The sequence below is a fragment of the Syzygium oleosum genome, unplaced genomic scaffold, assembly GCF_021117445.2.
Source record: "Syzygium oleosum isolate NSW1041296 unplaced genomic scaffold, Sole_v2.1 Sole_v2.02, whole genome shotgun sequence".
Lineage (NCBI taxonomy): Eukaryota > Viridiplantae > Streptophyta > Magnoliopsida > Myrtales > Myrtaceae > Syzygium > Syzygium oleosum.
This window is the reverse complement of record NW_026607486.1, coordinates 21,221,135-21,277,615: the sequence shown is the minus strand read 5'-3', so window position 1 is coordinate 21,277,615 and position 56,481 is coordinate 21,221,135. Positions and strand designations below refer to the sequence as shown.

The 56,481-nt window shown below is 42.2% G+C and overlaps 9 protein-coding genes across 15 annotated transcripts in view; 8 read left to right on the top strand and 1 right to left on the bottom strand.

Moving 5' to 3' along the window:
• The first annotated feature begins 352 nt into the window (after positions 1-352).
• Positions 353-2,707, top strand: LOC115673066 (60S acidic ribosomal protein P0). The gene is made up of 5 exons (XM_030595108.2): positions 353-826; positions 1,001-1,069; positions 1,669-1,767; positions 1,853-2,245; positions 2,358-2,707. Exons 1-5 carry the CDS (start codon positions 572-574, stop codon positions 2,502-2,504), a joined length of 963 nt encoding a protein of 320 aa, XP_030450968.1. The 5' UTR covers positions 353-571; the 3' UTR covers positions 2,505-2,707.
• Positions 2,708-9,022: 6,315 nt separating this feature from the next.
• Positions 9,023-10,719, top strand: LOC115672966 (nematode resistance protein-like HSPRO2). The gene has a single exon (XM_056308258.1). It carries the CDS (start codon positions 9,051-9,053, stop codon positions 10,593-10,595), a length of 1,545 nt encoding a protein of 514 aa, XP_056164233.1. The 5' UTR covers positions 9,023-9,050; the 3' UTR covers positions 10,596-10,719.
• Positions 10,720-12,947: 2,228 nt separating this feature from the next.
• On the top strand, positions 12,948-16,239 carry LOC115673348 (uncharacterized). 3 transcript variants are annotated; one of them, XM_056308257.1, is made up of 4 exons: positions 12,953-13,299; positions 13,567-13,784; positions 13,913-15,156; positions 15,743-16,239. In XM_056308257.1, the coding sequence occupies exons 3-4, from the start codon at positions 14,060-14,062 to the stop codon at positions 16,014-16,016; spliced, it is 1,371 nt and encodes a 456-aa protein (XP_056164232.1). In that variant the 5' UTR covers positions 12,953-13,299; positions 13,567-13,784; positions 13,913-14,059; the 3' UTR covers positions 16,017-16,239. The 3 variants fall into 3 exon arrangements, with proteins under 3 accessions (XP_030451349.1, XP_056164231.1, XP_056164232.1); XM_030595489.2 differs by having other exon boundaries at positions 12,948-13,299; positions 13,567-15,156; XM_056308256.1 differs by having other exon boundaries at positions 12,948-13,380; positions 13,567-15,156.
• A 2,582-nt stretch (positions 16,240-18,821) lies between these two features.
• On the bottom strand, positions 18,822-23,113 carry LOC115673078 (glycosylinositol phosphorylceramide mannosyl transferase 1). Of its 3 annotated transcripts, none has more exons than XM_056308262.1 (6): positions 22,725-23,113; positions 22,289-22,505; positions 20,839-21,232; positions 20,213-20,376; positions 20,042-20,112; positions 18,822-19,331 (listed from the first exon to the last, which is right to left on the bottom strand). In XM_056308262.1, the coding sequence occupies exons 2-6, from the start codon at positions 22,489-22,491 to the stop codon at positions 19,171-19,173; spliced, it is 993 nt and encodes a 330-aa protein (XP_056164237.1). In that variant the 5' UTR covers positions 22,492-22,505; positions 22,725-23,113; the 3' UTR covers positions 18,822-19,170. The 3 variants fall into 3 exon arrangements, with proteins under 3 accessions (XP_056164237.1, XP_030450991.1, XP_056164238.1); XM_030595131.2 differs by having other exon boundaries at positions 22,611-23,111; XM_056308263.1 differs by having other exon boundaries at positions 22,298-22,505; positions 22,611-23,107.
• A 5,695-nt stretch (positions 23,114-28,808) lies between these two features.
• Positions 28,809-30,781, top strand: LOC115673077 (aquaporin PIP1-2). Its single transcript, XM_030595130.2, has 4 exons — positions 28,809-29,258; positions 29,456-29,751; positions 30,138-30,278; positions 30,371-30,781. Exons 1-4 carry the CDS (start codon positions 28,925-28,927, stop codon positions 30,461-30,463), a joined length of 864 nt encoding a protein of 287 aa, XP_030450990.1. The 5' UTR covers positions 28,809-28,924; the 3' UTR covers positions 30,464-30,781.
• A 6,751-nt stretch (positions 30,782-37,532) lies between these two features.
• On the top strand, positions 37,533-38,918 carry LOC115673079 (WUSCHEL-related homeobox 5-like). The gene is made up of 2 exons (XM_030595133.2): positions 37,533-38,174; positions 38,535-38,918. Exons 1-2 carry the CDS (start codon positions 37,826-37,828, stop codon positions 38,726-38,728), a joined length of 543 nt encoding a protein of 180 aa, XP_030450993.1. The 5' UTR covers positions 37,533-37,825; the 3' UTR covers positions 38,729-38,918.
• Positions 38,919-41,690: 2,772 nt separating this feature from the next.
• On the top strand, positions 41,691-46,072 carry LOC115673333 (26S proteasome non-ATPase regulatory subunit 7 homolog A). 2 transcript variants are annotated; one of them, XR_008815810.1, is made up of 11 exons: positions 41,691-42,011; positions 42,793-42,885; positions 42,974-43,055; positions 43,541-43,637; positions 43,789-43,864; positions 43,989-44,047; positions 44,215-44,337; positions 44,956-45,013; positions 45,103-45,188; positions 45,300-45,433; positions 45,640-46,072. XR_008815810.1 is itself a non-coding variant. In XM_030595475.2 (10 exons), exons 1-10 carry the CDS (start codon positions 41,825-41,827, stop codon positions 45,709-45,711), a joined length of 933 nt encoding a protein of 310 aa, XP_030451335.1. In that variant the 5' UTR covers positions 41,691-41,824; the 3' UTR covers positions 45,712-46,072. The 2 variants fall into 2 exon arrangements, 1 of the variants encoding a protein (XP_030451335.1); XM_030595475.2 differs by lacking the exon at positions 45,300-45,433.
• Positions 46,073-48,024: 1,952 nt separating this feature from the next.
• LOC115673324 (peroxisomal nicotinamide adenine dinucleotide carrier) lies at positions 48,025-53,567 on the top strand. Of its 2 annotated transcripts, XM_056308259.1 has the most exons (11): positions 48,025-48,212; positions 48,332-48,409; positions 48,653-48,727; positions 50,083-50,213; positions 50,418-50,472; positions 50,977-51,078; positions 51,876-51,944; positions 52,013-52,114; positions 52,236-52,304; positions 52,859-52,913; positions 53,131-53,567. In XM_056308259.1, the coding sequence occupies exons 1-11, from the start codon at positions 48,132-48,134 to the stop codon at positions 53,322-53,324; spliced, it is 1,011 nt and encodes a 336-aa protein (XP_056164234.1). In that variant the 5' UTR covers positions 48,025-48,131; the 3' UTR covers positions 53,325-53,567. The 2 variants fall into 2 exon arrangements, with proteins under 2 accessions (XP_056164234.1, XP_056164236.1); XM_056308261.1 differs by lacking the exons at positions 48,025-48,212; positions 48,332-48,409; positions 48,653-48,727 and adding an exon at positions 49,100-49,197 and having other exon boundaries at positions 50,115-50,213.
• A 2,080-nt stretch (positions 53,568-55,647) lies between these two features.
• Positions 55,648-56,481, top strand: part of LOC115673284 (signal peptidase complex subunit 2) — a 3,759-nt gene continuing 2,925 nt past the window's right edge. The window contains exons 1-2 of the mRNA XM_030595401.2: positions 55,648-55,866; positions 56,012-56,163. Coding sequence (XP_030451261.1) covers positions 55,765-55,866; positions 56,012-56,163 — 254 coding nt within the window. The 5' untranslated portion in view covers positions 55,648-55,764. The remainder of the gene's footprint in view (positions 55,867-56,011; positions 56,164-56,481) is intronic.

Sequence of the window (56,481 nt, the reverse complement as noted above, 5' to 3'; positions counted from 1 at the left end):
TATATGAAAATGTTCAATGTTGTACTAGTTCATGGACTAAATTGTACATATACCAAAAGTATAAGGACCATATTGAACAAATTAAAAGTTCAGGGATCACATTGCACTTTGTGCTAAAGTTCAGAGATCACGTTACACATTGGATCACAGTTCGGGACCATTACGTCATTTTCTCTTTTTGGATCGGGTTTGGAGTCCTATTAAAGCCCAAATCAGGACCGGCCCAAACAACGTATCACTTTAGAGCCGTCAGATGCAAAACAGCGGGAGAACATGAACCGTCCGATCTAGGTCAAGAATCAGCAACCCCTTCTTCTTCCTTCGTCTCCCCGTATATAAACCCTCGCAAACGCTGTGAGCGGCAGAGCGCTAGGGTTTACTTTCGAGCTCCACCGAAAACCACCGCTCATTCTCCATAGCCACCGAGGTTAAAGTGACGGCAGATCGTCGCTGTCCGCCTTGACAGAGCCCTCCCGCTTCGTCTTGGCCCTCAGTTTTGTCTCGCATTTCCTTTTCCCTCTGTTCCTTTTCGGCTTGTATCAACGTTAGGAAGGAAGCTCCATAAGAAGTGATGGGGAAACTATCGAAGGCGGACAAGAAGATCGCGTACGACTCGAAGCTGTGCAACCTCCTGGACGAGTACAGCCAGATCCTGATCGTGGCCGCGGACAACGTCGGCTCGAACCAGCTCCAGAACATCAGGAGGGGTCTGAGGGGCGACTCGATCGTGCTCATGGGGAAGAACACGATGATGAAGAGGTCCATCAGGATCCATGCCGAGAACACCGGCAACAATGCCTTCCTGAACCTCATCCCGCTTCTCCAGGTACATGTTGCTTCTCGTTTGAAATGGTCTCTTCTGATTCATGCGGCATGGTTCTGAAGGGTAGTAAGAGGGAGGTTCTATGAGGAAGAGAGATGAGAGTGAAGAAGTTGAGGAACATGGGTTTTGTGTTAGACTGTGCAAAGGATTGATTTTTTTATGGTTCGTTGTGATTAGGGAAATGTGGGCTTGATTTTCACCAAGGGTGACTTGAAGGAAGTCAGCGAAGAGGTTGCCAAGTACAAGGTGCGGCTCTCTGATGCTCTTGATCTCGTTAAATTTACTTCAATTAGTGTGTTACTTCATGGTTATGTGCCATAATTTGGGAACTGGATAATCTATCGAAAGAGTACGTACTTTCCTGCTGTGTTAGTTTCTATGTCGCAGCTATTTCATGGTGATGGAGTGTTTCTATTGGAATCACTGGATTGAATAAGATTTGCCGTAGCAAGTGTAATTGCAAAATGTTCCACTTTGTCTGTCTGGCGGCTGCCCATATTGTTTAATAGAAGCCAAATTGATCAAACCTCAATTGCATTGCGGGTTCAGTAGACTTGCAGTGGTGTGTGACTGGGAATGACTATAATTGAGGGTTTCTCTTTCCTGTCTAGCAATAGACTTGAGCTGATGGCTCGAAAACAAAATGACAATAGAGACTTGATCTCAACATTTTGGATAGTTAGGGTGACATCTGACTGGGAGGGAATGGATAAATTCAAGTTTTCCTATTAACTGTCTAACAATCTGTTCGAGTTTACCATTTTTCATATACTGGGTTCATGTCAATTTGTGGGCTAATCTCGAATTTTCTCTTTAATGTCTTGCAATCAACTCTGCTTTGACAGGTTGGAGCTCCTGCTCGTGTGGGTTTGGTTGCTCCAATTGATGTCATTGTCCCGCCTGGCAACACTGGGCTCGACCCTTCTCAGACTTCTTTCTTCCAGGTAATATGAGCCTTTCTTTCACGGCAATGACATTTTTTTTCATCTTCTGGCAGCAGCAGCTTATTTGTCCTTATCGTAAATTCAGGTGCTCAACATTCCGACCAAGATTAACAAGGGTACTGTGGAAATTATCACCCCTGTTGAGCTTATCAAGAAGGGTGACAAGGTCGGCTCTTCTGAGGCCGCCCTTCTTGCTAAGCTCGGGATAAGGCCCTTCTCGTACGGTCTCATTGTGCAAAGTGTTTACGACAGTGGGTCCGTCTTCAGCCCTGAGGTGCTCGACCTTACCGAGGATGACCTCATGGAGAAGTTCGCCCTTGGTGTCTCTATGGTCACATCTCTCGCGCTTGCCATCTCATACCCAACCCTTGCTGCTGCACCTCACATGTTCATCAATGCCTACAAGAATGTTTTGGCTGTTGCTGTTGAGACCGAGTATTCGTACCCACATGCTGACGAAGTGAAGGAGTTCCTCAAGGTTTGTGATACTACTTCTTTTAGTGTAGAGTTTTTGGTCCTAAATGTTCCCTAGTGTTTTGTAGTTTTTTTAATGAACTTATTTAACTAAAGAATTTGTTTTTTGATTTCAGGATCCTAGCAAGTTTGCTGTCGCTGCGGCTCCAGTTGCTGCTGCTGCCTCTGGTGCTGCTCCAGCTGCTGCCGCCAAGGAGGAAGAGAAGAAGGAAGAACCCGCAGAAGAGTCCGATGATGACATGGGTTTCGGCTTGTTCGATTAGTTTGTTTCCTCAGTATGATACACCTTTAGCTACATGTTAGGTGTCACAACATTTTGATTATGTCTTTGTCACCAGGATTGCTCTGCCTTTAGTTGATTTTCCTGTTTGAATACTTAGCATTTTATTGCCTTGAAATTGTGTTTTAGGGTTCAAACGTCAATGTCATTTATCTCGATTGCTGAAATTCCTCTTTCTAGATCAAATATATTTCCTGACACAACATATAACTATAGCAATTTTGGGGCATGGATGATAAAATCAATGGATTGAATCCTTTGTCGAAACTTCTGTGCGAGGTTGAGTGTCTTCGGATGAGCAGACGGTTGCCTGTTTTGCCGATGATATGGGCTAGGAAGTTGGTAGTGGACACATTCCACAGATAATCATGGATTCATTGAGGCCCAACTGTAGAGCTGACTCCCATGTCTCCGTCTAGTCGTCCACGGGCATCGCTATCCACATCACGGAAGAAAGTGGCAAGGTCGAAGAATCGATGCATGAAAATGCATCATATCATTACTTCTATATCGATCGGTCTATGATCCCTAGAGTTGAATGGAGATTTTTCCCATTTAGATGTGTTTAGTTTAGAAAGAGCAAACACTCTTAAAGACTATATCCTTCAGCAATACTAATTGGCAGTAGATGTTTGTCCATTAGGAATACCTGTTGACACAAGTCGCATGGTATTCATTTAAGTGAAATAGTTTCGCAGGAAACGGAGATGTAGTGCCTCGTATGAGCAAGTCTTTTCGATGTTGTGCTTTGTGTGTGTATCTTCTAGCGCCGGTTACGGCTTTGCATGGCATCGAGAGGCTCTTAGGCGCATGCACTCGGCCCTTGAATTTGATGGGCACAAGTTGGAGCCCGTATATATTTATCAAGCCGAAGCCGAAAGTGAAGTTTGTCTCGCCTTAACTTTACATGATGGATTTTTGGAAACAAACTTCCCCGAGAACGATTGTTTAACATTCAAATAAAGAAACTTTATTACTTCCAAAATACCGTGCATCTCGTATTATGTACAATCAATGTGTTGAACATGCAAATATCCATTTCCTATGTATGGTAAAATAGCGTTCGACGCACTCATCGGCTAGGCCTTTTAAAATGGCCATCATGTTAAATTATGAAATGACAAAGAACGAGATGATTAACATAACTTCAGTTAATATAGTTAATATAGTTCGATGCATTGAATCCATATTAAGGTCTTACAATGGAGATGAGCCTTACAACACTTCATCTATTGAAGGGCACCTTGAGAATGTAATTCGAGATTGCTAAATATATATTCCATCGAATGCCCGCGTGCTATTCGATAAATGGTAAACGTGGTAGAAAGAGAGGGAGGAACCTTATAAAGATACTGTGGGGCTAAACAGGATGGACGTGAGAAGGTCGATCTAACTAGTTTTTAACAAAACCTTATTCAAATTCTTCTGTGCCCAAATGTGCCTGCATTTCAAGAGGAAACCGGTAGCAACGTAATGCGAGCGAGCAAACTGACTTCTTAAGCGTGACGTGCTTGTTTAAACAAACGGGCAATATTGAAATACTAACAAAAGTCGGTCGCATGCTTTTTATTTTAGCGATTGGTAAGTCAATTTAGATAATCCCTGCGTCCTTCTAATCACGAATGAACCCAATCGCAATATCCCACGAGGGCAAGTAACACGAGTCGACATGGAGTTTTCATTTTAGATATTCGTATCCAATCCATGCTTCGTTCCGGTCTCGGGTCCTCGTCTCTGACCCTATCTTTCGCTTCCGGCTTGAATTAGGGGAGCAAATCGGTAACATTCGTGTCATCCCGCACGCCTTCTACTCTTCAGACAATAGTATCATATTACAGTGTGCTTATTAAGATAATCTAATCTCGCTGACATCAGTTCTCGGGTCGGCTCTAAGACCTCGACGAAGGATTAAACGTGTATACACATGCATCATTCTTAAAAAAAAAAAGAGAAAAAAAACAAGAGACTCCTGTTAGGTTTCTTGAAAAGACATTCTCTTTTTCTAGTAATGTGTATTTCTTAAATAAACCTACTTCTTCCTTATCCATTGCACATGCCCCTCGTATATAAATTATGTTATGCCCTCAAAACATGCTTCCTCCCTAGCCCACACAACAGCTCTCCCTTCAAAGTCAACTAAAACACTACCAACGAAAGCACCCCCGCCACCACCCCCCCCCCCCCCCCCCCCTTATGGATAGGCATGGGAAAATCGAAGCGTATCCGGCGACCCACGACGCGCGAGGAGTCGACCGTCCGTTTTCCGCCGTTGGATCGACCGATTCGTGGTCGCGTCGTACCTTAACGTGGGGCTCCCAAAAAAAACTAAAGAAAGACCGGTTGCGATCCAACCGTTTCGCCACGCGGCTGATCCTCATGAATACGACGGGAGGGGAGGGTACGTGGTTAGCTGGAGCAAGTGGTTGGGCACGACGTGTGTCGGGATCGGGCGGCGCGTCACGTGGGGAGGGGGAGGGACGTGTGATTGGGGCTGGCTTGGCTGGCGAGCCAAAAGCTGCTGCCGAGTGCCGACCTGGAATTTCCTCTTCGCGTTTCCACGCTACGCGATGTACCGCGAACCGGACGCGTCGAGCATTTGGCGAGGAGAACGCGAGGATGGGAGCTTTTCTTGGTGCAAATACCGCGAGGAGAAGATAAGAACCGGGCGTGTGAAAGGGACAAAAGATGGAGCTTTTATCCAAAACGCATTGTTGCGGTCCGTTGGGATTCTCTTTGGATTCTTGCAAGAATTTGAAGAGAGGATGAGAAATATAGGGTTGCTAGCTCAGTGGGTCATTTGGGTCATATTACCAATCTACGCCAATTCAGTTTTGAACATTTTAATCGTTGTCAATTGAGTACTAAAACTTTTCACGTTTTGCCAATTGAGTTCACCCGTCTAATTTTGGTTGAAAATCGCTAACGTATACCATGACCGTCCTACATGACACAGACGGTACGGTGGCCGGCGATAACGTGACATGGCACGTCAGCAATTTCCGGCCACAACTAGGGACCGGTCCGGTTCCCGTTTCCAACTTAGAAGAACCGGTGAGTACTAGTCCAGTTCCTGATTCTAGGCGTGGAACCGCCCACTTGCCCACCCGGACTGGATCGGTTGCATTGGTGAATAGATGTTTTAAGTAATAGAACATAATGGAGAATGTGCAGTGAGAGCAATTCTTTCCTTCGATTTTTCTATGTGAAGCGACGAGAGGAAGTAGAATCGCCAAACTGAAACAAGAAAAGACAAGGAACGACGGGAGTTGAAGAACCAACAATGTCTGCTTCCATAGTGATGGTGAAGACACTGATTTTTGGATTGATCGCGATCTTTGCGTCTGTATTCTTTTCATGCGACATTGATTCAGGGCTTGCTCAGGCTCGTCCTGATACATACGTATGGAGTTTTCGTATGGGGACCTAGGGGGCTCAAATCAAAGCTTCATAGGCAAGTAATAGAGGGACCTCCTCCTTCTCGGCTTCTTCTCAAAAACATTCTAGACATCAAGAAGATATTAATTGATGAATGCAATTTTGTAGAAATTAAGAACCGATTCCATAGATCCATTCAGGAACTAACGAGCGGTTCCCGATTTCAATTTTTCGGAACCAATCTTTAGTAGGCAGTTTCCAGTTTCAAGGTGTGAACTGCCCACTCGGGCCATGCTCACCCCTACTCAATTGACAAAACGCGAAAATGTTTAAGATTCAATTGACACAATTAAAAGGTTTGTGACTAAATTGATAAAAATGCAATAAATTAAAGATTTTTTGGATAATTTTCTCATGTACACTGCGAATCGCTTCGGCATATCCCTCGGACCTCACCATTCACAAAATACCCAATAGCCGCTGTGGAGATAAATACAAAGTCGGGACTCCTCTCGTCGGATTAGACGATCCGCTTCGTAGACGTTGGAGCTTAGGCAAAGCATATACGTACACAAACGCAACCCGAATCGGATAAGAGCAATCCGTACATTGGAGGCACAGAGAATCAAACAATAAAGAAAGTAGAAGAAAAAACAAGGAGGAGGACCTTCGTTGGATGCCAAACGCAACCGAAAAGGGGTCTGAGAAACCTAGACCAAGACCAATCTCCGCCGCGATTGGTGGCGGCGGTGGATAAGTTGCCATCTCCCATCTCCGATAAAGCAAGTCCAGGTCATCGAACCTGCCACTGTTCCAGGTCATTCCCGCAACCACATCATCCATCCATCAGCCTCCGCCTGCAAAACCTTTCTATTATGCTTCCAAATGAATAGGGCAAAAACGTTACGCTACAGTCCATTAGCGTCTCTCTAAATCCGTCCTATAGAAATTTAGGATTTTCCCCTTGTTAAGGAAGAGAAAAAGAAATTGATCGTCCATATCCCTGACGACTTTCGAGTTTGGATACTACAATGCCATGGGGCTTTGATGAGACGAGATTTATCCAAAGGCTAAAAAGAGAAGTTCTTTGCTTCTTCTTTTTTTTTTTTTTCCGTAGACTAAAACGCTGGGCAAATTATGAGATCTTTCCGAACGGGTCAACCTAGAACCGTGAATCAATTCCGTGACCCCCAGTTTTTGGAACATGGAATCAAACCGGAAAAGGTGCCAAAAAAGTCCTAAACCTTTTGCATTAGTGCCGATTTAGTCCTAAACCTTTTTTTGGTGTCAATTCAGTCTTAAACCTTTTGCATTTGTGCCAATTTAGTCCTAAACCTTTTTTTGGTGCCAATTAAGTCCTAAACCTTTTAAATTGGTGCCAATTCAGTCCTAAACCGTTTGTTTTTGTGCCAATTTAGTCTTTCCGGTCAATTTTGACCGGAATTTGCCGACGTGAATTTTCCGGTCAATTCATTAGTGAATTTTCCGTTGGAGGCCGTGGCCTCCGGCGAGGGCTCGAGCCTCGCCATGGTCGGGCGAGGCCCGACCTCGCCGGATCTGGCGAGGTCGCTGGGCGAGGCTCGACCTCGCCAGATCCGGCAACATCGGGCCTCGCCCGACCATGGCGAGGCTCGCCCTCGCCGCGGCCTCCGGCGAGGGCTCGAGCCTCGCCCGACCAAGACGAGGCTAGCCCTCGCCAGGTGAGGCCGCCGCCCTCGCCAGTGGCCGGCGAGGTCGAGCTCGCCGGCCTCTGGCCGGTCGCCGGAGGGGGGACAAAAAAAAACAGTGAAAAAAAAAGAAAAAAAATAAAAATTCAAAAAAATATTATTAAAGTTGTCCACGTCGGCGCCGGTGACCGGCCGCCGGCCGGCGGCGTCCACGTCGGCAAATTCCTGTCAAAATTGACCGGAAGGACTAAATTGGCACAAAAATAAAAGGTTTAGGACTGAATTTGCACTAATTTAAAAGGTTTAGGACTTAATTGGCACAAAAAAAGGTTTAGGACTAAATTGGCACCAATGCAAAAGGTTTAAGACTAAATTGGCACTAATGAAAAGGTTTAGGACTTTTTTGACACTTTTCCCGAATCAAACCTATCCATATTGAACATTGGGTCGACTTAGAACCAAGAACCAGCAATTGTCCATCAATTTTTTATTTTTTTTTTAGAGAAATCAAATTTGTGTAATAAAAAATAAAGCATGCAATATATGTATGTGTCAAGTGGTTATATTGTTTGTTCATATTATAGACCAATTTTTTTTATAAAAAAAAAAGGCTTAAAAACCGGTTCAACCTGAGAACCGAACCGGTTGACCCGATTTAGATCGGTTCCCGGGCAGAGTAGACTTTTGCAGCCTTGGAACCTGCTCATAGGCAGGTTTTAGGTTCAGGAAACCGGGAACCGAATCGGCTTACTCAAGACGGTCTTAAATCGATCTGTCCAAACTGGTTCGATTCCGGTTCCCAAACGGAATCGTATCCGATGTTCACCCCCTGGAAGCGTAAATTATGACCGCAGAGACCATACGGAAGGACCCGGGAAAAGGTCCATCTCCAATAGATTCCAAAATCCACACCCAAAAAAAACTAAAATTCCAAGGGAAAGGCGGGGCGTTCAGGGCACCTTCCTCCCCCCCCAACAATGTACACCACGTTAGGTGGAGATTCGGATAAGCTTCATGCGCCTCATCCGCCAGCACGACTCCATTCAATATTCTACTCCTCCCCTCCCCTCCACCCCAAAAAAACAAACAACAGCTCAATTCAATTCAAATTCCAAACCCCCCACCCCACCCGCATTCCAAATCCCCCTCGTTTCATCACCATTATTATCATCATTGTTCAAATCGCGACGCGACTTTGCGAAATTCCACCCGCCACCCCCCTCGTTTCTCATGCCCGCCACCCCCCGCCCACCCACCGTTAGTCAATCTCCGTCTCCATTTCACACGCATTTCCTTCTCCCCATCTCCTTCTTCCCTTCCTTATATACCACGGCTCCTATCCCCCGACACCTTCGAACCATAATAGTTCGAGTCCAACCCAAAACATACAAGAACTTGAGCCGTTCCTCGATCCTTTCGCTTCGTTTCTCTCCCCGCCGCCCATTGACGAGTTCCCTTGTTCGATTCATTGGGCAAAAGCGCAGAAAATGGTGGATTTCGACTGCGAGACCAAGGCGGTCTCCCCACCCGACGCGTCCCTCAACTCGCCCACCAAGATGAACGGCAACAGCAGCAACAGCAACGGCAACGGCAACGGCAACGGCAACAAGCAGCAGCAGCAGCTCCCGCTCTTGCTCCCGGCCACGCCGCCCTTCCGCTGCCCCGCGGGCTTGGCGGCCGCCTCCGCTCACGCCGTCGCCGCCTACGAGCAGTACCTGCGGCTGCCGGAGCTGAGGCGGCTCTGGGGCGCCCGGGAATTCCCCGGGTGGAAGGCCGAGCCCCTGCTCAGGCCCGCCCTGCAGGCCCTCGAGATCACCTTCCGGTTCGTCTCCACGGCGCTCTCCGACCCGAGGCCGTACGCCAACCGCCGCGAGTGGAGGCGGCGGCTCGAGTCCCTCGCCGCCGGCCAGGTCCAGCTCGTCGCCGCCATCGTGGAGGACGAGGAGGGGGAGGAGGAGGGGGGCCGCGCCGGCGCCGGCGCGGCTCCCCTCGTCGAGTTGAGCTCGGCCGGCGGCGCGCTGGCGCGGGGCGGCAGCTCGGCCGAGGTGTGGAGGATCCCGGGGGGGGACGCGGCGGCGGCGGTGAGCCGGGCGAGCGAGGGGAGCCTCCTGCCCCGGCTCGCCACGTGGCACACCTCGGAGGACGTGGCGCAGAGGATCCTGTACACCATCGAGTGCGAGATGAGGCGGTGCCCGTACACTCTGGGGCTCGGCGAGCCGAACCTGACGGCGAAGCCGGCCTTGCGGTACGACGACGTCTGCAAGCCGAGCGAGCTGCATTCCCTGAAGCGCAACGCTTCCGGCGATCATCAGGTCGAGAGCAACCACGAGAACCAGTCGCTCCACGCGACGCACCAGATCCTCGAATCGTGGATCCGCGCTTCGAGCGAGCTCCTGAAACGGATCTCGGAGAGGATCGAGGCGAACCGATTCGAGAAAGCCGCGAGCGATTGCTACTTGCTGGAGAGGTTCTGGAAGCTTCTGGCGGAGATCGAGGACCTCCACCTCCTGATGGACCCGGAGGACTTCCTGAGGTTGAAGAAGGACCTCGCCATCAGGGCCGAGGCGGCCTCCTTCTGCTTCCGGTCGAAGGGCCTCGTCGAGATCACCGGCAAGTGCAAGGACCTGAAGCACACCGTGCCCCGCGTCCTCGGCGTGGAGGCGGACCCCAACGGCGGCCCGCGGCTGCAGGAGGCGGCCATGAGGCTGTACCGGGAGAAGCGGGAGGCGGAGCGGATCCACCTGCTGCAGGCGCTGCAGGCGGTGGAGGCGGCGGCGAAGCGGTTCTTCTTCGCGTACAAGCAGGTGGTGGCGGCGGTGATGGGGAGCTTGGAGGCAAGGGGGGACAGGGTGGCGGGGGCGGCGGCGGCGAGCTCGGACTCGCTGAGCCGGGTGTTCCTGGAGAACACCTACTTCCCGAGCTTGGACGCCGCGAAGACGTTTCTGGGGCGGATGCTGAGCGGCGGCGGCGGCGACGACGGCAAAGGCGGTCGGAGTTCGGACCGGCACGGCTCGGGGACGACACGTAGTTAAGGAACATAAGGGAGCATTAACAAACAATTTGGAACGTGACATTTATTCTTCGGACTTAATTTTGGGGGATTAATCTTTGTAAATTTTCACGACACGATTCGTACAGAAAAAATTGAATGTTCAATTCTCGTTTGTCACTAGCTAAATCAAGTGAACAAACCTTTAGAACGTATAACACAAATTCGTGAGTGTGAAGACAAAATTAGTAATCACCTAGCCGATAACGAGGGAAAGAGACACCAAGGAACCTCGACGAAGCTAATGCTCGTAAAAGTTGACGAAAAATTTTGAATAAAAATCTAAAGTTAGAGCTTCTTTGGCAGAAAAATATCGGGAATGGATCTTATTTCATATAAGGTCTTAGAATGATTAACTTATGGATCTTATATCGTATAAATGTTTGAAATAATTTAGCATAATTTTTAATAAAGGCCCAAACTAGTCGGCTGGTTTGTTCCGGTAGCTAGAACACGGATAATTCTGTCCAAAGCTTTTTGATTTTACCTCAATTGATGTGAGGGTTTGTGCTAGCACCAATTGAAAAATGCCCAAAATCTTTCAAATAAAAAAACCCCGAATTATTCGCTAATTTATGTTTTTTCGCCTCTTTAGCAATCTCAATTCACAAATCCGGTACACCCATCAAGTCGTGAAAATTGAAGCGAACATTATGGTAAGCGACGAAGATGAACATGAAAGGGGTGAGGAGCAATGTACTATTTGGCGACGGATTTTTGGGTAAACTCTTCAGATGGAATCAACGCTCCTAACTTGCTATGTTTACTACAAACAAGACTTGATGAGTGTACTGGACGATATCACTGTGTATTGAGATTGCTGGAAAGGGAGAAAACATGAATCGGTGAATTTAATTTAGGGCTTTTTTATTTTTAGGGTTTAGGCGGCCATTTTTCAATTGGTCAGCATGAACCCTAGCTTCGATTTGGATAAAATTATAAATTTCTTTAAGAGAATTGCCCTTGCTCTAGCTATCGGCAAAGATTTGGCCCGCCAGCGAAATCCGTCCCTATATCAGACTAAGTTTGGCCATTTTCAATCCCTCATTTGATATAAGGTTCATTTTAAGCCCTCTTTGGAAAAACGACACCACTTCAAACTCTTGATTGAAATTTTCCCTTAAGTTGACGGGCATGCGGAAAAAATAGAAAGAAAACCCAATTTGATCGCCGATTCAATAGTATTATCTAGATTGAAAGATTAATAAGATTCATATTTGTAGGGATATAATAGAATGCAAGTGACTATTTAAGCAAATTGGCCATATTCATTATTTTGCTTTCGGTAAATAGCCACAGATCGGAAGGTTGCTCCACAGAAAAAAGAACAAATGTAATAAAATAGAATTGGCATTCCGGAACTGGAGAAATTTCATTTACTGGTGTTTCGGAGCTCTTCAAGCGGCAACAGTGACGTTTTGTGCAACTGAAAGAAAGAAATCCGGCCCACTTAATGAGCACTCGACACAACATGGGCTGAAATGGGCGAGTGCAATCGGACGAATCGGACGAGTCGAGCTTGAGCTTCGAGGACAATCATTGCTCGGAGACGTAGCGGCCAATGCCGTGAGCGAGATCAGGCACCAGTGTAGAGGTGGGATGAAGAAGAAGATGAAGGTTGAAGAGAAGAAAGAATAAAAAAACAGAGAAATGCCCCTAGACAAAAAATGCCACCAGGATAAACGATGTGCTCACCGGCCGACAAGTGAGTTAAGCTTTTATTTGAAACGAAATAGCCATTTCGGACACTTGTTTGGACATCTTTTTTTTCGGAAAAACGATTTCATTTCAGGCTGTTACTTAAAATTTTCCTTCATTGAATTCCATGTAAGGACCATGAGATCGAGAAGCCGCTCAGCAATTAACACTGTTAGTCTGGAAATAGGACGTTCGTGGTTCTTGTTTTCAGGTTGGGGGCTACCGATTGATTCCATTCCGACGACTGGAAAGAGCAAAGGATCACGGGGAAATGAGTCGGATATGCTCAGAGATGGGAAAGGTTGGTGATCAATCAAAAACATAAACAGTGACCCAAAAAACTGGACTTTTCGCATAGTTTTATTGCCGAAACAACACGCACTTTCATGAGCGCTCGGGGCCACGTGATTACCGCCCCCCTAGAGGCTAAAAAGCCCTGCTGAATCGTGGCCAGTTCGTGCGACAAGTGTTGGGGTGCGTGGCAGAGCAGCGATGGGTTTGGCTCATTGCACTGTGGGACTCCCCCTCCCCCCCGCCCTGCAGACTCGCCACGCGTCGCAGCAGTCGCTGTCCGACATACCCTCTTCCGCCCATGCATTGCGCGGTCGGTAACAAGATATTTTCCGACGAATTTTAAAGCCAAAGGCTTTTCGATTTTTCGTGCGTTTTGATATTACGGCAATGATTTGAGGTCGAGTCGCCGGGCTCTGTCGGGGGTGGCAAGTGCTGCGATTTTCTCCCGCGATGTATCGAAACAAACCCATTGTCCCTGTAGATTTACGTGGAGCAAAAGCAGAAGAAGAAGCGATATTCTTGCTTGAACATGGAGGGGGAGCGGTTTTTGACCTTTTCTACAGGGAGAACAAATATATGGGAAAGGCCACTTTTGCCGGGTTAACGGAAGGAGAAAAAGAAGGGTCTAGTCACGGCAAAACGGGTTCTTGTCCTCTTCAAGATCACATTATCCACTTCGACTGAACCGACTTTTGGTGAGTGTTCTTCGTTCATATCTCCGTGTTTCCCTTTCTTTTTTTATGGATCATCATCGAGATCCATTTCCAAGAAACTTGGTAAGGCTTTGAATTTTGCTCTTCATTTTCTGAATCCTGGACAAAAGCCTCGAGATTTCCTGTTCTTTGATCTTTTCTTCTTCCCTTTCAAATGTCGGATAGGATAGGAATAAGAAATTTGTAAAGGTGGTGGTGACTTTTGACTCGATTAATGAGGGCTGTTTCTCTCTGCCTTATCTATTCCAGGTTGGTTACAGTTGAAAGCAAAGGCAACTTCTAGACCCTCTCTTTCTTTGCTTGATATCGTGCGGATTATGCAAAAAAGGCAAGCTTCATTTCTAAAAAGGAAATTGCCGAGTCAGACTATCCCACTCACCAGTATACACGGGATTCCTGGGACATTGACCATTAGTTCTTGGTTTGGTCTGTCATCCATCCTCTCTGCAGTTGATCATCCTTGAAAGGTTTCTCTCATCTCCATAACTTGAAAACTTCTTTTTGGCAATTTGGGGGCTTCATGGGGTTGAAGGTGGCTCCAAATGGCTTGAACTCATCACACCCTGTAACCCCCTGCTCATTATTTCATTCACAGAAAAGGGTCCCAGTTTCTTCCTTGTTAGGGCTCAACAGTGGAAGAAATCCTAATGCGCCCTTTAGATTAGTGCACGGAACAGCTCCTTCTGGCTTCCATAAATCAAGACATGGCTGGCTCAGACGGGTTTGCTGCGGAAGTTCCGAGATGTTTTCGGGCAGAGAAGTGTCTAATCAGACTTCGGAATTAGCCGTGGGAACCAATGTGTCCATGTGGGGAGATGGGGATTGCACTGATACAATGGACATTGCTTGTGCAGTGCCAGATGTTTCTGGGCATTTTCCGAACAAGGAGGCGGAAGGTAGTGGAAATAGGGGTTTTTCAATGCGATCGTCGTGCTTGAAGATGGATTTCCTGGAGCCGTTGCTGCTCGGTATCTGGCCAAAGCCGCCGGAGTGGCCTGAGAGGAACAAAATCAGTAGAATTGGCATCGAAATGAGAGCGAAAAGCATCGAAATTCCCCTGTCTCTTAGGATGATAAAGAGAAAGAAGCAACAGGATATGAGGGCCATCGAAGCAAGGGAATATGAATGCTCTTCAGTCGAGAAGGCCTTCGCTTCAATGGTGCTTATTATTACAGAGATTCAGAGCTATGCCATGCACATGAGGGAGAGTCTCTACAGAGAAGACTTGGGGGAGATAGTTAATAAGGTGCACAGAGAGATAAATTCATCTTTTGTGTGGATTTTCCAACAGGTGTTTTCGCAAGCCCCGAATCTTATGGTGTACGTGATGATACTCTCCGCTGAGTTCAGCGCTTATTCTGTGGTTCACAACATGTCGAATATGTCCTCTGGAGTATGTCCGGAGACTTTGCTGCTGATGGAGGATAAAGGTCAAGGAAACTCGGACTTTAGTTCGACAAATGGGACTATTCGAGGAAATGGTCATCTGGATAAATCCTCTGCTGCAGAAGAAAAGCCTGGCATTGTTCCTGGCGAGAAATTGCGAGTTTCTCCATCAGGGAACGAAACTTTGAACGTCGAGGAGGTGAATCTGTGGAGCTCTATAGTGGATGAAGCAGCAAAGATGGAGGCATTATTAAGGGGCGGCGAAATTCTTGATCTTGGAGGGATGGGGAAGTTCCTTTCGCCAGTGTATGTGGAAATTGAAACCGATACATACGACGAATATTGGAGAACAGATCTTCTGTACCAACTTTACTTGTCTCAGGATCCTTACAATCCCCTGCTGCTCTCTAATTATGCGCATTTTCTCTGCCTCGTATTCCAGGACTACCGCAGGTGAGCTTTATATGCAATTGGGTTGGACCTGTTAATTGGTACAAAATGCGTTCGATGCTTGCTGGACTACCTTTTTGTTATCGATCAAGAATCTGCCTGAATTCATTGTATAAAATTTGTGTTTTGTTGTCTGAATAGCATTACTTGGCCATCTTGATAATCAAATGGTTTTCCCGTGTCCTCAATAATTGATAGTGCATGGTTTTGTCTTTTCCTCGATAACCAGGAAAAACTTGTTGGATGACTTCTGAATTTTTATCTCTTTATTGGATATAGGAATAAGATAATATAGCGAACATACGAACTATGTGTACATCCGAGCTTTTGTTGAGCATGTTCACGTTTGCATTTCAAAATGCTTAAGGTTAAGATGACTTTCCAAGTAGGGCAGCGTACTTCAGTTCTCTAAACATTAGTGCAGTCTTCCTCTTTGAATCATTATCCTGGGTAGGGAAATTTTATAGTTGGTGATCGAAGAGTTGGACTTTCATGTCCCAGTGACTTGTGATTTATGATTGTGTCACATTGGCGCATTGAGGATTGCATCACTTAGATTCTTTGTGGGGGTTTCCGATGGGTTTTGCAGGGCGGAGGAGTGCTTTAAGCGCGCTGTGCAGGTTGAGCCCCCAGATGCTGAATTGTTGAGTCGGTACGCGGATTTCTTGTGGACGGTGAAGAAAGACGCGTGGGAAGCAGAGGAGAGATACCAGCAAGCAATCGCGGCCGAACCGGAGAATCCTTATCATGCATCCAAGTACGCGAGCTTTCTCTGGAGTTCCGGAGGCGATGAGACGTGTTACCCTCTTAACTACTCCTCGGGCGACAAGACTAGATTATCGGAAGCAGATGATGCATTATAAGGTAATCAATCTCCGATTTCGGTTGCGAAAATGTAGGCCTTGGCTCACGTTTCTTTTCGATGGGTTATTTTGGCTTCAAGAATTTGAACAGGATGGATAAACCGTTCAGTCTATGGTTAGGATGTACAAATTAAGTGAAGAGAGTGGAAATGGCCGTCTTAAGAAATCAACAGGCCATTTCATCTTCATGTAATCTTAAGTTAATAATGAAGGATCTTTTGCATGCTTGGGTTCTTTCCTGTGGTTATCCTCTGGTTATATTCTGCTTCCTACTCATGCTTCTGCCTTCTACTAATATCCACTCCAATCAAGGGCTGCTCATGCTCACATAAAGAAATTTTCAGTCTTAACGTATTTTATTCGATATGTAGTTAAAAAAAAAACAAAACTTCATAGATTATTGAACAATATTTGGACAAATCATAATAATGTAACTTCTCCTCTATAACATTGGTATGCGATTAAGCTCGACTATTTCTTATGGATGCATACAAATCTGCCCGTTCATGCGCAATATGATTCATTCTGAGTGGCACAAATTCTTTTATTGATCCAACGCATCTGAGGAAGATTTCTTAACTAAAAACCTTCCGAACAAACAAAGCGAAATTCTCATTAGAGGAACCAGCTCGAATTACAGCAAGATTATTATCAGGCAAGCTTGCGAGCCACACCTTGTGTATGCAGTCGAAATCACTGCAAGAAAAATTAGATTTGAAGAACCGAATAACCACCTTTTTCTAACATACGGTGCAATCTCTTTCTAAGACCTTTTGGCAGTTCCGGCTTGTGATCGTAGCGATCCGTCATCTCCCTTATTTCCAAAATCAGAAACACATGATGTACGATGGTTAATGCACTTGAGAAGTAGCAAGTATCTAGACACAGATTAACAAAATTGTCATGTTGAGCTACATGGCAAATTTCGATAAGCATTTAAACCGTCAGAGTGCTCTGCAAACCGATTCTATGATAACTAGCATTATTCTATTTATAGCGTCTGAAAGAGAGACTCCAATGCTTGCAAGTTGCCATATAGCATGCAAGACACCCCAAAAATTCTTGGCTAGAATTTCCCAAGATGGCTCTTTCACTTTCTTCCTCTGGCAATCAAATGCTGGGACATCTTTCTAGGAATTTTAGTCCATACCTATCCAAGATGCATCCGAGATGGCTCTGTTCCTTGAAAGATCAATCATTGTGCCAATCCATGGAGCTCAGGAGGATTCCAGTTTATGATTGTTTTGACCAAAGTAACTAGTCATAATTAGCAGATAACAGAAGCTTGTAGGCAAGTGGTAGACTAACATTAGACCTTTCAAAATGGATCGTAAACTCATTCATCAACCCATATTGATGGGTAAGTCATAGTTATATTCAATAAATGGATTATAAATGAGTTTAAAACGGCAAAATCAAAAAAAAAAAAAGGTGTTAAATGGGTTCGCAGCTCACCCAGACTGAACCTATTTTTGTGACTTTTTTCTTACCCCCTATGAAAAAATAATGGACTCCTTGAACTGTTCCAAGTTCAAAGAAGTCTTGGTGAGACTGACTTCACCCTTATTAAAAATATCAAGACGGCTTCTTTTTTTCCCCATTATTTTTTTTATTTTTATTAATCTTGTAAGTTTCATATGTTAACTAATGGAGTATATCTTTCGTTGGTTGCATTTAGCATTGTTATTTTTATGCAATATTATATTCTTAATTCTTGTCATTGCAATCCATGGTTGGCATAAATCATCTTCTTCAATATCTTACATTTCATTTAACCAAAATTTCAATTCCTCCACGTTATTTGTTGTTGTAATTTTATAAATTCACTAACAAGTATTAACTTTCTTTTATTTTTCATTGTGAATCAATACAAAAATTGAAAATTATGCAATGTCGAAAGTCAATTCTTTAGCATCTTATTATTGAAATATTGATTTTATCTAAATAACATATATACACGAAGAGCTTAAAGTGAATTAATTATATGGATACTAATTTTCATAGATCGGATTTAAATATGAAAGTATATTAGTAAATGTATCGGGTCGGGTCGGGTCGAGTATGAGTCGGATATGGATGATTAAATTTGTATTGCGTATAAATGGATCAAAATAAGTTAAATGAGACAATTTGAGTTAGACCATTTTCGATCAAACCCAAACCCGACTCTACCCACCCATTTGACGGCCATAGTTGGGTCATATATGGGTCAGCTAAATTTTGCGAAATGAGTTGATACGAGTTTGAGTAATAAAGTCTAATAAAATGTGGGTTTTTAATCTTTTACCCACCTACAGTACATTTTCACTTGTCTTCAGGTTCAGGTCGGGAGTTTTCGAATGGGGCAACTTATTTTCTAGTTTAATCTTTTACTTATGATCTTCTATTTTTCAAAATTAAAAGCTTTAGAAAATCGTGAAAAATAATATATGATTTTATGTGTCGATATTTTAATGACTAATTGATTTTAAGAAATGTTGGATACTTCATCGTGATATTTGAAAAATTCACCAAGAACAAAATTAGTCGCGTACATGTCAAAAATCTTATTTAGAACCTTATAAAACTACTAAAAACTTTATTCTTTACACAATACACGGGTAGCATAAACGTTTTTTTAAATATCTATGTATTTTGGTAATGTGAGTTGTGTACAGACTGGGTATGGGCCATTGAATTTGTATTGCATATAAATGGATCAAAATGAGTTAAATGGAACAATTTGGGTTAGATCCATAACTAATATATACACGGGTTTGGTGCAGGAAGCTGTGCACATAAAGACAGACCCTTCTTCACAAAAAATTCTTCAAATAATGGACGACAGACCAATTTTCTCTTGAGCCAAAAAGTGCACACATCGATAAATAACCGGTCTGAGAGACGGAATGAAACAGCAATTCCACTACTAATCATGGAGTGTCCTTACATATATGAAAAGCCATCTCAGGCTTCATCCTTTCCTAACGTGATCCCATACACCAACCCATATCTGAAGAGCGTGATAGCTTCTATGACAAAAAAATATCTAGGCAAGTTATGTCGAATTTCATATATTATACACCTAGTGAACAAATGGTTGAATCAGAACAACGTCACTAAATCAGCAAAAAACGTGGAAATACCGATCAGTGGCGTATGAGAAAATATAGCCTCACCAGAACCAGATATTCCTGCTGTCAACAGCCTTCACAGTAGTCGATACTAAGGCCATCCGCCTGAATTCTGCCACAAACCTGTTGACACACTGAGTTCTCTTCTCGCTGTGACCTCCCAAACTACTAATTCCTGTGGAACCAATCTCAAATATCTTTCCTGCAGGAAGCAATGGCAAAACAAGCAAAGGAAATCTTAGCAGAAGGACGGGACATGTGGCACACCGGCTATGTTATGTCTTGAAAGAACTGCTGAAGAGAATTCTAACATAACGATACTGAAACTTCCCATCAGAACATACTGACACTAAATACCAGTAAATTCCAAAGTTTCAAAACAAATTATACAAATGGCATAAAAGAAAACACCATGTATTGGATCCAGCTTATTTTCCCAGAATGCTTTTGCACACTACCGCAGAGTTGGATTTATTGAGCGAAGTTTGGTCAATAGTAAGACGAGTAACCCTTCTCCCACCAAGTAGGTAGGTTACAAGGATCTCTTCAAGCCAATTAAATAAAAAAAATATCATCTGTGTCATCCATAATTCCCAAATTCACCTTTGCCTCATTTAAGCTTTCCCCAACTTCCCTTCTTTGAAAAAAAAAAAGAGCCATAAGCATTTCCTCACCTATTTTCCATCCTTAAACCTCAGTGTTTTTATTGAAAAAGCCCCGAGTAAATTAAGATATAGGGGCGACAATTTAGGCAAAAAATCATCAGTTCCTTATTTGATGCATCCCACAGTCGCAACAATTCACAAAGCATTAAAACTATTCAGTATGCCATCTATGTCCATGTCATGCGCAACAATCTGATAATGCGTAAGAATGGATATTGCATAAAGATGCCATATGTAACCTAATTACCTTTAACCCATATAGGAGGAGCACCGGTAACATTTGCTACGAGGAATGACATTGCAATGTCTTCACAGTTCCTGGAGCCCATTCACAGATAGAGTCAGAAAGAAGGAACTAGAAGAGAACAGAATGCCTACCAAATCAGATAAGAGCTACATACTCGGGATGCATAATTACCTGTTTCTCGAAACATATTCTCTGATTGATGCTGGCATCTGGTTTGTATATATATCCAGATACTTCTTGTGAAAAAATGCCGCCTTTGAGAGCACCATACTGTATGTACCCGTCCACCATACGGACCACCATCCACCATAGACATAGCGATCGGCACTACCTTTCTGCAAGAACATTTATAACAGAGAAAACGTGTAACTGGTGTAAATAATCTCCATGTGAGTCGATCCTGACTCAAAAAAGCAAGCTCATAGCAACCAGCGATTGTAGATGGAAAACACGAATCCAAAACCACACTCCATTAGACAAGTTACTCCTAATTAAGATCCCCAAGCTCTAGGTAGCAGAGAACAGAAAAAGGAAGTATCCACAGTGATTTCATCTTCATAGCTAAAGAAAGGAAATTCCTTGCAGCCTTAAGCACCACGGTACCTATTTCACATATGAAATATTCTTCAACAACCAGGAAGCTTTGAAAACTCCACTAACAAATGAAATAGTTTTCAAGTTCCCAATGTACTGAAAAAATATTAGTGTAACACCATAGTCCTGGACCCAGCAGAATAGGTACGTTCCAATAATAAATTAGTCCATTTGCATGAAAGCTACAGGGAAAATGCTATTACCTGATCAATCCAATGAATTCGAGGCACAAATCCAACCATTGTATCCGGTGCACTTCTCCAAACATCAAAAGCAAACTCTACTGATGAACAAGGAAATATAACGTCGTCGTCGATTGAGAAAACGGCATCTGTTTTCAGATCGGTAATGGGCTTAAATCTGTTGTTCAAACTATCTTCCTTATTGATATCGAACTTTAGTTCGACTCTCCGATCACTTTTAGAGTTCAACTGGATGACATGATTCAAAAATTTCTTAAGAGACTCTGATGGAGGATCTGGCTCACTCCAGACAATATGAATAGAATCCAGCGATGAACATCTGGCATAGTGGGCAATGGACTGTTTCAAAAGATCGTTTCTCTTCCACGTGTTAATCAGGAGGGCAAATCCTTTCCTGTAAAAGTAGAGAACACAGTAAGATAAATGTTCTCCTTGACAAGAAATTACTAGAAACTTGGCAGAATTAAAAGATATGTACTGTTGATCCAATTGAACAACCACGACAGCACACCCTCAAATTATGATAGCCGGAGCACAGGTGATCTCACTTCCATTCTTTTTCGTGCAGAATGGAAAAGAAAGAGTTAACACAAGAGAGTCGTCATAGTGATGATTTTATCTAATATATTTTCCGACTACACATACTATGTTTGCCGATAATTTTTAAATCCACGGCATAAATAACCAGATCGGTCTGTTAGTTCTCGCATAAATAAACATACACCTTCGCTGACAATCCAATCATTGAGATACTTTCAGAATTTCCATTTTCTTCAAATGGATAAGACATGACGTTTCGACTGCAAGGAACGCCAGCCGACCATTCATTGCCCCATATGTTTAACTTCCTCCCTAAAAGAGGTAATATGAGAGCTTCAACGCTAATTCAGGTAAAACTGCTTCCACAGCCAGTAAAAGGCATTTTTGGGACATTGATGTCATTCATTATCACTCACTCACACTACAAAATCTAAGTCCAGATCACATAGTTAATTCTACATATGCGAGAATCCACAGTTGCAAGCATTTCAAATTCATTCAAATAAAAGCCAGCAGGAGGAACAATACTCTCGAGTCAATTACAAGCACAAGCGCAAATCATTACACGGCTTTCGTGAGAAAAATGGCAGAGCAAGAGACACACGTTCTTTTGCAAAGAGAACGAGAATATGGATCCTCGGGTGTCCTAAGCACCAAAACAAGGAAATCAGCAGATAATCCAATATTCACGCGAAAAGTGACGAGCAAGGGACACAATCGTAACGTAAAGAGAACCAGAAATCAGGGAATATGCCCAATAAGCAGGTTTTCACAAACTCCCCGGCGAAAAAATTTCTTGGATAAACGATAATTGGACTGTCCAGGCGAACAATCAACTGAAATTAATGATCTGGAGCGATCGAAGTAGTCACATAATTCGGAAACTTAGAAACAGGGAACTGAACAGTACTGTACGGACCGAGAATCGGAGAACTGATTGGAGGAAACACCGATGGCGTCCTCCCCTTGGAAAACCGAGGCGCAGCCGGCGAGCAGGACCAGAACGAAAGCGATGCAGCACAGGAGGAGCAGCTTGATCTTCACGGACGCGATCGCGAGCTGCTTGAATCTCTGCGCCGTCCTCCGGTTCAGGTTGAACAAGCTCCCTCTCATCGCAACCCGACGACCTCAGGGAAGCAAAGAAACGAGCTCAGCGGCACGCATCAAAAGAAAGGAAGGAAAAAAAAAGAACCGGCAGACGCGATCCGCCACGGAGAGCCGAATCAGCCTACCAAAATCATCGGTCTGCCGGAGCCAATCCCGACGGCCGAACTCGCTCGCTCTCGCGGCTGTTGCCCTCGCCCGCGGACGCTCCTCTAGAGGCAGCGGGGAGAGGATCGAACTACCTTCGCAGTTCGCGGCGAGCCGGCCGGGGCCAACGCTCGAATCGGAGACCGGAAGAGGGCCGCCGGACGACGGCGGAGGGTTCGAAGGCACCGGCGGTGACGATCAAGCCGCGAACATCATCATCACCATCGCCGCCACCACCACCGTCGGAATGATCGAGAATCGTTTCGTTCTCGCGTTCACCGAAGCAACAATGTCAGAAGGCGCATCTCCAACAGTAACACCAACAGGATGGGGAAGAGAGAGAGAGAGAGAGGAAGAGGGAAGGAATTCGTGTTGATTGATTTATAGAGGAGGATCTCTCGGGTGTATGTCGCTCGCACCAGCGCACGGGCCGGTTTTGGTCATTTCCAACCGTCTGATCAGTTTTGAAAAACCGGTCAAAGATGGGGAACGGGTACGCAGTGGCCGTCCTTTGTTGTATCTCCTGTTCAATCATGAGGGCGACCGGCGTACTTACTCTCCTCTCGTTTTTTTTTTTAATAATTATTCTCATATGACATATAATAATAATAATAATAATAATAGAAGGCTTATATACACATGAATCTGAAATCCACAGTAGAAAATTAATTAAAGAAAAGTAATTCGTTTTTTTGGGAATGCTCGGTCGGAAGGGACGTCTTTTTCGGTAGGGTTTTAAGAAAAGGAAAAATCTTATCTACCTGATCATTGTACATTCCAATTGGAATTACGAATATTGATGCACACGTCTTAGTTCTTTTATTCACAATCGAGTGATCTAAATATTCACGAATCATCGGTACCTCAAAATACAGGAAGTAGCACATATAGTCTACAATCACCCCGGCACACGACGAATGGGCTCGGCGGTGGGCAACACCGGCAAGGGCCGGCCGCTCGCCCTCACGCGGTGCGGGCGGGGTGACGACGCTGCCGCCACCCCCGACTCTCTTTCTCCCCTCTCTTTGTTGCCAATGCTCTCTTCTTCCTAAAATTTTGATCGATCTAGTGAAGTTGCTATGCGCGTAAATGTGAATCCCACGGCAGAATTGGATAGCCCCACCATAAAAAAAAAATGACCTACTAATACTAAATCAAGGAGCACGAAGACTAAGGGCGCCATTATTTCGCGAAAAAAAGAATGATTTGAGAAATATTTCCCTGAAAACGGTCGCCCGTATCGCTTGCAAAAAAATGAACGAACAAATAATATTTTCATCGTCCACCAAAATGTTCCCGACAATGAAAACATTTTTCCATCGATTAATTATTTCAATCGATATATCAAATTATTTTTTTGAAAAATATTTTTCGAATTATTTATTCTCCCGTAAGGAGCAAAGGAGGAGGTGTTATTTTTTTTTTTCCAATCACGAGGGACCACCAAAATGGACATATTTCTCTTCTGCATATAGTTTTCGGACGCGATGATTTCGTTATTCCCGAGTTTTGTGAAGCAGAGGATCCTAAATAATTGTTTAGTCCCCCCCGCATGGGATTCTTAAATTACCAGACAAACAGGGCTGTCTATTCACTGTCCAGAGCGATGGATTTTTCTTCTTCGGTGTTTTTTTTTTCGCCCCCCCCCCGAGTTAAACAATTAATGGAAAGAGAACATTTATATTAGAAAAACTGCGTAAGCGCCGACGTAATACTTTCCCGTTATGGAACCCCATTTTGCCGGATGGCGGCATTCGCGGGGGTAAAAGGGCAGTGTTTTATTCGCAAAAAAAAACAGAACCGAGATGATGATTACGTGACGGGGGGAATGTTAGCTTCAATTCTTTATATGGTCCACCATGCTTCGGCATGTGGGAGAGTATAGACGCACCCAGTTAGAGAGGAGAGATGATGGTTTTGAATTCGGGATGAGCGCACCGGGAGCTATAAAATTCCTGTCGCGAAAGTACAGTCGAGTCCTGAAACTTATCATGAAAGTGCAGTCGGATTCTAAAACTTCTAGGAAGTGTAATCGATGGAAGGATTTGATTGGACCGGTTTGACGAATTTCTGAGGACTTGATTGCACTTTTTGAAAAATTTTGGAATTCAATTGCACTTTCTTGACAAGTTTTAGGACTTCTGATGTACTCATCTTTTAAAAGATTTTATGCTTTTTCGCCGATGGATCTTCAAGCTCTTTTCTAACCATGACCACACAATTTTTCTTATCAAGTATCTCGTGCACGAAATTTAGCCGGATCTAGCTGACAAGGCCCTCGGTGTCGAAGCTTTGGCGATGTAGACATAACACGTGGGCATTTCACATTGGAAGACTCTCTTATACATGAAATTCAGCCAGATTCGGCCGACATGGCCCTTGGTCAATATTGTTGTGCTACGTTAACGAAGCTTTGGCAATGTAGATGTAACATGCAGGCATTTCGCATTGGTTATATTTCATTCCGACGGAGTCTGCATCGGTTTACTTTTCCCACACACGTCCCCGAGGGCATTCGCATGTCTTATCCACGCTGTGTTTTGGCCTCATTCAACAGTCGTGTCAGTTGAATTTGGCCCGATTTGGTGCCGAAGGAAATTGATTAGAATATATGTGAAAGTCAAATAAATCGATTAGATAAATTAAAAAATAGAGGGACTCGATTAAAATAAAGCCCGAAAGTATAAGGACTAAAAATTAAAACTTTTTTTTTGTTTTTAACTAGGCAAATCACCTTGACAACCGTTTCCGTGTCGAATGGAGAAAAGAAGTCTTCGTTGCAGGTATGAAAAGCAAGATCCACATTTCCGCGCAAGCATGGCTTCTTGGATTTTGTAGAGTCCATTTCCAATGGGCTTGGACTAACGATAGAAAGGGTTTTGCTTTGGGCCATCGCATTAATGGTCAAATATTTTGGGGAAAACCGTAAAAAAAACCTTAAATTTATTGCGTTTTTATCAATTCAGTGATAAATTTTTTAATTTTATCAATTAATCCTAAATCTTTTCACGTTTTATCAATTAAATCCATCCGGCCAATTTTAATCGGAAACGTGAAAGCGCCACTTAGGAAGATCAACGTTGATGTGGGTAATTTTTTTATAATTTTTTAGAAAAAATTGATTTGTTTATACTATTTCTTCTTCTTCTTTCTTTTATCAAGTTCGGTGAGGTAGGGGATGGGCATGCATCGGCCGTCTTTGTTTTCCCCATTCTGGGTTGATCATGAAGGCGACCGACCAGCACGTACAATTCATACCCACCTCAGCAAACGACAAACATGCTCGGCGGTGGGGCCGGCGCCGCCGCCCCCAACTCTTTCCCTCACCTCGCGATGCCGCCGATGTTCTCTTTCTCTCTAGAATCTCGCCGATCCGCTAAAAGCTCCACGGTCAAGCTAGAGTGCCCGACCAACCAAGAGGACCCCCCAGCAGTTCAAATCCAAAGAGCATGAAAACCAATCCGATCGAAACCAAAATTTCAAAGATCAATTCGAGCATTGACTAAGAAGAGATCGAAGAACCAGTTTGCTGTGGAGAATAGTCATATATGTCATTCTCCAAATCATGGCCGACCACGACTACCAAAATGGACATATTTCTATTCTGCATAGTTTTCGGGTGCGATGATTTCATTGTTCCGGAGTTTGTGAAGCATAGAATTCTACATATGTTTGTTTAGTCCCCGCATGTGATATTTTCGATTACCAGACAAAGACGGGCTGTCGAATCAGAGCAATAGATTTTTTCTTCTTCTCTTCTTATTTGCCCCGAGCAAAACAATTAATAAGACTTAAGACAATTTATTATTAGGAAAACTACGTGAGCGCCGACGTAATCCTTTCCCATTATAAAACCCATCTCGCGAGCTCGCGGGTGTAGAAGGGCCAAAACTTATTCATCAACAAAGAGTGAACTGTGTTTCTCGAGATGATTAGGCGATGAGGAATGTTAGCTTCAATTCTCTTTGTGTGGTCCACTTTGCTTCGGTACTTGACACGAGACAGATGACGATGGCTTCTATACTTTCAATGCCCAATGTTCCCCACCCCGAAATAGCGGGATGGTTCGACTTAACGGAAAAATTATGCTCTTTCGCCGATGGATCTTCAAGGTGTTTTCTAACCAGGCGTGACCAGATTTTCTAATCAAGCCTCTCTCGTGCATGAAACTCGGTCAGACATGACTGATGCGGCCGAGTTAAATTTTCCCACGCGCATCCCTGTGGGCATTCGCATGTCCGATCCACTCTTTGGCCTCATTCAACTGTCGCGTCGGCTGAATTTGGTCGGATTTGGTGCCGGAGGAAATTTGATTAGAATATATGTGAGAGTAAAATAACTTGATTAGATAAATTAAAAAGTAGAGGGACTCGATTGAAATAGCGCGTGAAAGTATGAGGACTAAAAATTGAAATTTTTCCTTTTTTTAACTGAGGAAATCACCTTAACAACCGTATCAAATGAAAAAAAAGAAGAAGGAGAAGTCTTCACTGCTGGCACGAAAGCAAGATCCACATTTCCGCGCAAGTGTGGCTTCTTGGGTTTTGTAGAGTCCATTTCCAATGGGCTTGGACTGGGCCATGATAGAAGAGGTTTTGCTTTTAGGCCATCGCATTAATGGTCTAATCGTTTGCCAAGACATAGATAAGCTGACGTGAATGGTGCGTTTGTTTTACGAAAAACTTAAAATTTAGAAAATATATTTTAAAGAATAATTTGTTATATTTCTTAGAAAAATTAGTTAACTGAAAAATATTTTCATTATCGATTACAATTTATGATTGACTATTTTCACAGCCGATGAAAGTATTTTTCATCCATTTATTTTTGTAAACGATAAAACCGATCATTTTTCGAAAAATGGCTTACAAATCTCGAGTTTTTTTTTATGAAACAAACGCACTTGAAGGGTGAAAAATTCTCTGTATATATAAATATATAAAAATATTTTTTTTTTTGGTGAATACTCGCCATGAGTCAAGCTATAATCATGTCGAGTGATAAAAACGAGGAGCCCCACATGAACCACATATCATTTAATGTTGGCATATTATTCCGTCCAAAAGTCCGGGGTATCGTTCCAAGTTGTATCATATTAACAATATTCAACCACGTCAATCAATCATACTAAACGCTGGATCGAATCTCTGACATGCACAGACTCTTTACGCTTAATCTCTCGTATAACCCGACAACAAGCTCCCATGTAATCATTGGATCAATAACCCCTTTGCAATCTCGAGAAACAAACACTTGAATTTGAAGTCTTGATTATTCCCTCCTGCCACATCAATTCACCCGGGCGCTAGCAAACCTCACAAACTTCCCCAAGAAGACACTTTGATCATATTCACATAGTTTTCTCAAATCAAACTGGGATAAAATGATACAAATAGTTTATGAACTTTTGAACTAATGTGCAATTTGGTCCATGAACTTTTAATTTGTTCAATGTAGTCCCTGAACTTTAAACCAATGTGTAATGTAGTCCCTGAACTTTTAATTTATTCATCATCATCCCTAAACTTTTGAATTAATGGAAGGACTACATTGAACATTTTTATATAGTTTAGGGACTGAATTAAACATGTACCAAAAGTTTATGGACCAAATTGAACAAATTAAAAGTTCAGAGACCATATTAAATATTGGATTAAAGTTCAGGGATTATATTAAACAAATTAAAAGTTCATAAATCAAATTGCACATTAATTCAAAAATTCATGAACTATTTATATCATTTTCCCAATCCAACTAACACCATTCAGTACGTTCGGAGAGACGAACCATGCTTGAAAAAAAAATCATTACATTTGGGAAGGGTGACCGCACCAGTCCAAAGTGGAAGCCGCTCACATCCACTACACAGACCACAAAATCTCGTGATGATCACGGTCCGCACTGTTAATGCAACTGGGCGGTGGTCTTCGACGCAGACAGATCTCGCAGCACGAGCCACGTGTGTGGCCACAGTTCCGCCACCCAAGACCCGTCCAAACGTCGGCCAATGAAAAACGTGTTTGTTTGGCCTCAGTCGTCGAAGTAGAAGAACGAATGAAATTCCAAGAAAATGATTGGTCGGTTGCAATTATACGACATAATTGCATCTCGACGCCAATTCTCTGTCCCAGCTAGTCGGTCTCGCTTGTTCGTTCGCTCTATAAAATCCAAGGCAAAGAACCGTGCAATTTCATCAACCATACTCGCTGTAAGCACTTGGGTCTGTGCAAAGAAGTAGTGAGTTTCAGCTTGTGTTTTGGGGAGAGAGAGAGGGAAGGAGAAGGAGAAGGAGAAGATGGAGGGAAGAGAAGAGGATGTGAGGGTGGGTGCCAACAAGTTCGCGGAGAGGCAGCCGATCGGGACGGCCGCGCAGACCCAGGACGGGAAGGACTACCGGGAGCCGCCGCCCGCGCCGCTGTTCGAGCCGAGCGAGCTCAGTTCCTGGTCGTTCTACAGGGCCGGGATCGCCGAGTTCGTGGCCACATTCCTGTTTCTGTACATCACGGTGTTGACGGTGATGGGGGTGGTCAGGTCGCCGACCAAGTGCGCGTCGGTCGGGATTCAAGGGATTGCGTGGGCGTTCGGCGGCATGATCTTCGCCCTCGTCTACTGCACCGCCGGCATTTCGGGTAACCGGGCTAGGATCCTAACTTTATGTGCTTCGTTTATTCACTCGACACTTCAGAATGGAGTTTTGGATCTAGTTTTTAGTCGCAGTTGGCAATTTCCTTTCATAAGCCAAGTTGAATTCGCTCCTACTTTCACGCATTCCATTCAATAAACCAATCATGTAACGGAGGTGATTTTGTTTATGGGATCGGTGCAGGAGGCCACATAAACCCGGCCGTGACCTTCGGGCTGTTCCTGGCGAGGAAGCTATCGTTGACGAGGGCCGTCTTCTACATGGCGATGCAATGTCTCGGAGCTATTTGTGGTGCCGCTGTGGTCAAAGCGTTCGGAAAGAGCCAGTACGAGATGCATGGCGGCGGTGCTAATATGGTCAGTGCCGGCTACTCCAAGGGCGACGGCCTCGGTGCCGAGATCGTCGGTACCTTCGTCCTCGTCTACACCGTCTTCTCCGCTACCGACGCTAAACGAAGTGCCCGAGACTCCCACGTTCCTGTAAGTTTTACACACACACACACACTCTCATCCTTGTTCATCATGATTGATGTCTATTTGCGCCTGCTCAGTAGTAGGAGTGCCTACTGTTTGAAACCGCCGGTAATCGATCGAGCAATTGGTTTACGTACATATATCAGCAATCAGCTCCACACCTGTGATGTCATACCAGAATGAACAAATGATCTAGTTCTCTTTCTATGCGTATAAGTATTGTCATTAAAATAAATGAACTTACTGCCGTTGAAGTTACTGTGATGAAACTACAGTAAGGGAGATCGACCTTGGGTTAACTGCTGTATTGTAATGATTCTAGTCTACTTACACCGACTCGAGTGAGCTCGATTACACCTTGGTTGGATCTAACGTTGATCCGTGTCGTCCAGATTTTGGCACCCCTGCCTATCGGGTTCGCGGTGTTCTTGGTGCACTTGGCCACCATCCCCATAACAGGAACTGGCATCAACCCTGCTCGGAGCCTCGGTGCCGCGATCATCTACAACAAAGACCTTGCCTGGGATGACCAGGTAAATGCGCCTATCTAGTTATGCAGATCTACATGTGACCAAGCGGATTCAATTCTCATTAACCACCTACTTTTTGCTTGGGGTGGATGCAGTGGATCTTCTGGGTCGGACCATTCATCGGGGCGGCGCTCGCGGCTCTGTATCACCAGGTGGTGATAAGGGCCATCCCCTTCAAATCCAGCTGAACAAAAGAGAAACAAGACATGATTCCTAACCGTGAAAGCAAAGAACATCATGGGAAAAAGTTCGATGGTCCCGGGTCCTGGGAGATGATTAAAGATTATGGTCCAAGTTTCTATGTTTACGCTTCAATGTTTTTTAGCCCTAAAGTTCGAATCTCTTTCTCTCTCTGGTTTTTAGTCCGAGAGAATATGGTGTGGTGCGGAGGGCCCATGAATATGAACATGATGGGCTTTTTCGTACGTGTGGTTTTGTAGCGCTTGTCTATGCAAAAGTAGGAAAATGACGCTTCGATATGATGATGCAATCTTTGCTTTTTTTCACGCATGCTTGTTCTCAATTATTAGATCCCCCCAACCTCCCAAGCAATGTTTGATTTGTTAAAATGAAGGAAAAGTTATGACCTTTTGGGTGTGCCCATGATTCCACACGCATGCACCGAATTGAATGATGAGAGAAGGAAGAATCAGAGTTAACTGAGATGAAATTGTCCGGTTCAATCCTGTCAAGATGCACGCATGGATTGCATTACAAACGACCTGTACCGGAGAATCGGTGAGATGTTGAGCAATCAACGTATCAAACTTTCACTCAAAAACCTACGTCTCAATATGCCCTTCATAAGGAATTCTAGTCCAACTAGAATTCTTTGTATCTCTTTCCTTACCGATTTGGTTTAACAAACCGACTGACATCTTCTAACTTGATCTGGTTTCGTGCATGAACTCGAACTCAAGATATAATTTGACAAATCCAAATAAGGGCAAGTTTCGATTTGCTGTCTTGCTTGCCATTCTCAACTGTTGTCTATAGCACTTGTATTTCATGGGGAGCAGCCCATGAAACTGAGTTTGAATGCTCTTTCTCTAAAGAAGGCCTAGGAGAGTCTGAGTTTAGCTGGAGCTCAAAGATCAGGTGGAGACTGGAACTCAGAGTTTGCTTGGATTATCCAAAGTTGTCAATGGCGAGTGCTGGGGGAAGACTTTTCTTAACCTTTGCTCGAGTACTCTGCTATATTTTTAACGACTCTTTTCGCTTGCATTACCAAATACTCTTGTGCCACAAACTCTCTCGTCCGAGTTATTAGAAACTTAAGTTATTAGGTGCAAGGAAATCACGTGAATATAAAGAGCATTTACGATCCGTTATCAAACGACATGGGGCAATATTTCAACACGAGTTACTTACAAGTATTTTTGGCATTTGCGTCTCGGGGTAATCCAGTTGATTGATATCGGAACACTATAAGGTGCTGTTGTTTTGAACTCAGTTTGAGCTGGAGATGTTTGATAGAAAGAACTGGTTGTGCGAGGAGATGTTTTCCTGGGATATCTTGGGATTTGTTCTGGGGATGTTATTTGAGCTTGTTCATCATAACTTTTTTTCAAGAAAAAACAAGGATATACATCAAATTGCGCATGGTCTTTCTTTCATGGTTTCACGGGTGCAAAAGCAAAACGACGAGTCGCTTTCCTATAGCCGCAACACCAATCCTATGGCTTTGCTTATTGAGCTACAGGATCAGCTCGATCATGACAACGTACGATTCATTGTTTGCCCTAAATAAAGGAGACACGCATTGAGAAAAAAGTGAGCTTTAAATGGAAAGCAGATCCTAAATTTAAAGATTCAGATAATTTTGAGGTTACGGTAACGATCTGGCGTGCACTCCTCCAAATTGATGGAAATTACTTGACACTCCCCGTAATATCAAAAATTACTCCGACACCCCTCAATTGTGTAAAAAGTATGGTCAGTTTCTATAACTGGCGTTGGGACGATGTCACAACGTTATTCAATAATTGTTAGTGGGGAAAAATATCAAAAAAGTCATAAATCTATTGTATTAACGTAAATTTAATCATAAACTTTTAAATTGAACCAATTTAGTCTCAAATCTTTTCACATTTGTACCAATTGAGTTCATATGACTAATTTAGGCCAGAATTTGATGACATAGATGTCGATCGTACTATGTGGATAAAAGTTATGATTTGTTAATATTTTTTTGAATTTTATTATTATATTTTTCTTTCTTTTTTTCATTGATGCCGGCGATCACCGGCCACTGGGCGAGAGCGAGGGCCATTTGGACGAGATGAGAAGCTAGGGCCGCCAAGCCCTCACTAGATCCAATGAGGGCGGCCCTCTCCCGACAGCTAGGAGTGAGCGCTCGCTAGAAGTCGAGAGGTATTCCCGTCTCCTAACACGGTTCCTTGACTCATCGAATCCACACCATTCCTTGCTGACTAGCTCCTCCTCTCGATCCCTGCAAACCCTAGCTTACAAAGAGGGGTATGGCCTCCTTCCTTTGACAACAATCTTGTCCCCCTAAGGGTTTTCATGCTCCATGGCCTCCGTCCTCAGTTCGACCTCGCGGCCTCTAGAAGAAAAGGAAAGAAAAAAAGAAAAAAAATATCCGCATTAGTGTCAGCTGTATCACGTAGGATAGCCGGTGTCCACATCAGTAATTTTCTGCCTAAATTGTCTTGATGAACTTAATTGGTACCAATGTAAAAATGTTTAGAACTAAATTGGTTCAACTGAAATGATTATAATTGAATTAGTACCAATACAATGGGTTTAACACTTTTTATGGTACTTTTTCCGTTGTTAATGCCAAGTGCCAAACCCAGTTCCGGTCGCTTCTATCGCTTGTCGGTCCTCTTTTATTGAAGTTGATTTCTCTAACACCCACCATCAGTGTTCACCCAAAAAGGAGGAAAAAACAAAAAGAAGAAGAAGATACAAGTCTGATTTTTAATTGACATTGATAGAAGGTCTATGGAATGGAGTGCCCATATCAATTTATATATTGGGACTCCAATTTCTTATTAATCAACTTTTTGACCCTTGAACTCCTTCCTCAACCCACCCCACTTTAGCGACTTCTCAAAACCACTCTTTTTAATTTTTCTTTATCTCAGTTCTAAACTTCGTGCTTCGTCCTTCCCTCTTTTTGCACTTTCCTTTTTGTCGCCTAGGCTCCACTGTTTGGCCTGCACCAACATGAATATACCTTCGCATTCACATGTTCGATTGCAAGTGCTCCAAGTTCCAGTAAAGTTGATCGAATCGGACAGGATTTGATGAATGTATCTACGGACCTTTTTTTTTTTGGTAGCAAAGATCTAGTTGTGTAACTTTATTTTTCACCTTGGGTCCGAATCTCGAACTCGAACTCCTACACTTTTTCATTGCCTCAAGAATGGTCCGATCGTTCTTAGGTTAATCCTTCAAGCTCGGCTTACTTATTTGCATGATCTTTTGTTTTTCGATTGCGTGGAAAAGTGAAAAACAGAAGCAAAGTCCGGTGAGTTCGTAGTGGGCACTATGCGAGAGAGAATTAGTATATGCAACAAGAAAGGGAAAATAAAAGGATACATGGTGTCTCTGACTGGTTATTTTTAGAACCCTTAATTGAACTCGGACACATCACTCTCTAATGCCATCTTCTTTTAGGCTCCTTCATATGTCGTCGGAGATCAGTGTATTTATGTATACAGATTGAGCAAACTCCACAGCTTCGACCAAAGAATCAATTACCCAGTTTCAAACGGTAACATAGGAAATTATGTGCAACTTACATGACTGTTTTCTTTTTGTCAATTTTCACATGATTTGTGAATTATGAAAGATCGGATGTGACATCAATTACTATTTAATAGACAGGCCCAAAAGAGTTAGGCGCTAGACAAAAGTCCTAATCTATTAAAAAAGGGCAAAAGCTATAAAAAAAAACCCTAATTCATACCTACTGCGACACATTTATCATAAACTTTTTTGCGAAACAAAAAATCCGAAACTCGTACGTGTGTAACACATTTACCTTCCATCAAAGTTCTATCAATGAGAACAATTAAAAATCTGCCTATATGGACTCTAGAAAGCAAATAGCATTGACATGATACCCACATGGCTTAAATAAAATAAAAAAGATATTATTTTGACTGAAAAATCATGTAACGGAATCTTGACGGAGGGCAAATATGTCACATAAGTACAAATTTTGAGTTTCTGATGTCACAAGAAAAAGTTTAGGGTACAATGGGTATAGTTTGGAGTTTTTTTTGTGGCTTTTCTCCATTAAAAAAACCGAATAGACTAGTGGCTTCATTTCAGCTAACCATTAAGATTATGGAGTGATGGAAAAAATTCCTCTTTTTCTGGTGGCTGTGGGGTCGATTGCATGACAGCCTTATCATATGATTGGTGGCATAAAGATGTCTCGAATGTCACTGATAATTAAGGTTTGGTCTGTCACTTTGCTCATTAATATTAATCAAGTGCCTCCCCCACTTCCCCTTCCCCTTCCCCTTTTGTGGCTGTCAAAAAAAACCTATGTTGTTCGACACCTTTTTCGCGTTTAAAGGGACACCGACAAACGTGGTCCGGACAAGAAGGAAAAAGACGAGTTCTAGGGGGTGACCTACGTGCTCACGCGTGCCCTATTTTTCCGACTCCATTTCATCACTTTTCTCTTCTCTTTCCTTTTCGCATTCAAACCACCATGGCTACGCTACATTTCTAGGACATCTCCAACGGTTTTATTCACTCTACTATGGCTTAAACATACCGTGAGATTAATATCTTATCAAGATTTACAGAAAAATAGGATGAAATTTATGCAATTTTTGGGGACAAATATCACCAAAAACCCTAAACTATACTAACTGCGACACAAATACTCTCAACTATTACAGTTTCATCCATGGTATATTTATCACACCGGTATAAATTTGGGGTTTTTTATAACATAAAAAAAAATTTGGGATATTTGTGTCATAGTGACAAGTTTAGGATTTTTAGTGACACAAAAAAAGTTTGAAGTTGCGATATTTATATCATAGTGGGCATAATTTACGATTTTTGATGGTATTAACTCCTTTTTTTTAGCTGGTGTGATTAGTTCATATTAGGAATATCATACAATAAGTACGATGTGTGCGCAACCCATTATTGGGTCTAGTCTGAATTTAAAACCCTAATATAATCTATCGCGTTCTCCAGATAAACAAGCCCTGATCAATACGTAGTTCATTAGGGTTTTGTTTTAGCGTTAATAAGCTGCATAATACGTGCATGCTGAGACGGCGAGACCCGGTTAACTTGGCTACTTCTCCTAGGAGTTGAGCTGGCGATGGTTTGAATGCTACAGACAAACAATTCACTAGCAACAATGAATTGCTGATACATTATAATATGAAACATTCTTGGGCATTGTTGTCTTAATTGGCCATTTCTTTTTTATCTTTTTGCCGAAATTTGAATTAATTGGCCTCGAAATCAATTCGTTTTGACTGGAGATAGAAGAATAAGAATTAAAACAGGGACGAACTGCTCAAAGGATAATGCAGACAATGAATAGGACGAGCTAAAAGAGATGCTTAGGTTTAATTTTGCTTGTGCAGAAACTCAACTCTGGTCAAGTCCACACCCATTTCTTTCTTTCTTGCGTCGTTGTTTAGCCCTTTGGGACTCCCCAAATCTTCACCATCTAATTTGTAGTTTTCCCACGATCGTTTTCTGGTCACAGTCTCTTATCCCCTTTGGGTACGAGTAAAGTCTCACAGAGCTGAATTGTTGATTCCCGATATGCCCAGAAGTTTTCACCAGAAATTCCATGCTGTCCCAATAACTCCTCAATGATTTTATGTTAAATCTTCTTTAGGGAACAAAAAAGAAAAGAACTGAACTGTATTATAGGGAAATGTTATCATATATGCACGTCCTGCTAAATTAGGATTGCATTCTTGGAATGAACTTCGAGAGAAGAAACTTCATATTTAAATATAAGGATTAAAAAGATTCGAGATGTTAATCGTTTCACTAAACTTAGTGAGTATTCAAATCAAGTAGGGGCGAACTATAAGCTCACATGTGAGTGGGAGGCTCATATTCCGATATTCATTAAGAGTTCGTCACGTTGCTTTGTAAACAGTTTCATAGGACAATCAAACATATGTTTCTGTCCTCATTTGTTATCTTAATATGCAAATGGAGAGGGTCACAAGATTACTTGCTTTTCAAAAAAAATGGCGATGTTGGCACCCAAAAGTCAAAATGACAAGCAACTCTTATTCTCATTCAGAACCGAACGTGTACCAGAAAGATGCAGAGATTAGCTGAAAGACCTAGAAAAGTTAAGGAGGGCCCAGGGGCGTGCAGTTGGCTGATCATGAAGAAAAAACCAAGGAAAAGGCCAAATTGCTGCTTCTCTTTTGGTTGGTCACGAGCCTCGTGAGTGGTTTCTTAAATCACGATACAAATTTTTGGTGGCTTTGCTGTCCTCTTGTCTGTGTATTCACACCCTTAAAAGATGGGTTTAGCTCCACATTATTTGACTGAACTGTACTGATGGTCAACTTAACTGGGAGTATCTCTGTCAGAAGTCGAGATCACAACCGTCCACGCAAGATCAGACAATGTGAACTTTGACTTTCATCACCCCATCAATCTCTCGTTCTAGATTACTAAGGTAACAAGTTTTCGAGCGAAACTATACCTTTTGGTCTTTAGCAGACAGTAACAGGTTTAAAAAAACTAGGTTTTGGCTTTCTCTTATGTCACTACAGTTTGGACTGACTCGATAAGTCCAATAAAAGGCATGAAACACACCGCAAAACTAGGCAATTAGTACATATACAATAGCGGCATTTCAACTTTACTGAAAAGCACAAACCCTATCTATAGATATGCAGATCAGTTCCAAGACATAAGTTTTATAGAGAAATTCTAGAGATGGAGTGAGTTCGGTTTACAAAATCGACTTTACAAAGTTTTGAGGCGATTTTCTTTTGAATGCTTGAACATGACCCGTTTCTCTAAATACCCCTAGTTATATGATGCGTCGCTTCTTTTGAAGATGAGTTTTGTGAACTAATCTTAGCATCACTCAGATTATGCAATTTAATAATGCGCAGATTCACATAAGGAATGAGAATAATTTATTCAAGGGTTGGAGAACTTCCATCTTGTCTGCTCGCAGACCGAAACGTTGAATGGTGGCAGCTTTTGCGCGTCTCTCTTTAGATAAGCGCTCTCTCTCTCTCTCTCTCTCTACCCAGTGCACAAAAAATCAGGGAAAATAAAGGTGAGCCCATCAAAATCCTCATATAGTTCAAGCTCTCGCGTTCCCTAAATTCAAAGCACACTGGCATAAAATAAGGGCTTGATTCTGGTGTACTTCAATCCCCAATTCGATAAGGACAAAAGCTTAGTTACAAAGAACCAAATACACATATAATTTAATGCTCCTGTTTGCCGCTTTATATAGTGCACACGTAGCACAAGTCTCTTTTTGAGTTCAGAGACTCGCAGTCTAAGAAACTTCATCACTAGAGAGCATTCCCTTGAGGCTGAAAACGATGGAAGAAGGAATGTCAGGGTTTTACATCAAAGCCGCCGGAGTTCGCGGCGGTCATGGCGGTGGCAACGGCGGCAGCGGGGGTACAAAGTGCGGGCGGTGGAACCCAACCGCCGAGCAGGTTAAAGTTCTGACCGACCTGTTCAGGTCCGGACTTCGGACTCCGAGCACTGACCAGATTCAGAAGATCTCCACTCAGCTGAGCTTTTATGGCAAGATCGAGAGTAAGAACGTGTTTTATTGGTTTCAGAACCACAAAGCTAGGGAAAGGCAAAAGCGTCGAAAAGTATCGGTCGACGATCAAATGAAGGAGGCCATCCGTAGCGAGGAGAAGATTTCTTCTGTCAAACGTACTCACTTTTACCCACCTTCTAAGCATCATCCAAAATCACGAGCATTATCCACCTTTCGTGTTTCTATTCAGCACCATTGTAGTGATATTGTCAAGAACTTCCTAAGAAATGTTCTAACTGAAATATCGTTTACTTACTCAACAAACAAAGTAACACACCCCGAAAATACCACTTATCGCTCGATATTCATCATCATCATCATCACAATCATCAACTTTAGTCATTGTTGCTGTTATTATATTATCATCATGTGAAGATACCGTAAATTTGAAGCTCTAGTGCATGGAAATTGAGGATCTTCTCTTGCAACCCTTACTTATCTCTTCTTCTTGTTTTTGTTTTTTTTCGATATTTCAGATTTCATTCCGCATCATGTGGTGGAGTCCGAAAGGGTGATGGAAACTCTTCAGCTTTTCCCTCTCAAGTCCTTCGACGAGTTGGCAGAACCGGAGAAGCTCAGGTTGCGTGCAACCGAGTGCCGAGACTTCGCGCATGGTTTCGGGACAACGATGGATCATCCAACACTAGATCTCAGATTAAGCTTCCTCTAGATACCAAAGAAAAGGAAAAAGAAACCAAAGATTGTAATCTTTAGGGAGGCCTAGCTAGGGTTTATCATGAACTAAGAGAAGGAAAAGAAAGTGGATCCAGGAAACGCATGTTGCGCAGTGCTCTAGTAGGAAAGACCAATTGTGTGGTGATGATCTTTCTGGGGTTTGAGTATAAACGATGGTTTTCGACGTTCTCCTCTGCATGCTCGTTTCTAACGTTGTTCTTATCTCTCTGTGCTTAACTCTGTTGGACTACTGTAATCTTTATTGTGTTTTTTTTTGGGCTCTTCGGGAGGCTTTGGAAATTGGGATTCACCTCCTCTCATCGAGAAATTGTGTCTTCTCGGAGTGCACGACGGAGATACAACTTTTACCATTATAAAAAGACAGTCTTCCAAGTTTTGAATTTCATGCATCGACACGTCCTTGAGCCCAAAACAGAAGACGACATGGCTTTGAACGTGGTCAGCCTTCTTTGGCAGTGTGTTCTGACCGTAATATACAATTTTTTCTCTGTTGATTTTAGACCTCGGAATCGAACTTTACTTGACAGAACCAGAGGAGAGAAGCACGGGCTATGGAAAATAATATGAAGCGGAACTAATTAGACCGACCACGACGACACCGTGCTGTGTCGTGTAATAGCATCGAAGCGGGGTTTCACGTGGTATTCTTCGTGTGACCGGTGATCAAGCATGCGACGGAAGTGAGGAAGGTTTCACGCCGATACTGAAGATCTCATTCTCATCGTACCAATTCACTTATAGATTAAGAATCGCAAGTTTGATGCCTTGCGAGGTTGTGAAGGCGAAGACAGATCGGGTCAATGTTGAGTACGAGGTATGTGTGTAAGGAATCCGAAATGTCGGACGAAAAAGTCGCTGCACGCACTGTCCAATGGAACTTTATGTGGAAAACGGGTGCAGCACGTCATAAATTCATATCTATAATCCAACTTTCCGTATAGATAGTTTGAGAATGTGCGGTCGATTTTGAATAATTGTACAGCTGTCTCCACCATGATTGCACCCCATAACCGCGCCAATCCCTCGTGAAGGCAAGTGTTTAATCAACTAAAGAAAAATCTTGACCAAAAAAAAATAAAATTCCACTAAATAAAAAGAGAAAATCAGAGGTTTTTTGGGAAAAATTATCAAAAAAGGTCATTAATCCATTGCACTTGTACCAATTCAATTTTAAACCTTTCAATTTAACCAATTTAGCCCTAAACCTTTTGATAATTTACCAATTTAGTTCTAAACATTATAACAATTTGTTAATTTAGTTCTAAACTTTTTGACGATTTTTCAATTTAGTTTTTTTGATCAATTTTGATCGGAAATCGCTGACATGACAATCTAGTCAGTTCCGATTGTCCTACGTGGTATTGCCTACATTGACATCGATAATTTTTATAATTTTTTCTGAAATTTTTAATTATTATTATTATTATTTTTTTTTTTTTCCAAAGTTGAGTTAGCCCGGCGGACCCTCGCCTGGTCTGGGAAAAGGCATCGTGACCCTCATCGACCCTAGGCGAAAGCTGGCCTCCCCTAGGTGAAGGCCACCCTCCCCGACCCTCGCCAAATTTGGGCGATGGTCGCAGCTAGTGAGGGCTAGGTGAGGGTTGCGATCCTTGCCGGCCGTGGAGGCCCTTGCCCATGGCCAGCGAGCGTCGGCTGGTGATCTCGCCTACCCAACGTTGGAAAAAAAAAAAGGGAAAAATATTTTAAAAATATAGAAAAATCTTAAAATTTTGCAAAAAAAAATTATCAACGTCAGTATCGGCCGTGCCACATAGGATGGTCAATGCTGACTAGACTGACATGTCAGCGATTTTCGGCCAAAATATGCAGGAATGATTGAATTGGCAAATTGTCAAAAGGTTTTTTGAGGATTGAATTGATAAATAGTCAAAAAGTTTAGAATTAAATTGATCAAATTGAATGGATTATGACTGAATTGACATAAGTATAAAAAATTTATGATTTTTTTGGTAATTTCTCTGAAGTTTTTATATGATACTTTTATGAGTGAGAGTTTTTGATAAATAGTTGGATTTTGCGCCTCAAAAAAGTGTAGCATCTCAGGTTTGACTCCCACGTGATCTTATCATATAAGAGCGACGTATTCCTATACGGTATACGCTCAAGAAAAAAAACAGAGCAAACGAGAAAATCTGCTAAAGTTATAATGTAAATTTTTTTCCTCAACAAAAATTCACGGAATGTAATTTGGATCATTTTAAAAGAAAAATTGCTCAAAACAGCGGGTTGCATTTTGAATATGGTCCATACAAATCAAAATAATTCAATGGGGATAAATCTGTATAAATCCAAAACTCGTCCATCGCGGATAATATTAGAATATTTGACTATCGAAGTATGCCTTTATTGATCAGTTTAAGTTTTTAGAATATTTCATAAAATCTCACATAATATCGAAGGACGAGGTCTCATGTTCAAATCTTTACTTTTATTTACCAATCCAATCTAAATATGTGGATTGAGAAGGGGGGGTGTGAATATCATAATATTTATATTTAAACATTAAACCACGTTTTCATCAAATATTTTAAAATTTTAAAATAATTGTTCCACAAAATTCTATACATTTGTTTCGCGGAAAATGAATGATTTAGAAAAAAATTTCTTAAGAATGATTTACATAAATGAATGAAGGAAAAATCTTTTCATCTTGCACGGAAATGTTTAAACATATTTTGTCGTCGATAATGAAACTTTCTTTGTCCTTTTTATGAGCTTCAAGAAAACACACATCGATGAAAAGAAAAACCAAAGTCCAATCTGGCCCAAGTTCAAAGCCCAAACGGCGAGATCTATTTCCGGCAATTTTAATGGGCCTACAAGGCCCACGTAATAAGCCCAAGACCGATTACACTCAAATCGCAGAGCTCAAGCGAGCCGAGCCTTGTTTAAAACTTTGCCTTCGTTTGCTTCTCTTCTTCCTCCTCGTACCTTTTCTCCTTCGCAAGCAAACGCCCTGCACCGACGCACCTGCACGAGGAAGAAGCAAGCGCGCCGGGAACCATCTCGAGGAACTCCGGCTCCGGCGATCGCGCTCCGGGGGCGAGCGATGGACGTGATAAAGACGCAGCAGATATCGGCGAGGCCGGTAGAGAAGGTGATAGTCCACCCTCTGGTCCTTCTCAGCATCGTCGACAACTACAACCGGGTCGCCAAGGACACCCGCAGGCGCGTCGTCGGGGTGCTGCTCGGCACCGCCTTCAAAGGCACCGTCGACGTCACCAACAGCTACGCAGGTCTCGTGCTAATGTTCCTTCCCGGCTTTCCCTGATTTCGGTTGTAGACTTCTTGCTTTCGCCCCGTCGGGATTTAGATCTGGGTGCTTTGGGAATTCTTAGCGAGAGTTAGTTTCCTCGCGATTGTGATTGATATGGCGTGATTTGGGTCTTGGGAATTGGCGGGAGTGTAATGGGTTCTGTTTGAAGAATGAGGTGTAGAATTTTGATTGAGCAAATTCCGAGAATTTGCTGCTCTGCGTGTAGCTCGATATTCTGGGACTTGGCTTTAAGTTTTGATCACTAAGTTGAATTGCTAAGGTAAAGCGATTAGTTTGGTTTTAGAGTCCAAAAGTTCAGTTAAAGCCTTCGATTTTGTTAGTTGCCGGCATTTTGCTTGCGAAGATAGTTGCTTTGTGTTGGAACAAGCTTCAAACATGTTTACCTTCGTTTTCGTAGGATAAATTAGTTTGCCGAGTTTGATGTAGAGCATCAAGTGGACCATCTGGTATCTTTAACTATCCAGTGGTGGTTCCTGAAAGTGACGATAAGACTAAAAGAAAAGATGTCAGGTGTTGAGTGATGGAATTTCTACTGTTTAATGAGGGGACCCGTCGCAGAAATGGTATTGTCTGGTGCTCCTCTAAAATTGATTCCGCTGTTGCTCGCTTGAATCTATTAGCTAGCATTTGTCTTAGTTTGGTGGTGATGTGGATATTACAACCTTATCTTCCGTCTGCTCGACATGCGATTCATATGAAGATCACTGTTTATAAGTTTTATCTTTTTCTCTGTTCTTCAGTACCTTTCGAGGAAGATGACAAGGATCCAAGCATCTGGTTTCTTGATCACAACTACCATGAAGCCATGTTTTCCATGTTCAAGAGAATAAATGGTACTTATATGGCAGTCACCCTTTTTTCTGTCAGCAACTATTTGAAGTGATAATCGTCTAGTAACCTGTTCTGTGTATTATTTTTCAGCGAAGGAGCATGTTGTTGGATGGTATAGCACCGGTCCCAAGTTGCGAGAAAATGACCTTAATGTCCACGCATTGTTTGATGAGTAAGACTTTCTGCTTGTTTTGTGCATGAGATTGAATCACTGCAGTAGGGACTTAGTTGTCTAGTTTTATATTTTATATACGATTTAGGTGGATGGTTCGTCATAAGGAAGATAGTTACACACGTTCTATCGCATTTATCTTCTTTTCTTATCATTATGAGGCACATCGTTGTTGAATTCTGTACCGTCCTAGTGGTTTCAGTTGGGTTATGTAGTGGGAGAGGCCTACCCAATCTTATTGTAAAATTTCACGAGGGAAGATCACTTACCTTTTGGGTAGAACATGGGTAAAAGTTTGCATTTGATAGAACAATGGAATGAGTGTAACTGGTACTCTTTGGATGAAGTTTATCAAAAACTCCTTTTTCTTGTTACTTCTAGCATCTTTTATATCGAGTCAAACTAATCTGTTTGTAGTTCTATTTCACGAGGTTGATCACTCCAACTACATCTGCTACTAATCAAGTTTTACATCTTGTGTTCAGCTATGTCCCGAATCCTGTGCTGGTTATAATTGATGTTCAACCTAAGGAACTTGGAATACCAACAAAGGCATACTATGCTGTTGAAGAAGTCAAAGAGGTAAGAGTAAATAGTTTCCCACTGTAGCTGCCTTTTGTTGTCATAAGTTATGTTCAGTGTGCTTTCCTAATGGCATAACAAGACCCGTTTCCTTTTAATTTTATAGGGTTAAGCTCTTTTTTTGGCCTCTTTTTTTTTTTTTTTTTTTCAGAATGCAACTCAGAAAAGCCAGAAGGTGTTTGTGCACGTTCCTTCAGAAATTGCTGCCCATGAGGTTGAGGAAATAGGTATGTTTTTGAGATGGGAAGGTTCCTGTCTTGAATTAGTATTATCATCGTTAATCCTTGTCCTAGACGTCGCTCTAGTCACATACTGTACCGTGAACTGCATCAATGACTCACTGATTCACAGGTGTGGAGCACTTGCTACGTGATGTAAAGGATACAACCATTAGCACCCTTGCCACAGAGGTAACATGTCCTGACACTTTTTTTTTTGGTCTTTTTCTTCTTATTTTGATACAGTTCCCAACACTTTTTGGATAATATGTAGACGGGTTTCAATTGTAGAATGAAGGTACAGGGATTCAATTTGGTTGCTGGTTCTCCTTAACTAGAGAGTTCTTTATCCTGTACAGGTCACTGGAAAGCTCACAGCCTTGAAGGGATTGGATGCTCGACTTAAGGAGATAAGAAGCTATCTTGACCTCGTCGTCGATGGAAAGCTTCCATTAAATCATGAGATCCTGTATCATCTGCAGGTTCATTATTGTCATCTCATCTATGAAGAGTGTGTGGATATTTCTCTTCTGCAAGATGCATGCTGACATATATGTAAATAGATGAATAAAGAACTAATACAGATGATAGCTTAAGAATAACTCCATTTGTGGGAAATGAATTTGTTCCAGTGGAGGTGAAATAGATTCTGCGTTTCTGCTTCTGCTGTATCGGCAGTTAATATTGCCGACCCACAAAAATTTCTATATTAAGAGCTGCAAGCTTTCTAGCATGTTCTCATTTTGCATCCATGTCCTTCTTGTTCATTTAAAGCTTATAGTTTCAGATGGAAATAAAAGAGAGCAGTATTGTTTTTATTGGCAGTTGGGTTGATGGGCTATTGGCCTGCCTCGGAAAATTCTCAGTTCTGTGCTTATTCATTATCAGAATTGATAGGCAACTTGTCATTTAATTGGGATTATTTAACTAGTTGACTGCTTACAGTTATGTTGTTGGTCAATCCATTTTGCTTTTGTCGGATTGTCCTCTCTTGGCCTTTAAAAAGGTTTTATTAGAAATTATAGATTGCAAACTGATTATAGAATGTCAAATGTCATAATTTTTGGCCCTCACACCTTTTTTTTCTGTGGATCCTCTAGGATGTCTTTAACCTCCTTCCGAATCTGAATGTCAATGAGTTAATCAAGGCTTTTGCAGGTAATGGAAGTAAATCTTGGGTTTTTAATTTTTCCTACTAAGCTTATTCTCTTCCACTTTATCCTTACTAGGTAATTTTCTTTTTGCAGTTAAAACGAATGATATGATGCTAGTTATATATCTCTCTTCCCTCATCCGAAGTGTGATTGCACTCCATAATTTGATCAACAATAAGGTATGCCAGCTACCTTCATTTGGAGAATTATATTTTTGAACTACCATTTTTCCTTATGTCATATGGCCAATTTGCACTTATTCTCCTTCCGGTGTTTGGATGACTATGCAGTCTTCTAGTAATGATGCTACCAGTCTTCTCCTACCAACATTAGTTATAGGCTTTTAGCTGAAAAGCCCACGTTAACCCTTCCTTTTAATATAGATGAGTTCCTGACCAGTTGCCTTATTATCAAGTACTGAGAGGTTGCTTTTATTCTCCTACTTTTCTTGGCCAGTTTTGCAGTCCTACTAAACATCAGTTAATTTAATTCTGTGTGTGCCTTATTTGTGGACCTGACTAAGCTCCTCTACAAGTTGCATTTGAGTTTGCTTGTTACATGGGATAATCATGTTTATTTATACCCTCAGTCTAGGACACTTTGATGATATTTAATTATTCCTGTTCTTAGATTCTCAACAAAGAACACGAGAAGGCAGAAGACTCAAAACCTGTCGCGGTACCTGCTGCATCTGGAAGCTAGATGGAGGGATGAATTAACCTCAGAAACACTGCGAGTTTTCTCTGGACGATGAACTGTGCGCCGTGCGTGTTTTGTTCTCCTATTCTTGAGATGGATAAGAACCGGATGAACGGGAGACGAAGTAATTAGATACTGTCCTGAAAAAATTGTCATTTGATTATTTTGCGATGCCCTGTGACATTTTAGTGGACTAACGATAACAACTCTGCAAGTGCCAAAGTTCAAAACAACCCAGGTGACCGTCAAGTGTCCTTGATCATCTTCTTCTGTTGCTCGCGTTTTCCGGAGACGTTTAATTGAATGTAATGAGATCATTGATGGAGGTGCAAGTTAAACCTTGTTAAGCGGTTTTTGCCTGAGACATCTCAGTGTTAAAATCAAATCGAACGCGACCCAGTTACACTCCCACCTTAAAATTTCCCGCTTTAGATATGTCCAGATTTACTCGGGTCATGATGATGTCCACTAACCATTTTGCCAATGGGTTAACAAAAAAAAAAAAGCATAAATTTTAGGTTAAGTGACAATTATAACCCGAACTTTGTTTTGTCTCATAAAACATCACCAACATTAGGTCAAGTGACAATTTTGCCCTTAACTTTTTTTATCTTATAAAAAACCATTAACTTTTACTCTTATCCCAAATTTGGCCCCTCGTTGACTTTTTGTCTGAAGTCACTCTTGTTTAAGAAAAAAGGTTATGGTGGTAACCTTGGCGGATCTCGTCCATGACGTCTGTTGATGGGCGGTGGTTTACAGCTTCATATTACGACAAAACGACGAAATCTGGCATGAGAGATTCAATTTGGAGATATTTTTTATTTGCCGGTTAAGTAAAGGAGAAGAACAGTTTCACTATTATTTTTCAAACCATGGCTCAGAAAAATAAGATAATGAATAGTGCTTTAAATATAGTCTGAAAGTCACGTGGATTTATTACAGAGGTAGAATAGTCAAGTTGGATAATCAATGGTTCCAACTCAATGGGGGCTAGATTTGAGATTTAAGTTAAAGTTTGTGCTTTTTTACGAGACAAAAAAAAGTCGGAGTTATAATTGTCACTCGATCTAAAGTTTGTGTTTTTTTATGGGACAAAAAAAAGTTCGGGCCAAAATTGTCACTTGACCTAAAATTTGTGCATTTTTTTGGAATTAGGCCTTTTGTCAATACGTAATGAGCTGAGAACCTTCGGTGATTATCTGCACATTATATGAAGAGGCTAAAATGCTTTTGTAGCTTTTGTTCTCTAAATCAAGAATATAATGTTATCTTTTTAGTCCTTGTAAAGATTACTGTTGTAGCAAGAATATCAACTAGACACAACTCTAATCATATTTTGTTTTAATATTATAGAGATCATAAGCTAAATTGTACTTAATCTAAAAGGTCAAAAAAGTAATAAAAAAGATGGCCATATTTTTTTTTGTGGATTTATGAAATGGATTGAGATTAAAAGATAATTAAAATCCGGAGTTTAGTGTAATTACAAAAACTCTCGGTTTTTTTTCCATGTAAAGTCGAAGGACCAGATTGAAGGAATTGGAAGTTTACAGACTCGATCATACATTTAGGAATATTTCAAGGATCACATTGAATGAATTAAAAGTCTAAGGACGATATTACACCCTCCACGTTAGAAAGAATTCTCGAATGCTCCAGATAATTAGAAGCTCAATCGGATACGAAGTAAATCTTACGCGAAACTCATCCAATCCAACGGCGCCATATGAATCGAGCTCACGCGCATCAATCAAGAGCGCACAAAGTGTTTCTAAGGAGTCACTGCCTCCGAGTGGCGGCAAAGACAAAAGGCCTTCATATGGTTCATTACACTACGGTCATATGGAGGAGATCCCGTTGCCAAAGAAGCATCGTTTCCATCTTTGAGAAGACGACAACAACGACAGCAACAGCAACGGAGGTTTGACCTTTGACCAACCACCGCTAATTAAAAGAATTCTTTAATTCCCACCAAAAATTCCTCATTTTTCCTCGAAACCCCCCACGCCCCCCAAAAGAAAAAAAAGGAGAAGAAAAGGGGGATATTCCAAATCCGGGGGGCAGATCCGTCATTTCTGGGAGGAGCCCATCCCGCTTCCTTGAACGGAACAAACACCGGAACCCCGAAAAAGGACAAGGGCGGGGATGGCGTGGCCCCTTCTGATACCCATCGCCATCGCGCCAACAACATGACGCGTCGTTTTGTTCCGCTACGTCCAAACTGACAGATAGTCTTAGTCCGCTTTTCTCTCTCTCTCTCTCTCTCTCTCTCTAGACGGAAAACACGTTTGCCTTCATTTTCCCGAGAAAAAAAAAGGAGAGGCCCCCCCCACCGATCATTTTCCCGGGAAAAAGGAGGAGGAGGAGGAGCAGCCGCAGCCGCAGCCGCCGCCGCCGCCGCAGCCGCAGCCGCCGCCGCCATGTCGGACGCTCTGATCAACGGCCTCGCGGGAGCCGGCGGGGGCATTATCGCGCAGCTCATCACCTACCCTCTCCAGACCGTAAAATCACATGCGATCCCCCCCTGTCGATTTCGTTTTTTCTCCGATCGTTTCCGAGCCTCGCGTGCTCCTGCTAAAAAAGGAAAAAAAATAAAATCTCGTTTCCGGATCGTCTCCAGGTGAACACGCGTCAGCAGACGGAGCGCGATCTGAAGAAGGAGAGGCGGAAGCTCGGGACCGTCGAGCAAATGTATCAGGTGCGCGCTTCGCTTTGCTTTGCTTTGCCTTGCCTTGCCTGCTTTCGTCTCCCGCTCGTTTCCCTGGTGGGGGAAACTATGAATTTGGGGGTGTTGATCCGGGTCAACGCGCGCTCGGTAGTTGAAGTCAACCGGAGTTTTTTAACCGTTTGGTCGGAACGATTCGTGAGCGGAGGTCTTTGGTCTCCGTTGCGTGTCCATGTGCCATTTGAGCTGATTTTGTTGCGCTCGCTTGCCGTTTAGGTGATCAAGCAAGAGGGATGGGAACGGTTGTATGGAGGCTTAGCGCCGTCGCTCGTGGGCACCGCTGCATCTCAGGTGAGCTACCGCGGTATTGTTCCGTGGCGTCGAACACGAGCCGCTCGCGCCTTTGTTCGACTTTCCCTTCTCCTCGTATCTTTACATCTTCGTGAGGGACCTGGAGTTTTGCGCATTGTTTTGACAGGAGAATTAGGATGGGTGGGTATGATTTCTGACGGGTTTTCTGTTGTTTCACGTGCACTGAAGAAAAGGGGAGAATGTGGGATCTTAGACTTAACCCGAGTGGAATTAGTGCAGTAAAAATTTGAATGTGCTTTTGATGTCTCGTGATGAAAATGCTGAATATTTGGCATTATGCCTAGATGTTTGTAGCACGACTTTCATTGCTGCTATTCGCTGGCGCATCTATCTAAAGTGTGCTGGGCCTGCTGAAATGCTCTTGCTATGTGGTCTCATGAAAGTGAAGTTTGCGCCATTGCTTCATTCATTTTCTGTAGACTCTTCGCTTACTTCATAGAGATCTGGTGGTAAGTGTCATTGGTCTTAATAATCAAGGACAGTCTTCCCTGTTTAAGCAATAAGCCTCTGTGTTTGTGCCAAGGTCAAGTTCATTGGATCAGTACTTTGCAAACTGGGTAGGCCTGTCACAGGCAATTCCTCAAGCTTTCAGGTTCCTCTGTATGAGATAGGATCAACCCTGTTTAAGTGGGAAATCGAAAAAGCAAAAATTAAACAAGAAGATGAAGAAAATCCACCAAGTTATATTTTGTTTTACTGTAAAATAGGATAGATGTGGATGTCTCAAACATCTGCTGCCTGCTCATCTTGTTGGATTAGATTAGCAAGACGCCTCGAGCTGAGTTAACTGGGTTCTTTTTTTATTTTAAAAAAACAAACAAGGAAAGAATATGGTAGCATATAGGCAGTAGCTGGGCTTCTAGAGTTCGTCTCTTTTAAGTTTAAGACAACTCCTGCGAAGAATGTGATCGAAGAAATACCAGCTGTGTTGCTAAGTATTTGCATACAGCAACTTCAGTTGCAAACTTATAGGTTCTCCCTCTTTGCTGCCATCATTTTTCGGAAGTTTATGACAGTTAAATACAGTCATATAATGAGATATGCCCTCATAGTTTGTAGGACAGTAAATACATCAATACTCATGACTATCATTTTTTCAAATCATCGACGAGCTTAACTGTTATATTTGCTACTGTTTTATTAAAACAAAAGCTTAACTAGTTGATTTCTCTCCCCCCCAGCCCCCCCCACCCCCCCTTCCAAAACTGTACTCGGAGACTTATTAATTTGGGGAAAATCTTACACAGGCCTTTTAGAAAATCTATTGCATGTGAAACTCTTTTCTTTTGTAAAGTTTTTTGATCTCTTATGTACCTGCAACTTTCATGCTACAGGGTGTTTACTATTATTTCTATCAAATATTCAGGAAGAAAGCAGAAGTTGCTGCACTTGAACGAAGGAAGAAAGGGATGGGTGATGGAACAGTTGGAATGTTCTCATCACTCATGGTGGCAGCTTTATCTGGGTAATTTACCAAGTATTATCTATTACCTCTACAAAGCACATTCAGGGTGAATGCCGTATATTTACCACATCGTCATTTTAACTTTCCCTGTTTTCTTTTCTGGAAATCATGATCCAGTTGCGAGAATACATGTATGGTAGTGGGTGCTTGTTTGATACTTTGGCTGCTATTATTTATAATTAACTGGTCGGCTCCTCTTTGCAGGTGCATAAATGTCCTGCTAACAAACCCCATATGGGTAGTTGTAACCCGAATGCAGGTGAGTGGTTTGTCCAGATTGGCTCAAGGCTCCTTCGTGCTCAAACGCAATATGTTTGGATCAAGTTTTCATAACATAATGCCTATCGTGCTCAAACACAAAATGTTTGGGTCAAGTTTTCAATTTTCATAACATAATGCCTATCCAAGTTACCATCCTTTTCATCTCAATTTCCTGTGAAATCGTGTCTTACATGCCTTTTAATTGGAAAATCCTTTTTCCATTTGATGGGAAATGTGCTTGGCGATGAAGCCATTTGGTTTGTCTCATTTTTGTAATGATTCTGGGGACCGTTACATTGTGCTGCTGGATATTCCAACAAGAGAGTGCTCTTTTTTTTTCTTTTTTTTCAGGGATAGGGATTGTCTGAGGTACTATCTTCTAATGTCATGTGGTTCAGAACTTTGAACTAATAGAAGTAAATGTAGCTTGTATTGTGCATGTGAGTACAGACTTGTGCTGCTTTGCAGTCCTTTTTTCAAAAAACTTTGTGTGGACCTGCAGACTCACACGAAAATCTCAAAGAAGTCTGAATTGGATACGGTTGCTCCTGATGATGCGATTCTTGCTGCTGTAGAGCCTCCTCCTTATGGAACTGGCCATGTGGTAGGTTCTTCTCCTTTTTGGCCTAAGAAGAATCTGTCACTTAAAATGAGTACCACTCTCTGTCTCTCCCCTTTCAACTTCTCTGTGTACGAACTATAGTAGCTCATATGTTACCTTACCAAAAAAAAAACTGTAGTAGCTCATATGCTTTCTCTATCTTTAGAGCATGTATTAAATGCCAAAATCATCACTGGGGTTAAAGTTCTACAGTTGCCTTGTGGGAAAATGGCAATTTGCTGTCATCAAATCCTAGAATACGGCTATTGGTGTTAGTTGGAACAGGACTGTGTGTGAGAAAATTTTAGCTTGCAGGAGCACGATGATCCTATCTACCAAGCCAATCACCATGCACCAAGGGTTATGAATTTCCTTGTTTCAACACTTGGCATGCAGTGATTTGGTCGGATAAAATGGAATGTCTACTCTTGAAGCAGCTAAATATCTCTTCCTGTGAAAATGTGGTCTTTGTAGTGTGTGCTTGTGCCCTTGCATGCGTATAAAATGTTTATATATTCAATAATTTGACTGTGTATAGAGCAACCTAATGCACAGCAGCATTCTCATGTTGGACTCTCTCCTCCATTGGGTTGTATCTTGCCAAAAGATGATCATATATTTCATATGAAACTTTACAACCAAGAGAATTACTGTCAAATTTGTGAATTCATTTATCTAGAAATTGAATTGGTGATGTCACCCTGTCTGTATTTGAATCTGTCCTTATCTGATGATGGGAGATTTATGCTATAGTTTCTCTTCTGCTTACTCGTCTTCTTCTGCTTGTTAACATTGAACAGATTCAAGAAGTGTACGGTGAAGCTGGATTTTGGGGTTTCTGGAAAGGTGTATTCCCTACATTGATAATGGTATGTGAGAGATGGCTTTTGTATTTGTAAAGGTGGTAATATTGATTTTTTCCCTCTGATATATACAGGTAAGTAATCCTTCCATTCAGTTCATGCTGTACGAAACTATGTTAAAGAAGTTAAACAAGAGACGTGCGTTGAAGGGCAAGAGTGCTCCAACTGCTCTGGAGGTGACTTTGATCTCAACTTTCTAGCAACACAGTGACTCATAAAAGAGCTGTGTTTCTTTGTATTACCTTATTTCTTCAAGCACTCTCTCAGCCCTAATGAATAAAAATTTCATCTTGCCAGATCTTCCTCCTGGGAGCCTTGGCTAAACTTGGTGCCACTGTTGTGACATATCCTCTTCTAGTTGTCAAGGTTAGTTACGTCGGCTTATAAAAGGACTGAATGAATGTGCATCTGAAGTTTCAAGCAGTTTATTGTTAGCTCATGAAACATTTTATGTTTCCAGACATGATTTGAGTTTGCTACTTTTTCATTGGCTAAGCAATTTAAGTATTTATGTGTCTGCTTTTCTTTTTAACCACGAGTAAGTATTGATGTTTCCATGCTGTCTTTAAGATACGTGGAATGTAGATCAAGGCTGAAAAAGAATAGCCATATTGAAAATGACTGGCTGGCTTTTATACACTGGAGGAAGATTTTGATTTTGGGTACAGGAAAATATGACTAACAGACAGAAATTTAATAATTATGAAAGGAAGGCTGCTTGAAGATCAAAGGAGAAGTGAAACTTAGGAAAGCTTGTCTTCTTTTTTTGTTTTCTCTTTAGCGATAAGCATGCTGATAAAGTTTATACACTGCAAAATCAATTTCGACTACCCTGTGTTAATTTCTTCAAAATATGATGGGATAAAAGCTTGAAATCTCTATCTGTTTCATTTCCTTATAGATTTCCCTTGTCTTTGCAGGCGAGGCTTCAAGCTAAACAGGCCACTACTGGAGACAGAAGGCATCATTATAAAGGTTATTATTGTGTTTTGCTGATATTTCTTATAAAATTCCTTTCTTTAATGGGATTGCGAGTCAGTGCATCTGCGTGATCCAGATATTGTAATGCATTTTATGATTTGTCTCAAGGATTTTAATCATTCAATCCTATCATGCCCGTCACTCTTGTTTTCTCCCCTTCCGTGACATGCCATGTGTACTGATGCCACACTTTTTCATTTCTTCAAAACAGGCACATCAGATGCCATCTTGAAGATGATACGCTATGAAGGCCTTTATGGGTTTTACAAAGGAATGAGTACTAAAATTGTTCAGAGCGTGCTTGCTGCAGCTGTGTTGTTCATGGTCAAGGAAGAACTTGTGAGGGGTGCTCGGTTCCTGCTAGCTGGAGATGTTGTTGATGCCTTGAGGTCAAAACCTCCATGACGAGTGTCTCTCTCGCTCGCTCGCTCTCTCTCTCTCTCTCTCTCTCTCCCTTTGTTGCAGCATTGCTCATTCCGCGATTCATTTAGGTAAGTTATCAATTACACACGAGTAGGAGGGGGAATGTGAAAATAATCCAGTGTCAAAGCAGTCTTATTATCTGTATCTTGCAAGATGCTAACAATTGATTCCTTCTGTGGACAATCCGATTGTGGAAATTATGTACGATTCCCCTTTGTTTTCTCAGTATGGCTGGTCAGACTTTCCGTTCTCTTCTTTTCCTCTTCTTTTTTTTCTCGGTTTTCATTCACGTACGAACGTGTTGATGTTCGGGGGTGTCTTCCCGGTGACGTAGCCCGTGGTGGACTGCATGTTTTTTCTTACTGGGAAGGACGCTCCACCCCTCCTCGTTCGTGATTGGGAACGTGCCAATTAGAAATTTGAAGTGCATGTGATAAACTTGAAAAAGGAAGACAAGTGAAGGGAACAAAATCTGAATATTCTGACTGTGTTTGTTGCGAGGAAAATAAATAATTTAAAAAATATTTTTTTTAAAATGATTTTTTGTATCATTTGAAATAAATAGTCAATGGATAAAAGTTATTATTATTGTAATAATTTATGTGTCAATATTTTTGTAGACAGTTAAAATAATTTTCGTTTGTCGGTGATACAAGTTATCGTTTATAGAAAAATACTTTTTAAATATTCATTTTTTGGTAAGACAAACGAAATTTATATTCTTGGTAATTGCACTCCACGAATAACTCCAATAAGAAAAGGAGTAATCTCACTGGTTGCTCGTAAGTTCTCCAATTCTGGTTCAAGAAAAGCAACATATTAGGGCAATGAATGGGATTCGATATCCCAATAGTCTTATCCATAAGGGTGCATTTGGTAATCAGTACGTTCTTGAAAATAATTTCTGCTCAGAAATAATTTTTTTTATTCTATTCTCGAAAATAATTTCTGAGCATTAGAAAACGTATGGTAACTGCCCAAAATTTCTTTTTATTGATAATATTTTGAATTTTTTTAATAGTTCTTTCTTTTTTTTTCTTCTCGTTCCTTGGCCCATGGCCGGGTCGCCGGCCACATGCGAGGGCTGGACCCTCGCGGCCTGGACGAGGGTGGCCCCACCTAGGCCGCGAGCCGCCCTTATCGAATCTGGCGAGGGTCCGGCGAGGGTTTGGCCCTTGCCCAGGCCACGAGGGTCTGGCCCTCGGCAAGGGCCGCGACACCCTCACCGGCCACAGGCCAGGAAAAAAGAAGAAGAAGAAAAAAATTCTCTTCTGTTTTTTATTCTTATTCCCGAAAGCAAGAATCAAATTTTTTTTTTTATTTTGTTCCAAAACTATTCTCGAGAACAAAAAATTTACCATACGGATTTATGTTCTTTCTTTATTCTAGAGAACAAAAGAACAGAATCATATATTATTTAGCCGGTTACCAAACAGGCCCTAATGTGCGATTCTGTGGCTAACATGTTAAGTGTCCCATTTGAAGAGTAATGAAACTCAAAGAATTCAGGGATGACACAAGCGATGGAGCATGTGATTTAATTTGATGTAAAGCGAAGAACCTTTTCAGGACTTGACATGTCATGAATCCTCCAATAGGAGAGGCACTTTTTCAGGAATGCGGACACAGATAACACATGGTTATGGTTAGCTCGTGTCGCAAGGTGTTAGATTTATGTCCTCGCAATGAGCGGACTTCTTGTTGGAGCCCTCACGGGCTGCTGGGCAACTCACCTATTTTCTTAGGTCCATATATAATTTCAATTGATTCATTTTTCGCGAATAATAATTTGGATTAATACCACGAAAACCCCAAACTGACATACCTGTGACAATTTTATCCTCCGTTAGTTTCTGTTAAATTTTACCGTCTAATTACTAAGTTTGATGACATGTGATAGTTGACGGGTGTACCAGTTTGGGATTTCACCCTTTTGTTTATCACAAGTTTATCAATTTGTGATTTTTCGTGATATTAATCCAATTTAACGGACACTAACGGAGGGTAAATTTGTCACAAATATACCAGTTTATGATTTTTTGTGGTAAAAAAATTAGTTCGGGGTAAAATTATCACATGTGTATCAGTATGGGGTTTTAGGTGGTCAAAAAAATAGTTCGGGGTAAATTTATCACAGGTGTATCAATTTGGGATTTTTGATTATCAAAAAATTAGTTCGGGATAAAATTATCATAGATATACGGAGTTTTTCGTGGTATTAATTCTAATAATTTTATAAAAAGCCCAAAAGAAGAAAACAAAATGGTTCGGTGCGCATTTCGCATGCGTTATATATCTCTTCATCCGACTGTAGAAACCCCCGCTGACTACAGAAGAAGCGGTCGCGAGTACCGAGTAACCAAAAACCCCTCCCCTTCCTCTCTCTCCGTTCGGACAACAAAGCAGAACGCCGGGCTCGAAGATGCCGGAAACCAAAGCCGAAACCGCGAGCAAGAACGCGAAGAAGGCGAATCTCCTGGATCAGCACTCCATCAAGCACATTCTCGACGAGTCCGCCTCCGAGGTACGATCTCGAGACCCACACATACCCAACTTTCGCTTTCCCCCAGATCCGGCGTCTTCGGTCGCTCGATTTTCCGGCGCAATCGGTGATGATTTGTTGCTGCTGCTGTTGCTGTCGTTGTTGTGTTGATTTTTTTTTTTTCAAGATCGTCAAGGGCCGCGGGTACGTGGAGGACGTGCGGATGAGCAACGTGAGGCTGTTGATGGGGGCGGTCATCATCGTCATCGCGCTCTTCGCTCAGTTCTACAAGAAGAAGTTCCCCGAGAACCGGGACTTCTTGATCGGCTGCATCGGATTATATCCTTTCTTTTTTCCTTTCCTATTCTCGCCGCTGTTCTTTCTCCCTCGTTTGGTGTCCTCCGTCTGTTTGATTCCCGAGAAAGTCGACTGAATATTGCAGATTTGATTACAATTGAGTGTTTTTGTTGGGGGATTTTTTTGGTACTGCACCCAAGATCGGATTTTTGAACGTACGATCTTTTAATTCGCGCTTGTTCAGTAGATAATTGGGAAGGGTGGCAAGACCATCATGCTGATTTTCCTCAATTCTCTGCCTTCGTTTTTGCGGGAAAGGTGAGACTGTGCTGTTTTTCTTTTTTCTGAATTGGACAAGGG

Excerpts from the sequence above, each read along its gene's own strand:
- LOC115673079 (XM_030595133.2), top strand. The coding sequence starts at position 37,826 with ATGGAAGAAGGAATGTCAGGGTTTTACATCAAAGCCGCCGGAGTTCGC. Across the intron at positions 38,175-38,534 it reads GAAGATTTCTTCTGTCAAAC|ATTTCATTCCGCATCATGTG; the intron begins GTACTCACTTTT and ends TCGATATTTCAG.
- LOC115673078 (XM_056308262.1), bottom strand. The coding sequence starts at position 22,491 with ATGAGAGGGAGCTTGTTCAACCTGAACCGGAGGACGGCGCAGAGATTC. Across the intron at positions 21,233-22,288 it reads TCCGATTCTCGGTCCGTACA|GAAAGGATTTGCCCTCCTGA; the intron begins GTACTGTTCAGT and ends CTACTTTTACAG. Across the intron at positions 19,332-20,041 it reads TCCTCCTATATGGGTTAAAG|GAAAGATATTTGAGATTGGT; the intron begins GTAATTAGGTTA and ends TGCTTCCTGCAG.
- LOC115672966 (XM_056308258.1), top strand. The coding sequence starts at position 9,051 with ATGGTGGATTTCGACTGCGAGACCAAGGCGGTCTCCCCACCCGACGCG.
- LOC115673348 (XM_030595489.2), top strand. The coding sequence starts at position 13,838 with ATGGGGTTGAAGGTGGCTCCAAATGGCTTGAACTCATCACACCCTGTA. Across the intron at positions 15,157-15,742 it reads GTATTCCAGGACTACCGCAG|GGCGGAGGAGTGCTTTAAGC; the intron begins GTGAGCTTTATA and ends TGGGTTTTGCAG.
- LOC115673066 (XM_030595108.2), top strand. The coding sequence starts at position 572 with ATGGGGAAACTATCGAAGGCGGACAAGAAGATCGCGTACGACTCGAAG. Across the intron at positions 1,070-1,668 it reads AAGAGGTTGCCAAGTACAAG|GTTGGAGCTCCTGCTCGTGT; the intron begins GTGCGGCTCTCT and ends CTGCTTTGACAG. Across the intron at positions 2,246-2,357 it reads AAGTGAAGGAGTTCCTCAAG|GATCCTAGCAAGTTTGCTGT; the intron begins GTTTGTGATACT and ends TTTTGATTTCAG.
- LOC115673077 (XM_030595130.2), top strand. The coding sequence starts at position 28,925 with ATGGAGGGAAGAGAAGAGGATGTGAGGGTGGGTGCCAACAAGTTCGCG. Across the intron at positions 29,259-29,455 it reads CTGCACCGCCGGCATTTCGG|GAGGCCACATAAACCCGGCC; the intron begins GTAACCGGGCTA and ends GGATCGGTGCAG. Across the intron at positions 29,752-30,137 it reads CCCGAGACTCCCACGTTCCT|ATTTTGGCACCCCTGCCTAT; the intron begins GTAAGTTTTACA and ends CGTGTCGTCCAG.
- LOC115673333 (XM_030595475.2), top strand. The coding sequence starts at position 41,825 with ATGGACGTGATAAAGACGCAGCAGATATCGGCGAGGCCGGTAGAGAAG. Across the intron at positions 44,048-44,214 it reads TTAGCACCCTTGCCACAGAG|GTCACTGGAAAGCTCACAGC; the intron begins GTAACATGTCCT and ends TATCCTGTACAG. Across the intron at positions 45,189-45,639 it reads ATAATTTGATCAACAATAAG|ATTCTCAACAAAGAACACGA; the intron begins GTATGCCAGCTA and ends TCCTGTTCTTAG.
- LOC115673324 (XM_056308259.1), top strand. The coding sequence starts at position 48,132 with ATGTCGGACGCTCTGATCAACGGCCTCGCGGGAGCCGGCGGGGGCATT. Across the intron at positions 52,115-52,235 it reads GTGCTCCAACTGCTCTGGAG|ATCTTCCTCCTGGGAGCCTT; the intron begins GTGACTTTGATC and ends TCATCTTGCCAG. Across the intron at positions 52,914-53,130 it reads CAGAAGGCATCATTATAAAG|GCACATCAGATGCCATCTTG; the intron begins GTTATTATTGTG and ends TCTTCAAAACAG.